This window comes from Tachypleus tridentatus, chromosome 7 (assembly GCF_004210375.1).
Source record: "Tachypleus tridentatus isolate NWPU-2018 chromosome 7, ASM421037v1, whole genome shotgun sequence".
NCBI classification, from domain to species: domain Eukaryota; kingdom Metazoa; phylum Arthropoda; class Merostomata; order Xiphosura; family Limulidae; genus Tachypleus; species Tachypleus tridentatus.
Genome location: NC_134831.1, coordinates 44,104,952 through 44,165,899, shown reverse-complemented (window position 1 = coordinate 44,165,899; position 60,948 = coordinate 44,104,952). Strand labels below are relative to the sequence as shown.

General features: G+C 34.0%; 3 protein-coding genes across 5 annotated transcripts; 1 reads left to right on the top strand and 2 right to left on the bottom strand.

The window, feature by feature from the left end:
• Positions 1-6,495: 6,495 nt before the first annotated feature.
• On the bottom strand, positions 6,496-13,659 carry LOC143255553 (uncharacterized). 3 transcript variants are annotated; one of them, XM_076511388.1, is made up of 5 exons: positions 12,966-13,659; positions 12,702-12,810; positions 10,314-11,004; positions 8,822-9,985; positions 6,496-7,211 (listed from the first exon to the last, which is right to left on the bottom strand). In XM_076511388.1, exons 4-5 carry the CDS (start codon positions 9,078-9,080, stop codon positions 6,802-6,804), a joined length of 669 nt encoding a protein of 222 aa, XP_076367503.1. In that variant the 5' UTR covers positions 9,081-9,985; positions 10,314-11,004; positions 12,702-12,810; positions 12,966-13,659; the 3' UTR covers positions 6,496-6,801. The 3 variants fall into 3 exon arrangements, with proteins under 3 accessions (XP_076367503.1, XP_076367501.1, XP_076367502.1); XM_076511386.1 differs by having other exon boundaries at positions 8,822-11,004; XM_076511387.1 differs by lacking the exon at positions 12,966-13,659 and having other exon boundaries at positions 8,822-11,004; positions 12,702-12,921.
• A 4,800-nt stretch (positions 13,660-18,459) lies between these two features.
• Positions 18,460-23,155, top strand: LOC143255552 (uncharacterized). The gene is made up of 3 exons (XM_076511385.1): positions 18,460-18,623; positions 19,936-21,397; positions 21,685-23,155. The coding sequence occupies exons 2-3, from the start codon at positions 20,044-20,046 to the stop codon at positions 22,137-22,139; spliced, it is 1,809 nt and encodes a 602-aa protein (XP_076367500.1). The 5' UTR covers positions 18,460-18,623; positions 19,936-20,043; the 3' UTR covers positions 22,140-23,155.
• Positions 23,156-33,951: 10,796 nt separating this feature from the next.
• Positions 33,952-34,338, bottom strand: LOC143257667 (U-scoloptoxin(01)-Er1a-like). The gene has a single exon (XM_076516708.1). It carries the CDS (start codon positions 34,336-34,338, stop codon positions 33,952-33,954), a length of 387 nt encoding a protein of 128 aa, XP_076372823.1.
• Positions 34,339-60,948: the final 26,610 nt, after the last annotated feature.

Genomic DNA, 60,948 nt, shown 5'->3' with positions numbered 1-60,948 from the left:
GTATGTCTTTTCCTCTCTTGCAAAATAAATTAAAAATTCCATCTTGCACGAAAAATATGAAAATAATCAACAGGTTGAAAGTCTGTAGTATCCATAAGTGCATCATGTTAACAGATATGTTGTGGTAACCAGTCATTTTCAGATATATATAACTATTACATCCCCGCTAGTTATCAATTGCAGGTTGTTGTTGCACTTCAAGGGGCTGGGGTACAACCGCAGAAGTTTGCTGCAGCTGGTCAGCTCTTCCTCTCCTTTCTCTTCCTTTGTATACAGCACTGGAAGGTGTTTGAATATGATTCTGATTTGTTGAAGGAGCAAATGGTTGTACTTCATCTCTCAAATCTCTTCCATATGTACAGCTTTATGTACTTGGTAGTGGATATGCTGTGAAGGTCCCCAGTTATCTTGTAATCAGTTAGCAGCTGTACATCATCACTGTCATTTGTTATGACATTTTGTGTTTTTTAGCTCTAGATACTTGCATGTGTGATGTGGATGGCCTCTTTGTGATTATTAGTGACAGTTGGTATAACTTCTAAAATATAAACATATAAGATATTTCTCAAAACATTTATTTTCATTTGCTGGGTGCATATTTGGTGCTACAAAACCAAAGGACACAATATATTATAGCCAAACAGATAAAGCATCGTTATTCCAACAGCTGTCACTATCCACACCACAATAAATCTCAATATAATATTATTATAAAGATCGTTTGTTTTGAAACATTTAATATTATTTGTTCGAGATTATTCACCTAAATTTGAAAATTGTCTATTTTTTTATACATCCAAGTTTTTGTGGGTGTAACTTGGTTTGTTTTGAATTTTGCGCAAAGCTACTCGAGGACTATCTGTGCTAGCTGTCCATAATTAAGTTGTGTAAGACTAGAGGAAGGCAGCTAATCATCACCGCCCACCGCCACCTCTTGGGCTACTCTTTTACTAGCGAATAGTGAGATTGACCGTCACATTATAACGCCTCCACAGCTGAAAGAGCGAGCATGTTCGGTGGGATAGCGATATGAACCCTCGACCCCAAGATTGCTAGTTGAGCACCTTAACCACCTGTCCATGTCAGACACTTGAACAAAGAGTATTCATGCAAGTCAAGTTGTAACTTGGAACAGGTTTGGAGAAAGAACAGCAACGTGACGAACGACTTTGTTACAAAGACTAAATCTAATTTTAAATAATAATAAAAGCATATTGGTGACATCAGTGGCTTAAAATCAAAGTGATATTACGTTAAGTTCAGTGAATGTATTGCGGTGAAGACAAGAAGAAGAGGTAAAATCAAAGTCTGAATATGGTGAGGTTTTAAGGAAAGTGGCTGTCAATAGCTAGAGAATAATAAGGAAGACTACAAGTAAACCAAGTTTTTGTATAAAATGCTGGAGAAGAAATGTACGAAAACTGAGTGATGAACCAACTCAGAAGTGGTAAAACAAATTTAGAACGACCCAGCAATTCTGGATGAAAAAAGGGCTTGTTAGTTAGTTAGTTTGCTTGTTTATTTTAAATTTTCCCGCAAAGCTATACAAGGGCTACCTGCGCTAACTATCCCTAATTCAGCAGTGTAATATTAGAGGGAAAACAACTTGTCATTACTACCCACCGCCACCTCTTGGGCTACTCTTTGATCAAAGAATAGTAGAACTGACCGTAACTTTATAACTTCCTCACAGCTGGAAAGGCGAGCATGTTTGGTGTGACGGAGATTCGAATTCGCGACCCTCAGATTGCGAGTCGAGCGCCCTAACCATCTGGCTTTGCCTAGCCAGAAGGGTTACAGGTAGGAAAAGACTGTTTGGATCAGGGACGTTATACAGTAGGTTTGAGAAGATAAATTTGAATTTGGAATGTTGGTGAAGGCAGAGAAGAATAGAGAACAAAGGAGAATCATAATCATCGGCCTTCAAAATTTATTGGTTCTTGCCAGAAGAGATCTACGTCTACTGAGTAGAGACAAAAAAGTAATAATCATTGAAAGGCCAAAGTAGCTTAGAGTTATCGAGAGCAAGATGAAACAATGAATATATTCACAACTGATACGTGAAACAATGAGAAATACGAACTGTACCACGTGACATTTTCTTGCGAGTGAAGCTAGAGTTCACATTCTGCTGGATGTTATCGTCGTTTTACATTAATAGTTTCAGACCAGAGCATGTGATTGATTGAACTGAAATGTATTTTTTGTTCGAAACCTAACAATATCAACATTTGTCTTTTCCTCTTTTCACATTTATTAGCATCTCACGTAAGTTGTAGGATTAACGGTTGATTAACAACTAATAAAACACAGAATCATTGTTTTATATAGATTTCAATGGAAGTCGATTAAATCATAAATCTATAGGAATGCCATTGATTACGGATATCTAAAGATGATAACCTTTTATCAATGATCAACTCTGGTTTCATTGTTAGTTTGGTAAATTTAGAAACACTCTTTTATAATATGCTAAATAAATATGGCCTAGCGCGTTAAGGCGTGCGCTTCGTAATCTGAGGGTCGCGGGTTCGCGCCCGAGTCGCGCCAAACATGCTCACCCTCCCAGCCGTGGGGGCGTTATAATGTACGGTCAATCCCACTATTCGTTGGTAAAAGAGTAGCCCAAGAGTTGGCGGTGGGTGGTGATGACTAGCTGCCTTCCCTCTAGTCTTACACTGCTAAATTAGGGACGGCTAGCACAGATAGCCCTCGAGTAGCTTTGTGCGAAATTCCAAAAAAAAAAAAACAAACAATAAAAGCTAAATAAATTAAAGTTGATAAAAACAAAACCTTGAACAATTAACTCCTACCGTTTCTGTGACCTCATATTCTGCATGAAAATGCTGTCGTAATATTGCCCACAAACATCAACCCAGTTGTAAAAAACTTACACTGTGATACTACAAAGTGAGTGATAACTATGTAGAAATAAATGTTTATTATTCACTTCAACTTTCAACAGATATCTTGTTGTTATTCATTCACTGTTTCGAGTAATATAGGATTAATTTAATTATTTTTGTCACACAATTTTGCGAGGAAAATAATAATAATAACTGAAATTTCAACCGCTAGTTACAATTTGGCTAGTTTATTATACAAACAGAACAAATATTTCATACTTACTAGAACAGTTTCGATGTTTCACGACAACTTATTATAAGTGTCTTGTTACAGTCTTTATACATATCATAGCAAACGTTCCGCCGAAGATGAAAAATTGGTGGGGTCTAAAACACTGAACAAGAAGACGTGTGAATGAACAAATAAAAGCACATAATGATGGTTGTGCTACTACTAACCTGTGATACAGTTGGTTAAATAACTAGATATTTTTTCACTCTGCAATAAATATATATATGATCTCTTACCACGAATATCTGATGCAATAATAACGTTTTCTTTCGGAATTCTGCTACTGCTGAGGTGTCGCTACTATGTCACATAGAAGACATTTTCAAAACTCTATTTTAATTTCCTTTTCATTTCATTTTAATCATGGTACGCTTAAGGAAGACCATATTAATCCGTTCTTCTTATTACAAAAGTGAAGAGGCTATTTAAACTTCAGTTTTGCTGGTGGTGGACTCATGAGTTGTAAACGTAAACTGAAATGTCCCAGAAAAGTGTTTGTTGTTTTCACAGCTCAAAACTATATAATGCACTCTTTTCACTCTCTTCATCGCGAGTAATCGAATCTTAGATTTAGCGTTGTACACCCTTGTGCAAATTAATTGAAACAAGTGGTCATTTTACAAAAATTTTCAGCATGGCAGCCGGTGTAGGCTCGCTGGACCAGCTGATTTCCTCTAATAGTCTTTTTTTTTTCACACAGACGGCGTCATTAGTTGTGTTTTGCAGTACGATCGATTTATTTTTGGGATATATGACGAAATGTTGATGAATATTACGTCATTCGAAACTGCGTTAGAAGGGCAAGGAGACCAGTCAAAAAACAACTTCTTACCAACTCAATGAAAAAACAACGGTATCAATGGGGTCTGAAATACAAGAACTGGATGCAAGAACAATGGAGGAAGGTGTTATTCAGTGACGAGACGCATTGCTTTGTACAGGATCAAAGAAGTCTGCATGTTTGCAGATCTCCAGGTGAGAAACTTCGAGAATCTCACATCAATCAGTTCGTGAAACATCCCTTGAAGAAAATGTTTTGGGGCTACTATGGCGTCGGAGGCTTACATATCGTAGAAAGTATGATGCGAGGACCACAGTACATTGAAGTTTTGCAGAGAAGAGTCGTTCCAGAATTGAAAAAGAGATTTCCAGATGGATCTGGTATTTTTCAGCAAGATCTGGCTCCGTGCCACACATCGAAACTTGTGAAGAATTTTATGACTACAACGCAAATAAAGGTGCTGGACTGGCCTGGAAACTCTTTGGACTTAAATGCTATTGAAAATCTTTGGGCAATTTGTAAAGAAAGACTTCTGGGAAAAGACTGTACTACGAAATATAAGCTAATTGAGGCCATAATTGAGGTGTGGTACCGCGATCCAAAAATTAGTAAAGATTGCAGTCAACTCGTGGACTCGATGCCAAAGCAGATTAATAATCTTCTGAAAAATAAAGGCGGTCATATCATGTATTAATTTGTGAGTAATTTTTGGATTATCAGAAATAAAACTCAAAAAAATTGAAAAAAATCGTAATTTTCCGTCTTGTTTCAATTAATTTACACAAAGGTGTATGTGTGAGCTCAGGACTCCTTGGCACGCAAAACAACATTTTTTCAAATAGAAAGCAGCACTGAACAAGAATAGTTATTTATGTGAGTGGAGGTAACATACAATATCAAAACTTTTAACTTTGATTAACTGATGATGTTTGTACATATTGGCACATCATGGGTAATATATATATGATATGTGAGTGGATATCTCTTCAAATGGCTAAAACAAAAAACATGAAGTGACAATAAAATGTCCTGTCAAGAATGTGGTATTGTCCACTTTGGAAATTGTACTTTGGTGATAAAATGAGATCCACAGTTGAGAATTCTAAAACTTAGACATCCCTTAGTATAAGTACATATTCTTCTTGTAAAATAGTTTATTTCCAAAGTGGATGTCTCTTCAAATGGCTAAAACAAAAAACATGAAGTGACAATAAAATGTCCTGTCAAGAATGTGGTATTGTCCACTATGGAAATTGTACTTTGGTGATAAAATGAGATCCACAGTTGAGAATTCTAAAACTTAGACATCCCTTAGTATAAGTACATATTCTTCTTGTAAAATAGTTTATCACCCGAAACATTATCTGAACTCTAACCGTCTTGTTTCAATTAATTTGCACAAGGATGTAAGTCGATGAAATTACCGCCGACACATAGGAGAACTTTCAAAAAGTTGAAAAGTAGCGGAAAAGGGATGCAATCCTTCATTCTAAAAAAATAAATGTTTTTCGGCTTCTGTAAAAAAATAAGCCTAGAAGATTTGAAAAACACAACCCGCGAAGTTAAATAAAACAGAAAATGCAGATGCGTGAAGACTTAATAACACATCTGGTTCTTGTGCTGATTCTGCATGTGGTTAACAAGTTTTCTGTGATGTAATAGAAGTTGGACAATGTCACATCGACAATAGTTTATTTCAGCCATTCGTGCAATATCTACGCTACCGATTCCTTATTTTGAATTGACAGATTAAGCGGGAATGCTACTAGTCAACACTACCTTCGCTCCCCAACAATTAGGCTACTGTAATCACATAATCGCTAACTAGTATCTGCTTAGGCTGGAAGATGACACAGTGATTAGTACGTCTGAATGGAAATTCGCGATTTCATGGCTCGAGTGTTGTTGGCGCAAGATCGCACTTTTCGCTATAGGATCGTTACTTCGTTATCATACTATAATAGAACTATTGCTTATATGATATTGAAAACACTTTTTACTATGTAATGTGTAATCTCCAACTTCGCGAAATTTTATCTTGTGTGCATCTAAATTTGCAATAAGGGTCACGATTTTCTCGTTTTGGCTTTATTTTATCATTTTCAGGGTGCAGATATGACGTAATGATTACGTCACGCTGGCATCTAATGCACTGGCGCCACGGGTAATCAGCTGATCAATTTAATAGTCTGATCCTATTGTTCGATTATAGTAGTCTAGAAATTGGCGGTGGGCAATGTTGATTAGCTGCTTTTCCTCTAGTCTATCAGTTAAAAAGTATAAGCTGCCAGATCCAATGAATTTTGTACAGCCTTACGAGAAAATTCTGAAATAAATAAGAAAACCTTGTCAGATGCAGAGTGTCCGCAAATTTAGCTGAGGTAACAAGTAGATGTAAATACCAAAATTTAATATTTGTTTTTCACTAAACTACTATTTTGAAATTATATTCAAAATGTTAGGGGCACGGAAAATACTCACACGTAAACATCCTGGTGTTGAATCATTTAAAACTTAACCTTATGCCCAATAATATACAACCATATGATATAAGCAATATTTTTTTTTTTTTTTTTATTTTTTTTTTGCTGGTAGACGTCCAACCCAAACGACACATGAAATTTTGAAAAGTGTAAGAGAGGGGCAACCCGAATATCTGTGAAAGAAATCCTCTCAAGTGGAGGAAACACCGTGTTGCAAACGAAAGTGTAGTAAGTCCGACGTTATATATAGCAGCAGTCTAGAAAATGAGCAGCTTAAACTGTATCAGTAGTCATTAAAATATATTGAAAATAAACTCTGGCAATATGTCATTTTAGTTTTTATGATTTGGTTTATATATAAACAACAACTAAAACCGTTCCAGTATGGTAAAGAAAATCTCAGATTTCGTTCCCAACTCGGAACTTAACAACATTACCATTTCGCTGTGTTTTTTTGATTTTCATGTATGCAACGAATAACAACAAACAAATTATAAATATCGATGAGAAACATAGAACGAATATTATCCAAATCGAAGTAATCTTTTTTTTTTCACGATTCTGAACTTCTATAGACAATGGTAGCAGCAAGTCATTTTTTTTCTCGTAATTTCTGATAGTGAAATTAGTTCTCACACAACTAGTATCCTTGCAGTTGATACGAGTGTCCAAAGTTGACCATAAACAAATCTTAATTTGGTTTTCACAAGAAGACAGACGATGAGATAGGAGATGCTTGTGACCAGAATCGATGAAAAATGAAAAATATTCCTGCTGGTAGTTCGATGTCGCAAATCCTTCGACTGGCCCTAGAAAATGAATAGAATTTTATTTCAATATCATTTTGAAAAAAAATTAAACTTTTCTAAATATTAAGAAAATAATTTGCTATAAACTCGACAATAAAATGATATTGTGCACCGCGTGTAAACGCAAATTAAAAAATCCTATAAAGTTAACGAGTACGCTTTTCATTGTATAATATTGATTACATTACACTGGACAATACATCTGCTACAAAACACCAAGAAATTCACTTTGTCAATTACAGATCAATAAATAACTAGAAAATTAAGAATTCATAATTCTTAACATTAATAGTCAGTAAGAAGTATTCAGGATAAATTACTTAGTATCTACTTGAATTAAAAACGAATATTGACTTCTTGAAGAAAAAAATATTTATATCATAATTGATACAGTAATATTATTAACTCTCAAAATATTGACTTCTTTATATACTCTTTACATGGCCAGCTAGGTTAAGGCGTGCGACTCGTAATCTGAGGGTCGTGGGTTCGCATCCCTGTCGCACCAAACATGCTAGCCTTCCCAGCCGTGGGGGCGTATAACGTAACGGTCACTCCCACTATTCTTTGGTAAAAGAGTATCCCAAGAGTTGGCGGTGGGTGGTGATGACTAGCTGCCTTCCCTCTAGTCTTACACTACTAAATTAGGGACGGCTAGCACAGATAGCCCTCGAGTAGCTTCATGCGAAATTCAAAAGAACAAACATAGAACAACACTTAGTATAATAAACTGGCAAAACTAATTTGAGTAAAATTACTTTTGCTTTATTTAAAGACATAATGTGACCAAATGATAACAAGTGGGATTAGTTTTTGTACTGATGATATCCTTCTTAAATATTTTCTTGTGACTTAAATGTTATTAGGAACCCTGTAATAGATAAATTTAGAAGACCATAGAATTTGGCATTTAAATAGTTTAGTAAAATGTTAAAAGCCGATGTAGCGTATTCTCATCAGTAATTCTAGGGTTAAGCAAGGTTTGGTATTGTCGTAAACTGTACTACTAAAACGTTGATGTAAACATTCAGGGCTTAATTTAGAGAAATGTTGGTTCAGTCATACCAAAATATGTGGAAACAAATAAAAACAGTATTTTTAACAGCTGTAAATATGCCATGTGGAAATATTTCTTCGTGAATGATCTGAGGGTGAGGCCAAGTACAGAGCTGAAATTTTTTGTTTATATCATTATATAAACTTTAGTGAATACTAATAGGTAGTTTTTATATTTATTTTATTTGAATGAGATTTGGTTTGTAGCCGACTCCTTTAGTTATATCAATGTATTTTTAGGACCTTGTTGACATTTACTTTTAAAGATTTAGTTTCAAATTTTTCTGTTTCACTCTCTAAAACACTTTTTGAAATGTGTTAAATGGAAAGGTGTTTGTAATAAAGCAATATGGTGTTTTTTAAAATAATGGCGTCATTTTTAAGACAGAAAAGCAAATACTTAACGTAGTGACGTAATTTCTTGTGTGAAGACTGGCAATTATACTGTTATGACATACTTAAATTACTACAGCAGAAAGGTAGTTTTATTATCCATTAAAACACTACAGCTAGGTCTAAACCTCATTTTGAGCGGCGGAACAATTGAGACTTACCTGGTGGATCGTACAACTCAATGATGAGAAACACATTCTGCTGTCTGTCCATTCGAATACTGGGTGTAAACTGGATGATGCCTCTGTTTCCAAATGAATACCTCCTGTGGGGAGTCTTCATGACATGTGCCTCTCGAAACCTTATCCTAATTTCTCTTGTCCTCGACAAATCTTCCACAACTTTCACCTCCCCATGTTCCATATAGAATATTTTTCCAATATCTTCTTCGTAGAGCTTTTCAACGTTATTGGAAAACATCTTGAGAGACTCCTCGTCGCGAAGTTGAGCGACGTTTATATAAACTACAAATTTATCATTCTTACAATGTAAAGTTTCCACACTGAGACTAGATCTGACAGTATCTATGGGTGGTACTTTCCATATTCCGTTAAAGTACTTGAACCACCCTAATTTGTTAAGGTTGAATTCTTTAGAAGTTTATCCCAATACTTTGGTTTCGATAAATCTCTCCTCGGGGGCTCAAAATATACATTCCTTTCCTTAGATTGGTTGGTTGAATAACCCCAAAGATTTCGAGCTCAAACTTGTCAAATTTCCATTTGCCATTAGTTCCATCGACGGTGACGTATTTCACAGGAGTTTTCTCACTATCTAAAGAGTGATTGTGGGGGCTTACCTTAAACTTAAGTTTGGTAGTAGGCACACCTAACTGAAAAGCGGTATATATTCCCAAGTGTTTTTTCGGATGTATCTGTATGTTACAGCACACTTCAGCATTGCCTAGTTTTTCTAACAGACATCCAGTGGACGCCTGGTCTGGAAGAACTATTCTGTAGCACCAGTGTTCCCCTCTAGTCGTCTGACAGAAATTATCATTTTAAAGCAGCTGTTGTGACCACCTGGACAGTCACAGAAACAGGAATAGGTAATGCTGGCTGGGAGAAAATTGTAATGGTCAAGAACTGGATGTTCATTCCAAGCTTTCACTAGCTCAAGTATGTAAGACATTTTGTTGTACTCTTCCTCTTTGTATCCATGCGTTTCTTGAAAGTAAATTTTCTTTCCTTTAGTAATATCGATGAAGTCACTTGAATACAAAGATACTTGCGAACTGATGACGTTACAACAAACTAGTATTCCACTTATAATGCAAACCATCCTTCTGAGTGTTTTTTCTGGTGTTAACATAATACAGCTTTTACCTCGGCGAAAATAAATAATTTTGAAATTTGAATTAAAATTTGAAAACGTTTTCTTAGGGTAGCAATTTTTTATTATCGTATTTAATACCTTGCGTTTTAAATAATACTATAAAAACAGAATTAAGAGAACTGATTTTGTGGTTTGTTAGGGATGAATGCTGTGATGTAATTCGTTGAATTACTTTAATTCATTGTTATCCACACTCATTGAAGTCATACGATCTTTCCTTATCATCCAACCTAGGTCATCAATGATATTAATATAAATAAATAACATATAATAGAAAATAAGATGAGAAAAATAAGATTTCATATCTGTTATCAGTACTTAGTGCAGACATCATCAGCTTTACGGCGCATTCGAAGAGATAGTCCTGTTATCAATAATGGTGGTTAGTGTTCATTTCGTGATGATGAGAAACACACTTGAAGTAAAAATATATCTCAAGACAGCTGGAATGGATATTTAAATTTTAATTAAAATAAAGTACAGAACAACGTTTCTATCTTCTTAAGTCATTTTCAGGTTAATAGATTTTGTTAAGGAGGGATTTCCCGTTAATACAGCGAGAAGTCTACGGATTTACAACTCTAAAGCCCGGCATGACCAAGCGTGTTAAGGCATTCGACTCGTAATCCGAGAGTCGCGGGTTCGAATCCCGGTCGCACCAAACATGCTCGCCCTCCCAACCGTGGGGGCGTTATAATGTGACGGTCAAGCCCACTATTCGTTGGTAAAAGAGTAGCCCAAGAGTTGGCGATGGGTGGTGATGACTAGCTGCCTTTCCTCTAGTCTTACACTGCTAAATTAGGAACGGCTAGCGCAGATAGTTTTCGAGTAACTTTGCGCGAAATTAAAAAAATACAACTCTAAAATCAGCGGTTCGATAACCCGATGCGGCTTTACTATATGAAAACACACACACACTTAAGGGGGTCGAAACGTTGTTCTGTACTTTATTTTAATAAAATGCTAATAACCATACCAGCCGTCTTGAAAATACATTTGTAGTATTCATCTGTTGAGAAAATAACCATGTTAAGTTTGTATTATTAAAACATATACATAACACAAGAATAACAATAAGTCAAACTCGATAAATAAAAACACTTTTCACTTGTCTTTTGTGATTTACACTTCAGGTTCTGAATCCGCAAGGGCTAAATCAAGGACAGTATGGGATCTTTTTTTTTTTTTTTTTTACAATTACGTGAATTTTATAATACATTTTACGTCCACCGGTTGCTAATGTTTCGTCACCTTTTGGCGTTCAACCAATAATTTTTTCTATTTTTTTAATTTCTAGGGCTTTCGATTCCCCATCTAAATTGAGCTATTAAATATTCAAATATTTTAGTTTTTTCTTACTGAAAATTTCAGTGTTTCAATTTAAAAGGTAAAAGAAATCACATCTAGATGCACAAAGTACACCGCTCTATTTCTCCGAAACCTAATTTTTAACGCCATAAGTCCTCAGGCCAACTGTGAGCTAATGAAGAACGAACTACGCTGAAAAGGTGTCGTCAAGGTGATCTATCGTTAGTAAAGTCCTCCTCGTAGTTTGTTTTAATACCAATTCGTTTTAAAAATGACACGTAAGTCATACCTTTCAATTTTTACATTTTTAGTAATTCATCTTTACATGGAATTCCAGAAATTTGATCTTTTTTACCCTAGCTTGCCAAAAAAGCTGAGAAATAATAAACATTGAGGCAACTAGCGCCTAACGAGAAATAAAATAACATTTTTGAAAAAAATGAAGGTAAGGAGTGACCTACTGACCCGTTGATACTAAACAATATTTTGCTACTAGAGTAACACAAAAGTTTGTTTGTAACTCAGAATAAAACTATTTATTTTGTTAATATTTCGGCTTATACTTTCTTTCGAACAATAAGTTTCAGATTAATGCATCTTGTAATAACAAGTTTCCATAATGGCTTTCCTTAATAGTCTGTTTTATGTAATTTCAGAGTCAAGAATTGTAAAGGTTTCAAGAAATGTAGGGTGGTTGTTTTTCTAGTTATGCCATCGGACACAAAGCTCATTTGTCTCAGTTAGCGTTAAACTCACTTCTAGCTGAAAATCTCATGTTCTCGTGTGTAGATGACGTGTATTTTTATCAGTGCAGAGTAGCTCTATTTCTACCACAAATGCATTCATAGTTTTTATGGATGGGTTTTAGTACTGAAGTCTACATTTGTTATTCAAATTTATTTAACACTAAAGACACTATTCATTGCTATGCGTTCCATTTGCAGTGATAACTAAACACTGAATTGAAACAATGTAATTCTGAACACAGCTATAAGCAATAGCCTTTCTTAATGGAAATATCACGTACAACTTGCATGTGCTAGGACTCGCAACTTGTTATACATGGCGGAAAACGAGCGATTATAAATTCTTTGACATAAGCTTCAAATAGTATAGCCGAAGTAAACTTTTAAGTTTAGAAAATAATAGCAATACGATATTGATATGAACAATTTTAATATTAAGTTTAATATAATCCAAAAGTTTAATGGTAGTTAAGAAATAAAATGATAATACCTTAAGTCTCCTGAAATAAATAAATTAATTATTTCACCAAACTAGGTGAGCACAAATTAAATCTCAACATAGTTCTTTCAGATGTATTTAGAATTTAAATTAAGGACGGCAAAGTTAATTACAAATCTATTTTATTCTACAACTTGTAAGAACCGGGCGTACCTGGACAATGAATCCGATATTTTATGTTTCGCGATCATTTTCTGTCAAAACACACTCTGCTTTTTGAGACTGCAAATTAACTGAGGAAATGTTGATTAAATCCCGTTTCCTGTTAGAAAAGGATAATCCATTAGTTAGTAATAGGTGCTGTCGAGTATCTACTTTCCTTTTAATATATCAGTTCAATATTATGCACGGACAACACTCGTACAGTTTTGTGCGGAATTGTGAAACAAACAAACAAAAGAGCTGATAAAGACTCACATTTTGTTTCTTAAACAGCAAAGAGGCTCTGCATGGCCAGGTGATTAAGGCGTTTGACTCGTAATCCGAGGGTCTCAGATTCGAATCCCGGTCGTACCAAACATGCTCGCCCTCCCAGCCATGGGGGCGTTATAATGTGAGGTCAATCTCACTATTCGTTGGTAAAAGAGTAGCCCAAGAGTTGGCGGTGGGTGGTGATGACTAGCTGCCTTCCCTCTAGCCTTACACTGCTAAATTAGGGAGGGCTAGTGCAGATGGCCCTGGTGTAGCTTGCGCGAAAATTCAAAACAAAACAAACTAAACAGCAGAGGCTAAAACTTAATTCCAGATTATGTTTCACATGTGGTTCGGACTTTACTCCTTTAACACGAGAACAAACTGTGGTTATTGTTTTATCCCATAGTTACACAACAGGTTATCTAAGTTCTGTTCTCTACAGGGAATCTAATACCAGTTTTATTAGCGGTAATTCGATAACTTTGTTGTTGGCCCACTGGATGATCAAGAAGAGAAAAGTTATTACAGCTTTGCTTTTAGCTGTAAGTAAAGGTTAATTATTATTTTCTTTACAAAAGGTCTCTTTCTAAACTGTGTTGCTCGTGATATTTGTGACTCATCTGTTTGTCCTAATGGTTAGATATACTTTAATCTAACAGGACTGTTTTTATCTAAAACACATAATAGGGTGGAAAATGGAACGACCTCACCACCACAGTTCTTTCAGCCACTGTACTAACATTACATAATTATAAAGTTTAGTGTTATCTCTTCGAGATAAAATGTTAGAAAGATAAACGCCATGAGTCACATATAATTTTCACTATCTAGCTTTTCAATATATCCACATTTGACGCTCGTGGAGAAGAATTATATGTAACAGTCGTGTAGCAGACTGACATGTAACAGTCGTATTGCAGACCCACATGTAACATAACATTCGTGTAGCAGAATCAGACATTATAGTCGTGTAGCAGATTCACGTGTTTTAGTTGTGTAGCAGACCCACATGTAACAGTCGAGTAGTAGACTCAAATGTAACAGTCGTTGTTCAGACCAACATGTGATTGTGTGATAGTCACAGGCTACACCAACACGTGACAGTTTTGCAGCAGACACTCATACAAAGAGATTAAGTACGTTATATCTATATGATTTTGAACCTTTAATACTTCATTAAAACCAATATAACAATTGTATGATAGACCCACATACACCGAAGTTGAGTAAACGTTTGAAAACAATATTGGAGCCTCACGAAATTGTTATACTCTATCTTGCTTGCAGAGTTATTTTATTGCTGCAGGCTCTATCTTGAGACTGTTATATCCAAAGCACAACACATGTTCCTGATTGAATCCCATAGTCCATTGAGTGCATGAATACGACTTTTTTTTTTTTTCCAGCGCGCGGTACAATAATGAAATCGAAAAAAATCACAGGCACTTCGCCAAGAATAATGACCAATTGACTAGTAGGTCTTTGTTTAATTCTTTGGCTTTTCCAGATGGAACTCCTTCTACAATAACATTATGTTCTTTTGCCTGAAGCACGGAAATGACTTTTGCGCTTGATCGTCGTGTTTGTGTATTCTCAGCTCTTACAAGACGCTGCTTTTTACTTCTTACAGTTAGGGTACGACTTATTGCTGGTCAACTCGAGACATCGGGACCATACAGAGAGACCAGCAATATTACTTAAGTTTTCTTCTAATGTTAATGAGTAGAATGAATATTTTTATATTAAAAATTCTAAATCGCAAAGCTGATGTCATCTTTATGTTCTCAGTGCATAAATATTTTATGTTGTAAAATACTCTTCCCAAAATTTATTAGTGTTTTGTTACATCAAATAATCTTTAAAGCAATGTTAAAATGTAATTCCTATACGTTTCGCTCCACCAAGAAGGTATTTTAGCTGTGGTTGTCACGTAACCTGGAATTTCTAAAACTCGTTTTAATGTAACATACTTAACCATCCGTGGTTACAGTTGAATATGAATCAATGTACTTCACGGTAAATAGCTCGGAGTTCTGTATCTAGAGTGATTTTATTTTCTAAATAAGGGTCAATAATTTTTAAAAGTTGGTAGAATTTTTAATCAAAAAAGAGCACAAAATAGAGAAAATATTTTAAGTGTAATTCATAAAGAATAAATATTCTCTCTGAAACCGGGTTTTATTCATGAAAAAAAAATCTTAAACACACATATCATGTAGCTGACTACTTAAACACACATATCATGTAGCTGACTACTTAAACACACATATCATGTAGCTGACTACTCCTTTTGTTTGGAAAAAGTTAGAAGTTGTCTACGAAAAGGCCTAATGGTCTAGTTTTACGAACACTTTACAATGTCTTTTTTTCTAAAGAAAACATTCCTATTATCAATCATCAATGAAATATTTCCAGATAAACACCATCTTAGTCTGATAAATATTTAAATACAACTAATTAATAGTTTTCAGAGGACAAAAACAAACAACTTTTCTGCACTTTTTTATTGGTACAACTTTTCTGCTTTGTTCCAAGCAAACGAAAGCTTGAATTCCGTAATATGTTACACTTTGTGTAGTTTAGCACCATCTCTCTTCAATTCTTTCTGAACATTTGAAGCCAATATGATCTTTTCATCCAAAAATACAAGTTGGCCATAGATTCTTTGTTACTGTTGGTGAGCAAGAATATTTTTTTAATGTCAGACATGTTTTCATTCAGGACATCTTCTCTTTTCAAGAGAGTCAACAAGCCAGCGCAAATGCATATGATAACATAGACTCTAAAAGAAAGTGAACTATCTAGTAGGACCAAAAATTAAGGTTTTATTGCATTTGTATTTATAAGTTTACCACACTGTTTAAAAGAAACACGAGTTAAATATGCCATATCTCTGACATGCAGGAGGTTATTAACACCTTCATCAATACCTATGTCATTCACTTCCTTTTACATGTACTGTGCAGAATTAGATACAACAGTAATAACAGCAGACCACTTTTTACCATATAGCTGTAATACTTTTAGAAGCACCAAGTGAGTAATGACACTATTTGAGACAGCAACTTTGGAAATATTTGACAATGAAATTTCCCGATTCCGTTTTACAGTGTTGTAATATAACATCAGTGTATTTACTGTGGGCTTTTCTGGTATATCTGAGGACTCAAAAATAATCAAACGTACTTTTCTATCTTTTATTTCCTGTTCGATTTCTGTCTCAAATATCCACCAGACTCTAAGTAAATATTTTCCTTGAAAAGAAACATAATTTGACATTTTTTTAGTTGCTGGACAAAATTTCTTCGCTAACTCTCTTATAGGTCCTTCAGCCACAAGTAAACTCAAACCAGCTTTGGAAATTGCTTCGACAGATGAATGAACTACACTTTGACTTTTTGTCACCATATCCGTAACCTGTATTTCCATTGTAGAACTCCTAACTTTTTCATTCTCTTGTTTTAGGGAAGTAGGACTCATACAACGAAGGTGTTCATTTATTCTGTCATATTGTTTCTCAACTAATATATTTAATGCATAGTATTTGCATACTTTAGGCCCGCTACTACTGTTTCCACAAAAAACAGCTATTTTTGACTCCGTCAACAGATACTTAACGCTTTCTGCCCATTATTGACGAATTTTACCTACTATTATTAAAGATGTAATTTTTAAAAATCATATAAAATACACCTGTTAACGTCAACCGACATTACCTACTACACTGAACCAATGTCTATATTTTTTCTTTCCCTTTATTTCAAGTGTACGTGTGATTTTTTGCTATTTCCTGCTATTGGTTTCTTTTTCTCCCGTCCAATTTTTATTATATTTGTAGCGAAGTTGCAAATATTAATTGCAAGTCGGAACATAATGTAGACCGGAACTCAACTTTTTTAATTCCATGCTCATTTACAAAGAAGGAAGACTGACCCTGTCAGGTACAATGGGGACGCAAAAGTGGAAAAAGAAACACGAAAAACTTATGTTGCGTTGATAATTATAAAATCAAAATCAAGTTCCACATTTCTCTAACAGGCTATTAAAATTTCGTTCATCGATTTCGGCTCTTTACTGTCGCATTTGAATCACAGAAAAATTACACATGCGTTTATTAATATGTAGGCTGCTGCTTACTCGAGGAATTTTTAGGTTTAACCCTCCCCCTCTTGAAAAATAATTCGAGGGGCTGGATCGGATTCAATCGTATAAATTCCGAAAATCAGAACCTTTATTAGTAGCCTATACATTCATTTATCAATTACCAATTCTTTACTAATATTTTTCACTTATATATATTAATTATTAACTCTATTTTATCTTTATCTGCTGCCGTTTTGATATAAGCTCTGACAAAGACTAATAAATATATAAAATAGACTCTCGCCCAGCGTTACAATGGAAATCTGTGATATTGGCGGATTCACTTATTGACTTACAGATAAAATAGTAACTAGAGAAATTATTTATTAAGGATATACACTGAAATATAAACGAAAAAAATTATACATTATTCCTAACATTCTCAGTATTGGGTTAAATATTCTAAACTAAAGCCGACTAGATGGATAAAACCATTTGTATGCTAATCTTGTTAAACATTTAAATTATTTTTCTACTGTAATCACTAAGCGAGGAATGTTCAAAATCAAGTGTGATTTGAATTTTTGTTTGTTTGCTGTTATGTACACAACTACACAATGTTCTCTGACAACTACGGACAGGGAAATACGAATTCTTATCGCGATAAGCCTTCGTACTTACCGCTGAATCACCTGGGAAGGGTATAGGTATTATTTTCACAAATAGTAAAAAGTTTGAGACGAGAGTATCCAGTCAACATAAAACTGTTCTTCTGGAGAGGATTTTGTGTTTTATTAAATTGATGTGATAAAAACCCGCGACCCTCAGATTACGAGTCAAGCGCCCTAACTACCTGGCTTTGTCGAACCAACATGATAATAAAGTGGTGAAGAATTAATAACAGTTTTCAAACTTTTAAATTCGGTTGTTTCCTACTACAGGTCAGGTCATAAACAAAAAGTAGTGAAAGGGGATAGGTTGTTTCCTTTTCCCCGGGTTTCGGTGAAAAATAGAAAACGCTAGGTATCAAGTGAAGACTTACAGTGGCCAAAACAATGTCTTGGTGGGGTCAGATACAATTTATTTCCTGCTGGCTCCTGATATAACATATTGTTTTACTATTCTTCATTTAATTTTTTTTTTATTTTTGACAAAATACCAAGTGAATGTAAGATTGCTAAAATCGGTTTAGGCATTCATTGAACAGAATTTAATAACATTTTTTCTTAGAAAATGCAAAACAAAATCCATGATTTTGCTTCTTATTTCAGCTTTAAAAACAGGAACAAAAACTCTGAATTTCTTCACAACAAAGTAAGATAAAAATAGGCTCGGCCGACTACTAATCTGCTATATTTCTTGCTATCTCGCCTTCAAATGAAACGTTTCAGTTGGAAACAGTTTCATTTTTGCTAAATAATTATAATGACTCATGTGCAGTTTTCTCTAAGATTAATCGTCATCACGATATATATATATATATATATAGCACTGATTAAATATATTCTTAAAATACGATTCCTGACATAATCTCTTGTCGATATAACAGTTATATTCGTGTTAACAACAGACTAAAAGGTACGTTCTTTCTCTCTCGAGTTTCTCACCTTAAGTTATTTAAATACTCATGTGTAAAAAAAGGAAATATTTTGGATTTTAAATGCTCATGTTCAAAACTGTTTCTAAATCAATTCATAATTTTTCTCGTCACGAGTGTGTAGAAACATAGCTTAACTGATCTGTTCTTAGTAAACGTTGTTACGTTCACATATTTTCCTCTGTATGATATATTATTTTAAACCAGATATCGCTGTGCTGTGAGTTATTAGTTGATTGTGTTTCTCGCATTTTCCGAAACTTGTGCTGCTTTTTTGTACATTTAAAATTGAGAAATAAATAGAATTTCTGCCTATAATATTTTAATCCAATGCTTACGGAACGTTGACTATGAGTGTGGAAGTTTGTTTCTTCCTAATTAAGCACAAAGCTGCACAATAAGCTATTTGTGCTCTGTCCACTACGGGTGTCGAAAGCCAGTTTGTGGCGTTGTAAGCCCGAATACTCGCCGCTGTGCCACTAGGGGGCATCTGTGGAAGTTGGGGTGTTTTTAACGAAAATATCAAAAGTAAAAAAAGTCGACTTGTTATTAGGAAATATATTGAACTCACATGGGCATGAGCAGGTAATTAGGGTACTCGACTTGCTGAGTCACGAGTTCGAGTCTCAGTCCAGTCAAACATATTCGCCATATTTGCGTTGGAGACGTTATAATATGATGATTAATCTATCTATTCGTTAGTAAAAGAGTAGCCTAAAAGTTGGCGATGGGATGACTACCTAAATTTTTTCTACCCTTTAACTTCTAAATTATGTAGATGATAGTCGTGTAGCTTTGCGCGAAATTCAAACAAACCAAATCTTTGTTCAACGTTTTCGGTTTTAGTCTTATTTGTCCGATCAATAGATGTGTATCTGATTTTTCACAATTCGTATTCCCCATATAGTGGCCTCTGAACTCAGGAAAAAGTTGTTTTTAACTGGGCGACATTTTCATTCTTCAATGATACTTTGCATATGTCTATATTTCCAAAAGTATTTCTGTTGTATTTATAGAAATAAAAGTGTTTTACATAGTTTTAGTTTTTTTTTTGTCCAAATACACCACCAAACCCGTTCTTTACCTGACTCCTTGTTCTACTTTCAATTTTAGAATTTTGTTGCTGTTTCGATAATCTACAAGAGATGTGATGTTTAAACGTATTGCAGTTAGTAATTAGACTTTCAAAGACAATTAGGTTTTTAAAACAAAAACTCTTGAACGCTTGTTATATGTTTGTAAAAAGTTTCCAAACTTATTCTTAAATTATGTTGGTTCTTATTACATTTCCAGAGTGCTCGTTCTCTGAAGACGTATTTGATGATTTAAAGATCAAGAAATCGTTTAAGAAACTAAACTTCTGTAAGTGTCGGCTGATTCGTATTATCAGTTGCCATAAAAATGAGTGTTGTGGTTTCTTGGTGGATGGCGCTGATTTTAATCGTTTGTTTTGTGGATAGCAGCAGGAATCAACTTCATATATGTCATCAGACGTCTCCGCTGGACATGGAACTGGTGATTAAGAAATTAGAAGTACCTACTTTTCGTGGCTACTCGCAAACAGTTCCTATAAAATACAATCAGACCCTTTGTTTTAATGGCTCTTTTGTTACAACTGTAAGGTCTCCTGAATATGAAAAAGGTTTAACAAAACAGAATCACTATCTTGGTGTTAATAAATCCTTTGAGACTGAAATTTATCATGATAAAATTTCCATTTCCTTCGATGAAGAACGTGATAATATCATTTCTGAAACTTTTGACAACGGTGTTAGAAATACTCTTGTTAAAATCAATTTGCCTCACGTGAGATATCTAAGCACCGGAGTTCGTCGCTATGTCTTGGAGCTCTTGGAACTCAGAAACGAGTACCCTGTTTTAAGCTCACACGTATTCGCTTCCGCTGTAGTCACTACTTCCTGTTACTGTGATATTCCGACTGAAATTATACAACAAAGTTTTAAATGTGAAGAAAAAAAAGACGATCTGTTTTGTTACAGGAAAGATTTCGTGAACTTAAGTGAATTAGAGGGCAGAGGAGATAAAAATAATAATGTTAGCTGTGAGCTGAAAATTAATCCGCAACATACATATACATCACTTCTTGTTGGCTTCCCAGTTACCATAGTAAAACTAGCTATTCAGGTCGACGATAGTGACGGTTTGGAAGTAATTCCAAGAACAGTATTAGAAAGAAGTATCACAAATGGCATCATCAGTATAGGTTATATTCGCATAGAAATATTAGAAACAAATCTGAATGTTTCTAGTATACAGCCTGGGATCTACTTTTTGAATGAGGAAGGAGAAATTTACCTTCCCGGAAGAGATTTAGTTATTAATCTTTTAAAAGAAGATGACACTTCCAATTTAGGGTGGTTAAAGAATTTGAATGGAAAATGGAATATCCCAGATAGAGAGGATATTACTTCAAACTTCGAACTAGAACTCATTAACTGCAGGGAAAACAGGTTTAATACTAAAATTCATGTTGATAAATGGTACGGTGGTATGAGACCCGAAAAGAAATCGGAACACATGAAAAATCTGCGCTTCTACCCGACAAAATTCGGTAATGGCAAACTACTGGAGCTGTTTGATAAAAACGTTAAACTGGATGTTAGGGTTTACGATGAAGTAAGTTGGCCTAAAAGTGTAAATGCCACAAGTCTTCAGAATTTTATTATTCTGAATAGTTCTATGAGAGTTACAACTTCTGGAAACGTTTTCGGCATTGTTCTCATAGGCGCAGTGGGTATGTGAAATATTTTATTTAGTGTATAAGCTTATAACTGATTTCCTTTTTGCAAGTTAAAAATTTATTTATTCTTATTTTCCAAACGTTAACTGAACACATCGTAATTGTGACGAACGCTTGGTGTTTCAATTATTTGTTAATATATCCAATTCAGTTATACATTTTAAAGTTAATCAAACGATTTATTTTTCATCGTTGCTTGATTCAAAAATTTAGCTTAAAGTTATTATCAAACATATCATTTAAAGCAAAATTAGTAAGCTATAATTTTGGCTCTATTTTAGGTTTAATCCTTGCAGAGGTCAACCACAGAGACTATGGTTCTGAATTTTTAACATTTAACACTGGAGTTTCAAGTCAAATCAACCAGTCTTTCGAAAAAATAATTACCTTTTGTTCTAACGATACAAATATATGCCTTTGGCCAGTGTCTTCTGAGACCGTTATTTGCAAGAAGTTCAACTGTACAGAACTCCCTATTTCATTTCCCAAACTGCAAATGACTAGAATCAAACATTCGATTTCGACCGGTCAAATTTTTTTTCAGTTATTTTTCCTTGTTATTTTGCTATTAATAGAAGTTGTGATTTTTGTCTTGATGTTTAAGGATTATAAATTTATGTTCGGAAGCCGCTCCTTTTCTTTTGGTGAATATGCTCTTGTAAATAACATCGATGAACAATGGACTTCTTATAAAAATCGACTCCAAACCGTGCTTCAGAATCACCTATCATTTTAAATACAGCATGCCACCTCTATGTAACTCATTGTAATCTAGAGCCATAAGGTTTTGTTTATATAGTAGTCTTCTACAGATGCCTACTATATGAGCTGATGAAAATCATATTCTTTCAGACTTTAAAATGTTACTGATAAAACTGGATCTGAAAAAAATTAGAGGTGGAGAAAGTAGTTAAAAGATATTGTACACAACAGTAATTTGTACGCCTCTGTGTCATACCATGCTGAATTTGTACAATCTTCAAACATTACCTAACGAAAGTTTCAACTTTAAGTCTGTATTTTAACTAATTCTTCAAAATATTTCTGAAGAGTTGTAAAAGTGCTGTATCGCATTAACACGTACTAGGCTTAGCTCACTTTAAGATTACCTTGTAATTTGAAGCAGATTACTTGTTGCAAGTAATTGTAAATTTGCTTTATTTTCATGATAGTTTTGTTCTTTTGTATATATTTTACTACATCGGTAAACTTATTTTTCAGAGTTTTTCGTGCAACTAAGTACAAGTTACTATGACTTTAACTAAACATAGTCTGGCTGATAAATGGCTAAAGGTAACTGTTTATCAGCACAAAGATATTTATATTTAGTTTGTGCTGATATGATAAGGAATACAATAAACTTCATACTTAGTATCATTTTTTAAATTCTGTTGTTTGTCAGTACATTGCGTTTTGTTGATAAGATATTTCGATGACGTCTTTGGTTTATCGAGGCAATGTTCATCTTTTTTTCTTCTATCTAACTAAAATCTTTATTTCTCACTTTCGATTCAGGTGAGATGTGATCAAAACACAACTAGTTGAAATAAAACATCCAACAAAATATGGTCATGATTTAGAAAAATAGTAGAAAATAAAATTATAGCTTTACTACATTCATGCCAGGTGTACATATTTGGTAATACAATAAAATGTTTTAGATTTACAAAAATAAATATAGTATTACAAAAAAAAATAATAAACATAAACAAGCTCAGTTTTTATTTTAAGTGAATAAAAAATTTTGATATAGTTTGTATTTCGTTTTATTTTTAACAAACAAGTTGTCCTTGCAGTGATTAATCATTTTACACAACAGATAAAACGTTATTAAACTTGTTTCAATAGTTGGTTTGCATTTTTCGGTTATATAAGCACGTCTTTGTCTTACATCAGTATTTCTACATTAAACATAATAAATTTCATTAAGTTTGAGCTGTTTTAATCGTTCTGTTTATACACGAGCTTCACGTGAGAATATTAGTAAAAAGCAAAAGTGTCAAATGTTCTTTGACGGAAACATCAATGCCATCTTGCAGCTCGATGTTTGCATGTTGATCTTATTTTGCTGTTCGCTAGAAACACTGTATGAAGGCACAGCGCAAGTGGTGGGAAAATTGTATTCAAACTGACAATAAAAACAAATAATATTTTGTGTAATTAAATATAAGAAACAATAGCTGTTATTAAGAAATAGTTTGGTTAATAACAAACGACCAAAAAACCAGTCAAACAGAATAGCATTATTACAAAGTCTAAAGGAGTTCACTCAGTCATACTATACCCAAATATAATAGAGCGATTCTGTCATAACTCCCAATATAAGCATGTAGAAATCAAATTTGTGGCTAGTCAGTAATACTGAATAGGAAAATTTGCGGAAAGACTCGAAGCTTCGGTAGAAGCTATATGCAAATCTCCATGTTTCAGTACGACCTGTATACAAATCTCCATGTTTCAGTACGAGCTGTATACAAATCTCCATGTTTCAGTACAAGCTGTATACAAATCTCCATGTTTCAGTACGAGCTGTATGCAAGTTTTCATGTTTGAGTACGACCTGTATGCAAGTTTTCATGTTTTAGTACGACCTGTATGCAAGTTTTCATGTTTCAGTACGACCTGTATACAAATCTCCATGTTTCAGTACGAGCTGTATACAAATCTCCATGTTTCAGTACAACCTGTATACAAATCTCCATGTTTCAGTACGAGCTGTATACAAATCTCCATGTTTCAGTACGAGCTGTATACAAATCTCCATGTTTCAGTACGAGCTGTATGCAAGACTTCATGTTTAGTACGAGCTGTATGCAAGTTTTCATGTTTGAGTACGACCTGTATGCAAGTTTTCATGTTTTAGTACGACCTGTATGCAAGTTTTCATGTTTCAGTACGACCTGTATGCAAGTCTCCATGTTTCCTGTAGTTTTCATGTTTCAGTACGACCTGTATACAAGTTTCCATGTTTCAGTACGACCTGTATGCAAATCTCCATGTTTCAGTACGACCTGTATGCAAATCTCCATGTTTGAGTACGACCTGTATGCAAGACTTCATGTTTCAGTACGACCTGTATGCAAGTTTTCATGTTTGAGTACGACCTGTATGCAAGTTTTCATGTTTCAGTACGACCTGTATGCAAGTTTTCATGTTTCAGTACGACCTGTATGCAAGACTTCATGTTTCAGTAGGATTGGAAGGAAGTTTTCATGTTTCAGTAGGAGTTCTATGCTGTAAAGGTATATGAAAATTCATGGACGACAGTATCAGTATGTATACAACGAAACACACTTTCAAAACTTAGAAAAAGAAACAGGCGGCTCTTAAAGTAGTAACAAAAAGAAAACGAAAATCACATAACACAGAGAAACAAAACACAAATACAACGTTACCGGGTGAAACATAACCACCGAAACAATCAACCATTATTGAAGTCATATCAGAAACACACACAGAATCACAATTAGTAACAGAAATTCGTAGGTGTGATGTAAACATATGAAGACCACACCGTCTCAATGTCAAAACAGTAAATGAAAATCCCGTTTCCTATAACTGTAAACAAAAACACACAGCAAATTACAAAGTTGCCCTAAGTACAAAAATATCAAACAACGAATATATAACATACATCGCAATATATAATCCACACAAGTAAACACACAAAGAAATAATCCAAATACAAAAAATAGTAACGAACACTCCAGTATCAAAAACAATAACTTCAAACACTCAGATTCTACGAACACAAACATACTTAGGCAGAAAACATATCAAACAAATACGGAAAAAAGCAAATACAGAACAATACTAAAATACAAATAAATATCTAGTAAATAACTAGCAATCAGCCTTTTCGATTAACTCTATCTTTGAAGCAATAAAAAACACCTTTACACAATTCGTCCTAGAATCCACGAAAACAAATACGTTTAATCGAATTCGACATCCTTTCGCAGAATCTGTGCTAACCATCTGTAAACAAAGACTAGAGAAAAGGCGTTAGTCATCACCACCCACCGCCAACTACTCTTTTACCAACGAATAGTGGGATTGACCGACGAGCATGTTTAGCACGCGGGCGCGAACACGCGACCCTCGGACACGCACGCCTTACGCGCTAGGCCATGCCGGGCCATTACAAAGGAACACTTAATAATATTACACTTAATTTGAACAGTAAACGGCTGTTTCCTTGTTTAAAACCCAATAATCACCCATTATCAGAACTTACTGCATTACCTGAACAATCCAGTTAAATGTGTATTTATATGGTATTTAGTTTGAAATGGACACTTAATGTATTAGTCTTGTGAAAAGATAAATTATCAGTAAACTATTTGAGACGTATTATACACAATCGAATGAAACAAAGTGGTAACAAAGCTGTAAATGTTAATTTATTACATTATTGGACAGAGTCCTGATAAGGGAAGTGGAAACAGTGTTTAAGTTCATGTGTTTTAACCCTCTTTTTTGAAGTTTTCTCTGGCACTTGTTAATTTAAAATACAGTAAAGGATTTTTATATGCAAAAACGGCTCGTTTGGGTTGAGAAAATATTTTACATAGAAGAGCGAACAACGTTTCGACCTTCTTCGGTCATCGTCAGGTTCACAAAGCCGTGTGTGTTTGTTTTTGAATTTCGCGCAAGGCTACACGAAGGGTATTTGAGCTAGCCGTCCATAATTTAACAGTATAAGACTAGAGGGAAGGCTGCTAGTCATGACCACCCAGCGCCAACTCTTGGGCTACTCTTTTTATCAACGAACAGTAGGATTGATCGTAACATTATAACGGTTCCAAGGCTGAAAGAACGAGTGTGTTTAGTGTGACGGGGACTCGAACCCGCGACCCTCAGATTACGAGTCGAGTAACTTAACCACCTGACCATGCTGGGCCTGCCACGAGGGAGCTGAAGAGTAAAAGATGTAAAATGTTACAAGCTTTAAACTATTTAGGATAACAAATGCAGATTTGAGTTATAATTTGCAATCATTTTACAAAAAAAAACAAAAAAAAACATGGGTAATTTAGAGCTATCTCTTATTTTTATGATGGTTACAAACAAGTACGTATATGGGAGGTGGGGAGGGGTGCAAACGAACTCTTCCATTTCCTCTAAATTTTACTCGCCTATTAACATTTAGTTAGTTTTCCTTTCTTATTCGCTAAACATGCTCGCCCTTCCAGCCGTGGGGGTGTATAATGTGACGGTCAATCCCACTATTCGTTGGTAAAAGAGTAGCCCAAGAGTTGGCGGTGGGTGGTGATGACTAGCTGTCTTCCCTCTAGTCTTACACTGCTAAATTAGGGATGGCTAGCACAGATAGCCCTCGAGTAGCTTTGTGCGAAATTCCCAAACAAACAAACAAAACCTTTCTTATTCTTTTTTGCCAAACCACAACTCGTTTTCATTCAAAACCGAATTGGACATTATTTATTTATGTATTACAAAGATCTCTTTTCACGTCACTATGGGCCTGGCATGACCAAGCGTGTTAAGGCGTGCGACTCGTAATCTGTTCGGTCCCCGTCGCGCCGAACAGGCTCGCCCTCCCAGCCGTGGGGGTGTTATAATGTGACGGTCAATCTCACTATTCGTTGGTAAAAGAGTAGCCCAAGAGTTGGCGGTGGGTGGTGATGACTAGCTGCCTTCCCTCTAGTCTTACAATGCTAAATTAGGGACGGCTAGTACAGATAGCCCTCGAGTAGCTTTGTGCAAAATTCAAAAACAAAACAAAAAAAACAAACGTCACTATGTTGCCAGATATCGAAGGTAAATTGACAGTTATGAATATCTGCAGACGTTATTGGCGTAGCAAAACGTAAATACAAGCTCTGTGTATTTTGGCTTGTGACTAATCCTATATAGCTTCTGGTTTTTTTTCAGCTAAGATTTGCTTTTGGAATTGGTGTGGAAACTGTGAAAAATTAAACACATGGGGTAATCTTGGACATTTTCTCTACGTGATCATGTTATTTGACACAAATAATGAATAGCTTCTCAAAAGCTCCTTTTCACCTCAGAACGAACGTTTTAGTGTTCCAGGCCAAGAAATGGTTCACAAGGACGCCATTAAAAAGGTTATGCATTCAAGAATTTTCATAATACTTGCAGATGAAATATAATCACAGAACCAAGAGCAGATGGCCTTATACATGCTGTTTGTTGATATTTCCATCAAAGATGAGTTTTGAAACTTATCCTGCTTCAGAGTTTTTATTGCTTCAACTCTCGTTGAAACCTTGCCGCAGCTTGGACTGGTCATTACGAACATACGGGAACAGGGATATGATGGTTCCAGTAGAATTTCTTCAAATGGCCTCATTAATGAATCTCTCGTAACCAATGGTCATTTCAGTGGTCATGCATTGAACCTAATAATCACGCGTTTCTGCAAGCAGCCAGAAATGTTATCACTAGACTGAAATTTTGGCGTGTTTTTTTTTTTTAATAAAAGCCCAAACATGGCAATTTACAAAATAAAGCCACTACTTTATTACCTATCTAAAACACAATGAACAGAAAATCAAAATGCTAATCATTATATTTACCAAACATATACGTTTGTGATGGAAGTTATAACTGCCATAAAAACACTTTGAGACATATGGTGACTTATATAAAGATGGAATAGAACTTCTAGAATTGATGTAAATCAGCTTCTGAAGACAATCGTAAGTTTCAACTTCATTATCGTGTTCCTTGTGATATACCATTCCCCCTCTGGTATCACCAATATTCTCTAAAGTTCAACACTTGACATTGTCGAAGATCATGGAATGGTAAGCTCTATTATTGATATAACTTTAACAGTTTGTTCATTACTAGTTTTATGAAAATATACAAGTATTATGGTTGTTCTCTTGGAGATAGCCCGGCATAGCCTGGTGGTTAGGGAGCTTGATTCGTAATCTGAGGGTTGCGGGTTCCAATCCCTGTCACACTAAATACGTTCGCCTTTCAGCCGTGGAGGCGTTATAATGTTACGGTCAATCCCACTATTCATTGATAAAAGAGTACCCCAAGAGTCGGTGACGAGTGGTTGATGACTAGCTGCCTTACCTCTAGTTTTACACTGCTAAATTAAGAACGGCTAGCACAGATAGTCCTCATGCAGCTTTGCACGAAATTCAAAACAAACAAACACTTGGGGATTATATATCTATCAGAAGTCATATTTTGTACCACAGTTATAGTTATAACCTAGTTTGCCTTCTTTTTTTAAAGATTGCAAAATTTTTATTATTTACCCTACTTTGCATTAAAATATATCATAATAATATTTTATTATATTCACATTTGTAATTATGTTTCGTTATTTTATAGATATCTAAAAATGGTTTACAGGAACCTGAAGAAAGATGGTGATCAGAATTTTCAGCCAACCTATGACCATTTTAAAACAGTAGGCATATCATTAACATCCTCTTGTCAAAAGTCTACTTAGGTCTTTAAATTGCTTTTGAATTTCAGTTGACAAGCCGAACCACTTTTCTCTATCTTTTTCGCACTAGTTCATTTTCAATTCATTTACGATTACAGATTGAGTTACCACAGTCATATACTGCTTTTGCAGTAATCGTTTGGTCCTCGTACTTCAGATATCGTCTGTTTCTTTTGTTAAAGAACACTCAGACTTGTTTATTTACTTTATTACTCACTTTGAGAGAATAAACTTTTCTTCTTATGTCAGTCTACTTTAATATATTAATCATAAGGTTTTTTATTCCAACGACAGTTAACTTTACGTTTCATTTGGTTAAACTTTATTTTCTGTGACTTTACTTTTTTGTCTGCTCTATCTATCTGCTGTTTACGCTCATTCTGCACTATTTATATATTTATCACTTAATTGTCTGTTTGCCTTCTAGAAATCTCTATATCCACGACATCAAAAATTTACAAACAAAACTTCTAATAATCGTCTGCTTTTAACTCTGTTATTATAAAACCGAAGAAATCGATTTTAGATAACAGGTTACATTAGTATTTTAGTCACTCTAATTCTCAATGTTTCATCCTAGGTAATTTGCATTGAATCTCCATCCTTTTTTATATTCATGATACATTTATAAGAAATTCATTTTTGGTAGTTTAATTATGTCAATTATTGTTGGTATGGCCTGAATACTATATGAGTATGTAGGAAGTAAGCAAAAGGAATACATAATATCTGTTGCATTTAAAGTATCAAAACACCTCTGTCGAAAAGAGGTCTGCCAGGTAGCAACTACCATTAAAGAATGCAATCAACTAAACTCCAAATATTCACACACTACTTAAATTCCCATGTACCCTAACAGTAACTTCTACAGAGTGTGAAGGATTTGTCAGTTCATTAAGAAGATTTTTTGTTTTGTTTGGAATTAAGCACACAGCTACACAAAGAGCTATCTGTGCTCTGCCCACCACAGGTATTGAAACGCAGTTTTTAGTGGTGTAAGGCCGCAGACATACTGCTGTGCTACTGGGGGGCTCCTTAAATAGTAATAAGGGTTACTTCTGGCTGCGAGGGACTTTTATCACTGGATCCTTTACATATCTATTACGATTTGAAACTAGATCTAGATCATCCTGCAGCAATTTTTGCTCGCCTTCATCCGAGAAAATTAGAGCTGATCAATTAATTTCAATCATGTAACCTTCTCAGGTTTTAGACGATGGCCTCCCATTATATACTTTTTTTTGTAACAGTGTGCATACATGCGGAAATAGACTTTTCATGCTTACCAAGTATGTTTTATATATTTTCAATATGGTGTCTGGTAAAGCTCTTGGTTGTTACCTGTCATACACCTTAGATATCTTGCTTTGAATTAGATCCAATATTTGATTCTTTCAATATGTTTAAACCACGTTAGTTTTGTTCTCCCCTCAAGTGACATAGTTATATGTCTGCGGATTTATACCACTAGAAACTGGGTTTATATACCCGTGAATGGCAACAGCATCGTGGTTAATGGCAAAACAACAAATCTTAGTTTTGAATCATATGTTAATCCTAAGAATTTTACAGATATAGCGATTTCGGAAAGTCTTTCACCAAGATGTATTTGGAATTTCTGTTCTGCTTTGTTTGGTTGATTCTGTTAGTAATATTATCCTTGTTTATGTTAACTCTCCATTTGTTACACAATAGTTCTATTTAGTTTAATAATGGTTGTGTGTTGTTGCTATATGGTTTTGGATATACTTCCAAATGGCTATATCGTTTGCGAACTGTGAGTATTATGTGAAATATGAGTACTTTAGTGGCATTTCGTTTGTATACATGATGAACGAAGTAGGATTAGGTACCTTGTGTGACGCCTGCCTCAGGGTGAAGATATCCAAGAAGGTGCCTTCCACGTTTGCTGTGATGCTCCAGAAAGTTTGATAACTAGCGAATAATTTCAATTGGAAGTCCAATTTTGGACAATGTATACCTAAGACTGTTGCAAGAAATCTTATCTCTAAATCAAGGAACCTTCCTACGGTGCAGCTGTTTTTATTAAAGCTGTTTATTATTTTATCTGTTAATCTAATTAAGTAATCAACAATTTGTCCGTATTTTATGAAACCATTTTGAACTTCTGGTAGTTTTGAAGTAATTTTTAGGTAAGTGAATAATCTATTATTTGATTTTTTTTCTAGTATTTTCCTATACGTCTGGTTAGACTGATAGGCCTACAATTTTGTGAGTTATTCTCTGAGTTATTCTATATCGGGAACATAACTTGTAAAACTGATAAGTCGGTCTTTTCCGAGTTATTTGCTGGTTTATCTTTTTATGGAGGTTATTTGCTGGTTTATCTTATTTGCTGGTTTATCTTTTTTATGGAACATAACTGGTTAGACTGAGAGGTCTGTAGTTTTCTGGATCATTTGCTGATTTATTTTCCTTCGGAAACAGAAGAACGTCAGCTTGTTTCCTAGCGATCAGAAAATATATTTGATAGATGAAACTTTACATAACACAACTATCATATTTAGTTTATAGCATAAGAATTTGCCCTAATATTACACGTTAATTTCGATCAAAAGTAAGTTTGTATAACTAAGAAGTGACAATGACTAGGGCTGGACTACTTGGAGTTTGAATGGCCAGTATTTATTGTGTCCACCACAGTAACGGACTATGCAAACTGTAAACTCGGTTAACACTTTATAGGATTACACAAAATAATTTATCAAAACATTTTTGAAAAATATTACAATTCAGGGATATAACATCAAAATTCTTCATGGTCATCATTTAATAATTACACATGTAATGGACAAGTGCTTCTAGGAATTTATTTTCTCATACACTGCTCTTTTGTCTGATATCGGTTGTGGTAGTGTATATTTAAAATATCGACAACAAATGGTGATCTTTATAAGATTTATATTTTTATTTATATCGTGTCTGTTATTTTATTGATTACTTTTATTCTTTTTGTTTTATCTCCTCTTTCTTTTGGTCCTCTTAAAGGACCGAGCATTTGGAATTTTCCCGGTATTCCACACTCTGTCGGTGGGCCTGCGCATAGACTATCTTCCCACTGGAAAGATCGAACTCAAATTTTAGAGTTCCAAGATCCCATGCAATGTTACCATAGAGAACTAAGTTGGAACAAATAATTTATAGAAGATGTGAGACAGTTTTATCTAAATTATGAGGTTGAAAATATAGTTCGTCTGACATTGCTCAAGTGCTAAGTGTATGATACATACATCAAAGTTTACTGTCTAAATGGACGTCAATCTCAACGGGTGGTCTCAAGACTGAGGGTTGATAACGCTAAAAATCGAGCTTGGGCACCTGTGTTATTGATAGCACAAATAGCTCAATGTTTAGATTTACGCTTAATAACAACTAAAACAATTTTTACTGGCACTTTTAAACTAATTTCGGGGAGACATTAAAGTTACAAAATACTGTAAGTAAAGTATTATTTTATATTACACTCACACCTGTCCTAAATGAGCTTCGTAAAGTCCAAGATGTTATGGATAACAAAGTCTGATTGTCTTGGGCATACCTCATAGTATTTTTTAAATATTGTTTCCTTTGTATTAATTCTAACATTGTTACACTTTTCAACGAACGTTAAACCTACGACAGTACTTGAAGTTAAGAGCTAGTGTTCATGTGTTCCGTAACTAAATTATATTCCATTATTCTTGGCCCGGCACGGCCAAGTGGTTAAGGCATCCGACTCGTAATGCAACGATCGCGGGTTCGAATCCCCATCACACTAAACACGCTCGCCATTTCAGCCGTAAGGGCGTTATAATGTGACAGTCAATCACACGATCCGTTGGTAAAAGAGTAGCCTAAGAGTTGGCGGTGGGTAGTGATGACTATCTGCCTCCCCTCTAGTCTTACACTGCCTTTGTGTAGCTTTGCGCGAAATTCAAAACAAACCAAACAGTTATTCCTTATAGTTACTGGCCCGGCACGCCAGATGGTTTGAATCCCTGTCATATAAAACAAGCGTACCCTTTCAGTCGTGGGATGATTATAATATGACGGTCAATTCCACTATTCTTGATAAATGAGTAGCTCAAAGGTTGGCGGTGAATGGTGATAACTAGCTGCCTTTCCTCTAGTCTTACACTACTAAATTAGGGACGGCTAGCGCAGATAGCCCTCGTGTAGCTTTGTGCGAGATTTAAAAAAAAATAACAACCTTAAAGTTACTTACATTGACAGAACTAGCCAGGACGTCTAAAATGTATAGTTTTATTCATTTAAAATTTTATTATTATTCTTTTATCGTACAGGTTGTTTGCATTCATAGCTTAGTATGGGATTTAGAGTAAACTTGAATCTCTAAAGTTAGCTGGACGTCATGAGGTAGTAATAGGTTTACAGCGAAAAATATCCTTAACCGAGCGAGTGTATAAATGATAAAACAATGTCTTCTAATGTTTCTTATTAATAATGTAAGAAAATTATATTTAAATAGCTATACTCATTTTGGAGGCTGTTTTCAGATTTGAACTAAGTAGGTAGCTTGTTCTGAAAGAAAGTTAATATGAACTATAAAAAGGTTTAAGATGGAGTATTAGGAAGGAAATTAACACACACACACACATATATATATATAAGTACACTATGGTTAAATGATTTATACAAATTCATTTACCTCAAGTAAACGCTAAACAGATTTACTTACCCATTTGGAATCCACGTTAGTAAAAAGGTTACGAAACACTTAAGCAAATGATTTAACATAACATTTATTTGACAGATTGTTTGGACAGAGTATTCATGATGAAATCTAGTTGAAAGTATAGTAACTATTTGTTTTAGAAACACAAGTACACAAAGCGACGCTTAGGCCTAAAGAAGAAGGTAGAAAACTTTCAAAACTGTACTTTTATTTCTTCATGAAACCTTAAACTTATTTCTGAACCCTGAAGACATATAAAAAGAAAGAAAAAACATGAACACACATTGCAATGGATATCAAACAATAAAATCCACAGAATTTTATTTAAAAAGTAACATCACCGTGAACTACAACGTAAAAAATATGGAGTTAGAAAAATATTTTCTTGTATGACTACATTTATGGGTTTGCTGACTCCGTCGTTGGTGGTAATGTAGTGAATCTTGCATTAGAACTGTCGTAGATACTTTCTGCTTGATCACAAGGAAATGCTTCCATTTCATAGTTACAAACAAGTTCTTGCTGATCGAAAATAGTTTCGTTGTTACATATGTAGCTTGTGAAGGACATTACGTTGGGAACACAGCGATGGAAAATTTTACAGCCATTGTCGGTGTCGGCATAATAACCTTCCATCCTACCAGTGCAGCTGAAAGTCTTGTTGATCTGGGCACCATCAAGGATACTGTCTGCTTCATCTGGCAGATCGTAAAGATCTCGTGCAACACGAGGAGCCATCATGGCCACAGCAAAGATACTGGTTAGGACAACGATATGGTGGTACATTTCGGCAGTTAAGAGGTTAAGTGAGCTTCTGAGACAAACATAGAAATATGAATAAATTTACGCTCAGTTCTTTGAAACCTGGTTCTTCTAATGTGATGAATAAATAAGCTATGTAATACAAAATAGTCATAGTATAAAAATTTAATTATTTTAAAATAAGGTTTTATGTTGTTGTACAGATAAAGAATTGATCTCTCGTACAATTCCATCCATCAGCGTTTGCAAAATGTATATATTCATAGAATATAGCGAGCCTCTGTTTCAAAGCAACATCTCTTCAATTAAAGAGACTTAATTAAACTGAGTTACTATTCATAAAAAGTTGCCTTATAGATTTATCTCTTTACATTACATTAGGTTCAAGTCAGTAGTTTAAAAGACCAAAAATATTTTGCTTGAGCATTGAAAATCTATAGAAACTAAACTATCTTTTATTTACTGAGTTAAACCGTGATATTATCTTAATTCTCAATAACTACATTGAATCATTGTCGCAAAAGAATATTATCTCTTGCTTTTATTAACACCATGGTGTAAAATTGGACTTACCTTCACGAAACTTTTGAGACGAGTATCTCTGGCCACTGTGGTAGCTGTTTTTATAGTGATGGTGTATCACATGATCAGCTTGTTTCTGGTGGTGTAACGCTGGCATGTTTACTGACTTTTGTCGGTAGGACGTTCCACCCATTACAACGAGTTGTGCCTTACTAGAATGTGTTTGTAGTTTCTGTCTGATTAAGGCTATCACGTAAGATCTACACGTGGACACAGCAGTTCTATTGACCTTTATAAACTTTGGCCTGCAAAGCAAAAATAATTTCTAACGTGTTTGAAGATTACATGATCACTGAGAGTTTGGTCAGTTTGTACACAGACACGTTACAACAAACAATTGGCAACATTATACATTGGTAACAGTACTGACCAAACAACAGAAGTAGCGTCTGTTTTATAGAATAAAGAGAATGAATTACATCTAACACACACATATATATACATATAAGTAAATTTACTTTCTGTTTTATACATGCATACTTATTCTTTTTCATTAAGATAACAAACAAGCATAACATCTGAAATTAATCTAGATTAGTCGATCTGGTTGTACCGAGCATACAATATCAAATCCACTCCGATTAGTCCATGCTGTTACACTAAGAATAACGTATCAAATCCACTCAGATTTGTTGATAGTGTTGTATTGAGCATAATATATTAAATTTATATAGATCAATGAATATTGCTATTTTGAGCAAAATATGTCAAATCCATCTAGATAAGTTGATCCTCCTGAATTGAGAATAATATATCACATCCACTAGATTAGTTTATACTGCTACCAAATATAAGTTATAGTAGGAAAATTCATTTACAAGCAGTGTTTACTTCGTTAATGCCAGACATCAGTTTGTGTATGCATAAGCTCTCTCTTATACGTGTCCACTACAAGAAAGCAATTAACATATGAAAGAACATGCAAATCTGAAATCGTCAACTAGATTGAGCGTACTTGAACATGTTCTAGGCTAGTGTTACATAATCGTCCATTCAAATCATAACAGAAAGAAAAAGAGCTGAAATCAACCAAGCAAGCTCCGCATATAAATTTATTTTAGTACTATAAGGTATATTAGTCACTTTTATTAAATATAATCTAGTTCATTAAACGAGTACGACTTCTCATATGAGGATAGTCTGAGTGCATTCTGAATGCTTGTTTTAAAATGACCATTATGTGCATGGAAGAGGGTAATTTAGTTTTATGTTAAGTTTGGTTTACTTAGTTCAATTTATTACTTTTATTGAATGAAAGTATAGTTTGATCTGTAGTTAGACTTAAATTATTATTATTTTTATAGTGTATATGCTTGTTAGTCTTGGTTTGTTTTATTATATGTTTATTTTGATGTATTTAGTTTTTTCTATAGAAATGAGAGGCGCAGTTTCTTATTTGTTTTTAACACATTAATTGGGTGCTCTAATTATATTAGACCTGGGTCAGACCATTCGGCAAATATGATCTGCTCTGAATGTTAGGCCTAAATCTAAACTTTGAATTAGAATGATTAGATTTATATAGTGGTGAGTTTTTATTTAAGTATAATTAATTATGTGCTTTTAAGCAAACATTGTTCATCTGGTTTTAAGATTTATGTTACACTTGAGGCTTCCTATGTTTTGGAATTTCAGCATTTTTTAAATTTAGTTCGGACAGCTTTACTATAACGTTTATTGATGGTGTCGGCGATTTACCTATTTTAAAAAATATATCAAAATACTGTAACATTGCACTTGAAATATTGTAAATCCAAAACACATACAGATTTTTTTTTTAAAAATAAATGTAAAAGTTTAAGAATGTTTTCTTGGTTTTGAATTTTAAAGTTATTTCTCATTAATTGTGTTTCTCTGAAATCTAGACAGTATCACAAAACACCAGAATAAAAAAATAGATTTTAAAATTAGATAAAGGAATCAAACATTAGCTCTACAGAAGTTGTTGAAGGACCAAATATATTCAGATTTTTCTTTGCCCTCCAGTAAACTTACAACGCTATAATACGTGTTTCGATAGCTGTCGTAGACAGAGCACAGATAGCCTATTGTGTAGCTTTGTGCTTAATTACAAACAAACAAACAGATTTTATTTTTACATTTTATTGGAACACGCGATAAAATTCTTATACAATGTCTCAAGAAATAGTTAAGTTGTTTAAAGTTAGGTAAAAATTTGTTTATAGAATAACCTGATTATTTTTAATTATTCTAAGTTTGTTCTGAATGATACTGAAAAGGAAGTTTTAGCTCATGGGTAGCATTTCAAATAATTTAAGGTCTGAAAACTGTTGTGTAGCTACTGTTATTTCTACCGATTTGGCCTAACTCTGGTCAGTCTTTCAGTATCGTTAGATCTAGGATTAGTGGTATAGCTTTTAATAATTACACTTGTGAATATAAAATATTTATAAATTTAAGTACAGAGGAATTAATAGCTTGGAATAATTTAAGTAAAATTAAAAGTGTTATTATTTTTAAATCTTAAAAAGAAAATAGTATTGCAATTTTGGATAATTATTAAAGTTTAAGAAAGGCTGAAGAAATTTAAATAATTCAAACAAGTTTGTGAAAAAGTTACACAGTAACTCTACTTACACAAGAGGTAACTCTCCAAGTTACCTATTAAAGCTCTAAAAATAAAACAAAAAGCATTTCAAATGAAAAGTAACATTTGAATAAATATAAAACCATAAAATAGACATACAGGAGTTTTTTTTTCCCCCTTTATAAACTATAAAGAATGATGTTCATTGCGACTTTTAGTTTCTATCATTTGAACTTATAACTATGCTTTATTTGTTTTTTGGTTCAGTTTTTGAAAACTTTTTTCTCCGAAGCATAAATGTTGAAAAATATATTTTAATTCTATAGCGAAATTTAACAAATTGAGTTTTAAAGCTATCATTACTACATTAGCTTTGACGTTGAGTCACAGTAACAAACGCACCATTAGAAGAAAGCATACAGTTGAGTACTGACTTGGTTGTTCACCATTCAAAGATCAATATTTGTGGAACTGATAACGTTTTCCACAAAGGAATTTTATTTTTTGCTTAACGATAATCTTTATGCTCAAATCAGTAATGTTGGTATGGGTTATACTTATAGATTTACATCAATCATTTTCTATGTTTTATCATGTGTTTTCAATCCTTCAAACCTCATTATTATCATATTAGGCTGTTGTTTTTTTAATTTCACGCAAAGCTTCAAGGGTTATCTGCGCTAGCCGTCCCTAATTTAGCAGTGTAAGAGTAGAGGGAAGACAGCTAATCATCACCACCCCCGTCAACTCTTGAGCTATTCTTTTGCCAACGAATAGTGGGATTGACCGTCACATTATAGCGCCCTCACAGCCGAAAGAGCGGGCACGTTTATTGCGACGGGGATTCAAACCTGCGACCTTCCGATTACGAGACGAGCGCCTTAACCACCTGACCATACCAGACTCCGTAGTTATTTGATTGATACGTTTACCATTTTTATGACCTCTTGTCAAGTTTCTAAACTTATTCAAAGCAAAAATGAAAATACAAAATTTCCAGTTGAACAAGGTGATAAACTCATTTCTTGTCACGTTGGTTTATTACAATGATGCTACTTGTAGCAAACATCTTCCCAGATAGCCCGATGTGGCTAGACTATAAGAAAAAAACAGAAATTCTAGCAAACATGGCTTTAAAATTCATTGCTTAGCAAGATCATAAACTCATTTTTTGACGCGTTGGATTATAACAAATTATAATGTCCAGCGTGAAGTATACCACAGGAAACAAACACCCGATTCAATTATAGCTTCGCAAATTTCGTACCAAATCTTTCTGCACAAACCTTGCGATAAATTTTGTTACTTCTAACATATAAAATATCTAGAACTTACGAGGCTTTGCATTAAAAAAAACAATAATGTATGAGAATTATTGGGCAAAATGGTTTTATACTTTTCCTTTTTATGTTACTAGCAGAACTCATAGTAACTATCTGAATAAATGAAATTCTAGTAAATCATCCATATTGCCGTTATTGACTTGCCATTCAAAAGATTAGAAGGTTTTCATTACAGGTAACAATAATGCAGGTTTCTGGAATGATTACAATTATCAAATTCCCATGTACCTATGTCCCTAATATAGCATTATACACATAATACTGTGATATAACAATTTAATGATCATTAGGCCTACGTGTGTAGTTGTTTTTCCGTTAAATTTTCTGAATATTGTTATTTCGGAAGTATGAGCTTTTGAAGCACTGAACTGTTCCATCGAACAAGTACACGTGCATTGAAATCAAGTGAAGAAGAAACAGGACGTTCTGAAACACTTTGCATATTTTATTTTAAGTATGTAAACACTAATCAATAATCTAAAAACATTAATGATAAATGTTTTAATTTTATGGTTCGTTTGTTTGTGAATTTCGCACAAAGCTACTCGAGGGCTATCTGTGCTAGTCGTCCCTAATTTTGCACTGTAAGACTAGAAGGAAGGCAGCTAGTCATCACCACCCACAACCAACACTTGGGCTACTCTTTTACCAACAAATAGTAGGATTGACCGTCACATTATAACGCTCCCACGGCTGAAAGGGCGAGCATGTTTGGCGCGACGGGGATGCGAACCCGCGACCCTCAGATTACGAGTCGCACGCCTTAACACGCTTGGCCATGCCGGGCCATTTTATGGTTCAATTGTATAAACACAATAAGTGTATTTAACTATGTGGGTTTAGATTTCTTTTGTGGAAAACAGGCGAGAGTGAAAAGGTGATTCCTTAACTGACATAGTACTTTAATTAAAATTATGGAACATTACGTGGCGCACATGGAATATTATTTCGTCAGTGGTAAAACCACCGCAAAATTTGTGAAAGAATAACAAAGGAATTAATTTTTCGAAAACTGGTGCAATGAAAAACGGCAGCTGGTTAGAAAGATTCTTCGTAGCCGAATTTGAACAAAATTTTGGCAAAGAAAAGTAAAAGAAATTATTGAATCGTAAATGTTTTCATTATTTAACCAGTAGATTATTGACTGATACAGTATTTGGTCAAAGGTGATTTTAATATTTCATTAAATTGAGTTATTGATATTGTCTTGCTACATTTTACAGTTCTCACCTTTAGGGAAAGGAGGTCAGTTTTGCTTAAGTATTTTCTGTCCATAAACAGATAATGGGTTTTATTTTTGAATTAAAATTTGACTACGTTCAGTTTTGGATTTCTTAACACCAGTGATTGCTTCTGAAAGTCATTGACACCTCAATAACTCTTTACTTGGGTCCACAGTTCTTGGAGTAAATGGTCAAGGTTATCACCCGGTGGCTATGAGATCCTCATACAATTCTAAAGTCACTGACGTCAGTATCTTTATACAATAACTACCCATTCTTTAATTATTTTTAAATAAACCACATGTCCAATGTTGTATTCATCAGTTTTAGTAGGATATTTTTCTAAGGAGAAGTTGAAACACATATTATATCCAAGGGAAGGGAATTACCTAATATCCTATGTTGCTGGTACTCTAAATAACACTGTTTCTGTAACTCGTAGGAAGCACCTTCTGAGTGTTTATCGTAATTTTTGATATTTAAGCAACCAATTTCGTTAAAGCAGGTTGCTAAGTAATAGAATATGAATATTTTAAACAATTCAAAAAGCTATATTCATGTTGCTCGTTAACTAGTTTCTTGTGAAAAGACGAGTATGAAAACTTTGATGTGAGGGCTTTTCATTTAAATTAGTTTTGGAAACAGAAAACTATGTATGTGTCTAGCAGTGACAATAAAATTAATTTTATATTTTAAAGCTGTCCTCTTGTTTGTTTGTTTTTACATTTCGCGCAAAACTACAACCGTCTCTAATATAGCAGTTTAAGACCAGAGGACAGGCAGCTAGTCATCATCACCCACCGCGAACACTAGGACTACCTTTTTACCAACGAATAGTGGGATTGACCGTCACATATAACGCCCCCATGACTGAAAGGAAGATCATGTTTGGTCTTACGGAGATTCGAATCCGTGACCCTCATTATTAAGAGTCGAGTGTCCTAACCACCTGATCATGCCGAGCAAGTCGCCCTCTTCCTAGAAAGATAATTTATATGAATAAATTTTCAGCATGTGAACAGTTTTACTAATATTATATACTTTATAAATGTTTGTTAAATTAACAAAATATTTAGTCTATACATTCTTCTTTATTTAAGTTTTTATTGTAATTGTTTTAAATATTTTTGTTTAAAATTTTAAAACGTAGATTATAGTGCAAATTGCACTGAAATATTTTACTCAAATTATTAAATTGAAGCTGTTTTTGATATGTTTAAGATGAGTTTTAAGCGAAAATAAATGTAAGCATGTTTTAGAATGGTAAAAGGCCTGACATGGTCAAGCGCGTAAGGCGTGCGACTCGTAATCCGAGGGTCGCGGGTTCGCGTCCGCGTCGCGCTAAACATACTCGCCCTCCCAGCCGTCGGGGTGTATAATGTGACGGTCAATCCCACTATTCGTTGGTAAAAGAGTAGCCCAAGAGTTGGCGGTGGGTGGTGATGACTAGCTGCCTTCCCTCTAGTCTTACACTACTAAATTAGGGACGGCTAGCACAGATAGCCCTCGAGTAGCTTTGTGCGAAATTCCAAAAAAAACAAAACAAAAGAATGGCAAAATAATTACTTTCTGCCCCCTGGTGACGCAACGGGATGTCTAGGGCTTATAAGGCTAAAAATCGAGTTTCTATACTCAAGGTGAGCAAAATACATATAACGCACTTTGTACCTTTGAGTTTTTTAACAAACAAACCATTACTTTCTATGTAAGGCACTATTGATAGGTTTTTAATTCAGCTGCGTTGAAAAAACGTAATGTCAGGAAGGTGGCGCTTGAATACGTCATTAATTAGTGGTGATGCGTCTCCAGAAACAATGTAAAAATTAATTTATCTGTTTTACTGTTTTTTTAAAACTTTTATCCTGACTCCTAAACACGCAAGAGTGTACATATATATAGCGAACGAATGAATAAGAGTCGTAACTGTGTGTGGCCCATTTATGCTGTTGAACACATTCGGTCTTTCGCTTATGAATGCTTTATAAAAGTAAGAGTTAAGCCTTACACGCCCTTCAAACCCCATGCAGTGTCGCTTCTATCGAATTGCGTCTTTCCTATAATTATAATAATACGCTCAAAAGTATGTGTCTCTGGCTTGTTAGATTACCTAATGTGTTTTTAAGAAGGTATTTGGGCTGAAATTTCCCCTCCCAGTCTCTGTAAATCTATACTACGTAGGATTTCTAAACGTTCTACACTTTTCATCTGAATATTTGGGGATCATTAGTCGGTAAAAGTTATCGTGGAGAGAAACTTTGAATGAACATGCATGTTGGTATTCTCCAACCTGGCGGAGTATGGTAAATGACGTTCTTGTTTCTTTTCACTTAGAACGTCACGATGAGTTACGCGGGAAACACGAAAAATATAAATAAAAAATGAAACTGCAACAAACAATGAAACTCTGCTTAGATCCCTTTTAAAAATGATGTAAGTTTGGTTTAGTCGTTTATTCCGTTTACAAGAAACTGTGCTTTGTATAGTTCTATATTCTATTTACACTAAAAGTTTGCATGGTATATCTGGTTAGTTCGTTTAAAATGAAACTGTGTTGAGTATAGCTGTTTAATACATTTACAGTCGAACGGTGTTTGGTAAAAATATTTATTCTATTAAGAATGAAAGTCTCTTTAAATTAAACTGTTCATTTTATTTTCAATTAAAGTGTGCACATTATAGGTATTTATTGTAGTTAAAAACAGATATAATAGATACAGCTGTTTATTACATCACAAGTTTTTTTTTTTTGGTATAGCTGTTTAATATATGTACAAATAAAGTGGTTTGGTATAGCTGTTAAATATATTTATAAATAAAGTGTGTTTGATAGAGCATTTTAATATATGTACAAATAATGTGTGTTTGGTATAGCTATATAATATATTTGCAAATAAAGTGTTTGTTTGGTTTAGCTGTTTAATGACTCGATAATTGAAGTGTGAATGGTTCCCTTTAGAATGAAACTATGCTTTGTAGAATTGCTTACTCACAATAAAACTGCTATAGCTATTTATTCTGTGTAGGAACAAATTATGCTGAGTTTCGATGTTTGTTTGATCTTAAACTAACAATTGCTTGATATAACTAATTATTCCAGTTACTTTCACCCGTACTTAATATGTTTTTATTATATAAAGTGTATTTGGTATAGCTGCTTATTCCATTCAAAATTAAAGGCTATAAAAAAGTTTGGAAACAGCTAGAATGGGTAATGAAGAAAACTTTTATTACAAATCTACAACGTTCCGATGAAATATTATAGAAAAGTTGCACATTTGTAATAAACCTTTATTCATAACCCATTCAAACCGTCTTCAAACTTTTATTTTCTAAAAAGTAAGTTCCTGTTTATTAAGATTGAAGTGTGCTTATGGTATAGCTGTTTATTTCATTTTAATTGTAATGTTATTGGTATAGTTTATTTTTTGCATTTAGAATGAAACTAGTTGGCATAGCTGTTTAGTCTATTTACAATACACTGGTCTTGGTATAGCTGTAAATGTAAATAATAGAGCTGTTTATTCCATTGTCAATTCAATTTATTTAGTATAGAGGTTTGTTTCATTTAAAATTAGCAAGAACTTGGTATAAATGTTCATTCGCTTTAAAATCAAAGTGTGGTTTGTACTTGTATAGTCGTTTATGCCATTTAAAATTAAAGAGTGCTAAGTACATTTGTTATTCGCTTTACAACAAATCTGTGTTAGATTTAAGTATTTATTCCATCTAAAATAAAAGTGTTCTTATTATATTCGATTTAAAATGAAAGTGTTCTTTGCATATTATTATACTCCATTTAAAATTAAAGTGTTATTAGTACATTATTATTTTCCAACCAAATATGAAAGTGTTGTTGGTATGTTGTTTATTTTATTTATGACGAAAATACTTGATGTAGCTGCTCAATGTATTTTCAGTTAATATGTGAATAACATAAACATTATTTCAATTTACATTAAATTGCGCTTCTCATAAGAAATTATTCCATTTATTATAAGCAACTCATATTATAGCTGTTTATATCATAAAGCATTTATGTGTGTTTGGTATAGTTGTATATTTTTAAATCATTTAACTGTGTTTGGCATGGCAACTTAATCCATTTAAAATTAAATTAATCATGATATACTTGTTTATTTCATTTGAACATAAATTGTTTCGTCTCATTTAAAATGTAAGTGTGTTGCCAATAACACTATGTTCCATTTGTTATTAATCTATGCTTGGAATAGCTCTTTATTCCTTCTTGAATGAAATTCCTTGGTATAGTTAGGTAATTTATTTATCTTGAAACTCTGCTCAGAACAGCTGTACATGCCATGTGCCTTGTTCAGCTATTTATTTCATTTGAAATCAGAGAGTGCTTGACATAATTATTTATTCATTTTCAATTAACCCGTGTTTGCTATAGCTGTTTATGCGATTTAAAATTAAACTGTGCTTCGTAAAGCTATTTGTTTCGTTTGAAGTAAAAAAAAAATGCTTGTTATAATTTTTTCATTTTCAATTAGCCTGTGCTTCCTATAACTGTTTATTTTTAAACCATTTAAATGTGCTTGCTATAATTGTCTAAATGATTTAAAACTAAAGTGTGCTTAGTGTAGCTGAAATTTTCATTGACAATTAAAGTGCTCTTTTTCTTTCTCTCTCTCTTTTTCTTTTACAGTTTTATGTAATTTTTAGTACAGTTGTTTGATCAGGTTAGAGTGTAACTGTAAGGTAGATATTTAATTCATTTTCATTAAACGTTGTTTGGTATAATTGGCTAATTGATTGATAATAAACTAATTGTCGTGTGATTATTATATTTATTTATAAAATTGTGTGTTTGGAATGGATCATTATTCCATTTAAAATAAAATTGTGTTTTATGTATCTGTTTATTCTATTTAAAATTAACTTTTAGAACTATTTATTCTGATTAAAATGAAACTGCCTGGTGTATATTTCGTCCTGGTTCATTTACGATTTTTAAACTCTGCTTACTGTGTGACTGTTTATTTAATCAAAAGTTAGAATTAAAGTACGCTTGGTATAGCTATTTTATTTTAGATTAACGTATTTGTTTGTTTGCTTTTGTGCAAAGCTACATGAGGGCTATCTGCGCTAGCCGTCCCTAATTTAGCAGTTTAAGACTAGATGGAAAGCAGCTAGTTATCACCACCCACCGCCAACGCTTGGGTTACCTTTTACCAACGAATAGTGGGATTGACCTTCACATTATAATGCCCCCACGGCTGAAAGGACGAGCCTGTTTGGTGCGACGGGGTTCGAACCCGCGACCCTGAGATTACGAGTCGGGCATTTTAACCACCTGGCCATGCCGGGTTAGATTAAGGCGTTTTTATATATTTGTGTATTCTCTTTGCTATTTAAGTATACTTGGTAGAACTGTTTACTACACTTTGAATGAAACTTTGTTTGGTGTACGTCATTATCTAAAATTAAAATAAAGTGTGATTGGTTTATTTATATGTTTACTATACAAAGAAATTGTCATTACTATAGCCGTTCCTTCCATTTACAATGAAACTGTTCATCGCACAAGTGTATCCCATTTAGAACGATACTGTGCTTCGTAAAGCTGTTTAATCAACATAAAATTAGTGTTCTTGGTATAACTTTATAGTATAATTACAATAAAGCTGTACACGGTACATGTTATTATTAAACTTATAATTAAGTTGAGCTGGCATACTTTTTACTTCCTTTATAATTAAAGCGTGATTGGTGTGGCTGTTTGTTCCTCTTAATATTTACAAAATGTTGTGTTGAAAAACAAAAGTCGTTTTTCTAAGTTACCACTCACTTGATATATAGTGTTATAAATAGATCTATGTCCTTTGTTGGATGTTATTAACAATGTTTTTATCTTAGACCACTTTGAACTCTAGGAAAACAAACACCAAAGTTTTAATCTTGTTATGAGTGACACACTGACACAAAGGGCAATGTATCATCATACATGTAATAAGCCAGTGAGCATATCTGATGACGAAATGATTGTCCACAACGTGCTCCAGCAGGTTGAAAATGTGGAGATAAACGTTTTTTTTTCTAAAGGTGTGTTTTATTAACATTATATTGGTTATCAATGTGCAATATATCATCAATAAAGTTTATTGTCTCTACTTAGCTAACTTACTGCATGTAAAAACACACACACACACATATATATATATACATAACATCAGTCATTCTTTTGGTTATTATTAACCCAAAGCTGCAGAATGTGCTGTGTTCTGCCTAGCACGGTATAGAAACCAGAAATTTAACGTCTTAAGACGTACCCATAAGCTGCTGGGAGCTTAGTTATTCTTATCAGGAAGTTAAATTGAGAAATACGACATCAGGTACTTGGTATATTGTATTGGATATGTGACTTTAAGGTGTCACTAATTTACTACATGACAAGTGTACCTTTCTGGTAAATTAATGTTTTGTGAACATATTATATATTTTCTACTGTTTCATTCTTTAGGTAAGATATCAAGACTAAAAGAATTAATTCCTGCAACTCTAAGCGACGAGAAAGATCAACCATATCGTTGTTATAACGTGTATTTAACCAAAGCTATGGTGCCATTTCAAGTTGCCCAAAATGTCGAAGAATTGCCAAGTTAAAACAGCTGCGAAAGTGAAGTGAAAGGTTCTCATGCCGAGAATGACATCGGTTATAAACGTTTCTGTCGCTGCTTTCTTCAGGGAAGTCAAGAGTCTTATCTAAACTACCCGTGCAACATCGTAACAATCTTCAGTTAGCAGGAACTCGTGTATAATCTTTGTCTCGTAACCAAGAAAATCACAATTAAGAAAAGCAAGATTCATTATATCGTCACCAATGAAAAAACATAAATTTATATTATTAAGTAAGCATTAGTAAATAAAGACTGACTTCGAATAAAAAGGTATATTTAGTATTACATATAAACAAATAATAATTTATTTATGCTAATCTTTTAAAATTGATATCATTACACGATATATACCAAGACAAAATCAGATTCATGCATTTTTGTCTGACTTATCTAACAATAACAATAATCAAATATTATATTCCATTCAAAATGACTAAATAGATTTACAAATATAACATTAGGTAAAGAATTTACTGTTTTGGTCATCTCAATGACTTTACTTGTCTGAACGAATAATGTGGTTTAATCGACACTATTATTAGTTCACCCAAGATCCCAAAGTGATACAATAATTCTCATATTTACACTCTAAGCATGCCTGACTTGCCAGATACTTAAATAACCAGAAATCATAATTTAGTAATATTATAACAAAATCTTCAATGGTTTCGTTTTGAAAAGTTTGAATCTTTTATACTATGATTGGACAGAATATTAATTACTGGTATTTTAGGTCTTAGACGCTAAAATTCATGTTTTCATCTCTGCAGAGTCTCAGATTAGATAACCCATAGTACAGCTTCACGATTAACACCAAATATAGTTGAACTGGTAGTAATTAGGGAAAGAAGTAAACATCTGCTCTTATTAATGACAGTTTAGAATTTGTTTGAGAAAGTATAGATAGCTTCACGATGTTACAGACTAAAAAAAATGTTTGAAATACACTATCGCTTTAACTCATTTTGTCGCCGTCAGAACCACAACTAATGAAATAATCAAAGACAAGAACAAAAAGATTGAACCTTTTGTATGAGGATATAGCGTATTAAAAAATAATAAAATGTTCTTATTAAATATATTATTAATAATAATGAAAGTACCCGGATTCGCTCGGGTTATTAAAGTTCTAGATGATTATTTCAGTGTGTGTATTGTAAATCTATTTTAGCATAAAAGAAGAGTAAGAAAAATATTTGACACATTTTTATTTCCAACAAACAAAAAAGTTGTAAAGGAAATACACTAAATTAATAATTATTTATTATCAGTGAACTTCGTTAAATATTTCACATATACATATTTGATATTACAACTCTCTACCGCATTTTATCAGATTCTATTACGATTTTTTACCGTCCAGTTAATGTCTACCCATTAAGATTTTATTTACGGCCATAAAGGTGGTTTCAGTGAAACCTTGTAAATGTAGTGAATGTTGGTATGAACTAAAGAAGTTAATAAATAAGCCTCAAGTAAAGATAAAGTGTGAGGTAACCTAGCTCAGGGCCATTTATCATGAAAGTAAAAATATCGATCTAGTTATAAATTTAAAAATAACTACAAATAATCAAAAACAAATCTATTTAATCAACGGAGATTCTAAATTAAGAAATCAACACTTTTTTTCCATTTTTTGTAGTTCATACATTTCATTTTATACTTCACTATATAGAATAACAACAATATTAAAAGACAAATATTTTTAATGGGAGGTGACGGAAGTAACAAAATTAAATAATAGATTGCATAATCAGTAAGTTTATATACATATTATTTAAAAAAGAATGACTATTACGAACTAATTAAGAGAGCTAGCTCGCAATGCCATCCCTCTCGAAATAAAAATATAAAATAACTTAGCGATTGTTCAACCTATTATTTAATTTTTAACTACGTTAGATTATAATTTTGTTATTAGGTAACATGACACAAAAGCCATTGTTATAAAAATGTACTGGATTTTCTATATATGTGTGAGATTGTTATATAAGGAACCACGCTTTTATCATATTTGTTTAAATTGTAATTTTCATGCATAAAAATTCTCACTTGTAGTTATTACACAAATGACCTTCTTATTACGATTTTCTAAATACCAGAGCTCAAGCTTAATCTGGATAAAGGTTCTTCACAAATAACGAATCCCCGTATCTTTATGTACTAGTATCGTTAATAAAACATTCAAGTTCGAAGTTTTGAGTAAAATGAATTTGTAAAAATTCCGGAAAGTTTCTTTTTTTTTCAATTTCGCACAAAGCTACTCGAGGGCTATCTGTGCTAGCCGTCCCTAATTTTGCAGTGTAAGACTAGAGGGAAGGCAGCTAGTCATCACTACCCACCGCCAACTCTTGGGCTACTCTTTTACCAACAAATAGTGGGATTGACCGTCACTTATAACGCCCCCACGGCTGAAAGGGCGAGCATGATTGGCGCGACAAGGATGTAAACCCGCGACCCTCAGAGCACGAGTCGCACACCTTAACACGCTTGGCCATGCCAAGCCATCCGGAAAGTTACTCGTCTTTGTAAGAACAATTAATTATTGGAATTTTTGTCTGATTTGTTGCTAAATTATTTTAAAAATTGGTACATTTTACGTTTATAAACCATCTTGACGAAAAGTGCTAATATTTCTAGTAATCACAAAAGGTTTTTTTAAATGATATAAAGATATATTTTATGGTTTAGTTAAATAACTGAGCCGTAATATTAATAATGGTTTAATATGAATTTCAATTCATTTATGAAAATAATTTGACGCGTTTTTTTTTTTTTACTTTTGGCTTTAGTTTTCTTTTACTTAAAAGTTTATTTATCCGATTATAATTACACTGTTACCATGTGTGACTTGCTGTCAAGAAGTCCCTCGGGTGGTCAGCGATAACATTACTAAATTTCAACGCGAAAATCCGGGGCTCAGTTTTCTAAGGTAGTCAAATTACAGTTACTTCACTGTGTAGCTTTATGCTAACACCACGAATAAAGCGACTATCGTAGAACGTATCTTGATGCTTATCAAGGTTCTGTATTGCGATCGACTTTATTGTTTCTGTATATGTAAGAGGAAGATGTCATACGAACACGATGATATTACACTATTGTTTTAATGTTTGTTTAGAACTTCCCTTAACACCACTTTCATAATCTATCTTATATTGAACTTAGAGACTAGACAGACAACAATACCCAACACAAGCTCTTGAACTACTCTTATTTGATTGAATAATGAGGTCACCCGGTGGGAGAGTGGTAAGTCTGTGTATTTATAACGCTAAAATCCGGGTTTCCATTCCTCATTCTGGACACAATAGTTAACCAAATGTGGCTTTGTCCAATAGTAAAAAAAAAAATACTAATGGGATTTAACCGACACTTTTATAAAGCACCCACAGCTACAAAATGCATAGCTTGATTTTATAGAAATTAATCTCGAACTGTGAATCATCGGATTTACAGTCAGGGCACACTACCCATTCTAAACTGCGCCCAGCTCACAATTATTTCCGAGGTTTATATCTTAAAAGACTTATGAATAACATCAACTTTTGATCTAGTTTCTGAATCTAAATAATTTCGAGTAAATAAATGAACTCTTATCAACGTTGACCTGTTTCATTACTAAACGTTTTTTCAGTATTAAAAACGATTTATGTGAAAAAGACATTGGGCTGCAAAAACTATTCGGAGATCACATATAGCGTTTTGTGAATTAATGTACACTTCTCGACTGACAACTAAAATTTTTTTGTTCCAATTTCACTTTTACACTTTTGTCAACCTTGTTCAATCTGAACAGCACATGGACAAACCTGCAAAGTCTAATATCCTAAGAACTGGATACACTCATCCAAATTACCAACCTGTGACCATACGGAATGGAACTAGTCACTTGCACCATCTGCCCAATCGGTTACCATTTACTGAAGAGCAAAATGATCATCACAGGTATAACGACTTAAGGCTCTAAATTCGGAGCGTGATCAGCGGCATATCGCGGTTCGAACGTTGGATCTTCAGATCACCAACGCCATTCAACCACATTCGAAGTATTGAAGCTTTGTGTTTATAGTAAAGTTGCAGTTTCTTATTTTTGTTTCTCATAAATAAATTACTCATATTTTACAGAAGATACTCAATTGAAAAAACAAAAACGGACGTCGATACTTATAAAACATTTACCCTTCACTCTCCGGTATTGGTTTATAATATCTAATTTATGTGAAATAAAAAATCTAAGGTAAATATCTTGTTTCTATGAATACTAGTAACATGGTACAGGGTCTACTACATCCAGTCGGAGGGCTTACAACGCTAAAATTCGGATTTCGATAGCGCAAATAGCTTATTGTGTATCCTAATGTTTAAACAGAAACAAACAAACCAGTACATTCAGTACACTATTCAAACTTTAATACTGCTTCAGATTCTTTACTTAACATAACCAACAAGTAACTACTGCAGAACGTATTTTTATGTATAAATTGTCTATTTCTTTCTATATCTATGTAAGCGAATTAAGTAGATGGCATACGACGACGTATATAAATGTTATTATACTAAATTTGAAATGTTTGTTTGGTATTTCCCTCAGGTAAATTGTGTTGCATTTATTAAATAATTCTAAAACATGAAGTAATCCAACATTTATTTTACACTAACCTAAGTAAATATTTAGTGAGGTAGCTAGCATTGTGTTATAAATACATCATTTAGATCTCGCTTATTAAGTTCGATTATTTACTCAGTTGATTTGTTAGTTGAAATTTTGATGTTGTGCGATTCATTTTTCCTTTTATGGTATATTTTACGTTCTAAGTTTAACTTAATAAAAATGAAACATATCAGTTAACTTACTTAAACATGTTACCTTCTCTGCGCTGTACCTTTTGTAACTTTGACATCATATGTAATTTAAACTTATTACATAATTATATATGAAATTACAATAAGAAATATACTCTTCAAAACAAGAAACGCAAAAGGGATATTTTGTTATTTTAAAGAGAAATATATGTAATAACGTTGCAAGCTCAGAGTATGTGATGTTACACGTGTTAAGGCACTGATTATCAGACCAAAATGACAATAACAGTTGTGCACTTTGAAAACGGAGGAAAACATCGGATTTTTCGTCAAAACGCATGCGTGTCCAATAAATTTGTTTGAGAGATCTGCATGTTCTGCAAGTGCAACATGTGCAAAATTCCTATAAAAGTGACGGGTTCTCGGTTTCCATAGCTCAGTGTTAAGCCATCGACACGCAATACAGTTACGCCAAGACTGACTGAAGCATAACGCAACAACGCTATTGGTCGATTGGAAGCAGGCGAATCTCGATCATATGTTGCCAGAGCTGTGAATGTCCACCCAAGCACCAGCACATAGCTATGGAATCGTCACCAACAACATGGATCAACTCGTGACCGTCCACGATCTGGCAGACCTCGTGTGACCACGCCCGCAAAAGATCGCAACATCCGGTTACGTCACCTTCGGGATAGGACCACCACTGCGACATCTACTGCCTCAACCATACCAGGGCTGCGTAGGATTTCCGATCAGACCGTACGCAACCGTCTACGAGATTCTTGGGTTCCATGTGCAATCCATCATCGTGAACGTCAACGACGTTTTTTAACATGAAAACGCCCGTCCTCACACAGCCCGACTCACCACTGTCTTCTTGAGACACCACAACATCAACGTTCTTTCATGGCCTTCCAGATCACCAGATTTAAACCCCATCGAACATCTTTGAGACGAGTTGGACCGACGTCTGCGACGGCGACAACTTAAACTGCAGACTCTACCTCAGCTTGCAGCAGCTTTGCAGGCTGAGTGGACAGCCATTCCACAGGATGTGATTCGTCATCTCATCGCTTCCATGGGCAGGAGATGCCAAGCAGTTATTGATGCTCACGGGGGGCATACTCGTTATTGACGTTGAGTGACGTTAAACTTCACCTAGTGAGCGTGGACTTCGCCTTTGCAGACTTTGGATGTTGAGCAGTGAATGTGCAAAGTTTCACACATGTCATGCAGAACTACCCGGAATAAACTTGTTAACAATTTGTCTCATATTTGCCTTTTGCGTTTCTTTTTTTGAAGAGTATATATGCTAGAAGAAATCAATTTAAAAGCACTCCACAAATAAACCTTGACAGAAACAATGTTTAACGTTATGTATTAAGTTTTGTTGTCATTCCATAGCTCTAGTAAAGCTTAGAGAATTGTCAGTAGAGCAGAGAGTTCTCATAAAACCTTTACATGATGCTGATTGGTCTCTTCGACAAAATGTTTCATACTTAAAATGCCCTCCAAACGCTGTCAAGTACACCCCAGTTTGTAAGCTCAAAACAAGTAAATTTGAAAATATAAAAGGAAAAGACAAAGCACTTAAGGGCCATAATACTTATGCTAAATATCTTCTTTTATGCAGCCTTAGGGACAGAAAGAAGACTAACTCTGATCTCAAGCATGAGATACTTTATAGGAGTGGATTAAAGACATTTGGATTAAAATCCCAAAGAATACTTTCATTAACTATATTACGAGAATATCTGAGAGACTGTCTGCAGTTATTAAAGCAAAAGGCCAACACATAAAATATTAACTGTTTATCGAACTCAAGCACTTCCACTGAGTTTCTTTTGTACTAAATATAAAGATTAATAAAAGTTTGAGTTTCCTTCGACTGTCTTTTGAAAGTTGTCTGAAATATAAGTTTAACTTTTAACTGTTGTAACTGGTTGCTATACCAAGACCATTAAGTCACTTTTATCACTCAAATTGAGCTTTAGAATTGATCTACTCTTGTTGCTTGGTTCACAGAAAAGCAAACGTTATTCTGATGAAAATTTGCTAATTTTGCTCTTTGCTTCAGGGTAGAACATATACACTTACTCTTCGTAAAACAAGTATACGTAATTAAGTGTTTGGCCAAGTTCTTTCGAAGAAAGACATCAATAACATTTGGAAGAACTGTTGTTACTCTGACAGGGATGATAATATTCAAGAGAAAAGCTATACTGGTGCTCAGAATGCAAATTATAATATTTTCTCAATTATTGTTTTCTAAACCAACAATTGCTCTAACATGCTGCATTAGTGGTAGTTGCACCATTTAATATATTCGGGATCTATCACATCACTACTTGGGAGCTTGGAAAAGAGGGGTTATTAAACCCTTTTAACCAGCAATATTTAGGCAGATGCACAGTTAAAGGTATATGTCAGAGCTTTTCTCTGATCTTTCAATCGAATAAGCACCCTAACTAAGTATAATCCAAAAGTAATGACACTTTCACTGTATACATTACTCAGTCACGCCCACTTCATAGGTCAGTGATTAGTTTAAGTTACAATGCTAAAATCTCGGGCTAAGTTTCCCACAGACAACAGAGTGAAGATAATTTATTGTGTGGCTTTACATTAAAATACATAGACATTAAATAATTAACTAAATTTACGGAAAAAAAATAACAATTTTGTTTGGCAAAGCAAATATTTCTTTATTTATTTACTGACACTAAACTATCTAGCCACTAAATTTGTTTTATGGATTTCTTTTATATGGCTAATAGTGCAAAATGCCCTTTATCAACATATCATCCTTGTAACTGGGAAGAGTTCTCTTCAGGAAGACAAATGAAGGAATCCAGTGATAACTTCATCTCTGCAGATACTCTGGAAGTGTTCTTCCAATCTATGTAACTGAATCCAACAAATTGGCTATTCTCCCATGTATGTTGCACCTGAAATTGGTCGTTTTTATTGTATTGAACTACTGTTCTTAATGCTACTGCAGCTTCAACATCTGGTAGTGCACAAGGAGTACTTGTATATAAATTATGAAACTAGTTAAAGCAAAATTAATCTCCAATCTATGATTCTTCACATAATTAGTTCCCATTATTCACTCTCCCTCAATGCCAATTGCTCACACATTATGTTAGGTATAATTTCCACACTCATAGTTTTACAGCACACTCGTGTCTGTTCATTGTTTCAAATTCAGTAGCTCATTCAATACTGTAGCACACACGGACCACTCCTTTGTAACAAGAACGATTAGGTTCGTAAGGCGTTTTTCAGTGTATATTCCAAGTGCACATCTCCCAATCTTAAATTATTGAAGTCTGTATCATTCTTATTGTGTACTCAAATTTAAATTAAATTCTATCTCATACCAACCGATATAAAACTGGAAACAACATATTTATTCTAGGGTGTAGCCTGTTCCCCAAGAGAGTAGAGATACTAAAAATTATTCAAACTAGTACCAAACTTTCCACAATGTTTATTCAGGTGATGATTCAAGTAAGTTTCTATGTCATGTTTACAAGAATATTTACTAAGTGTAGAACATTTGAGTGAATAATTTAGAAAACATTCGTAAAAAAACTTGATTAAAGATGCATTATACTTTAGTTTATGAAAGATTAAAATATTGTTTCATGAATAATTTGGAATAATAGATTGGTAGCATCAATGTTGTATATTATTTCAATTTTATATAAATATAGGCTCACTGTGGAGAGTAAAATACAACTAAAAATGCTATATATATAGCAGACATTCCACCACTTTGTGAATAAACGTGTTTTGCTAGACACGTTTACTATCATTTCCACTAAGTTCACTTATTTTCCTGAGATATATTTTGCTAGTTCTTCAAGTTATTTATTTGAATGCGTGTATCTTGAGCTATTTCAGTTGACCAGTTTCAACTACAAGAATGCGTCGTCATCTACCTCCTGTTGTGGATAAGCTTACAATGTTTCCAAGCTGTCAAAGACCTGTCATCTAGGTCACCACCCAAACACCCATTGTGAACAATGTCTTATCTACATTTCCCACTTTACTGCTAAATGTCCCATTAAACCTGATTATCCACACTTTAAAGACCCTCATCTGTTTCGGTCGTGTGATAAGCTGCATTCTACACCAGTTTGTAACACCTGTCAGTAGAATTGACGTCGAGGGAGACCTTTGCCCAAACATTTATGATCCTATTACGGTTAACTTTTCTAGTACCATAGACAAGCATTAATCATGCAACTAAATCTGTTTTTAAAATTAATATGCAAGTCAAATATTTTGGAATACTTATTTTGAGGAATACTAATTTGAGGTATTCATGAAAACCAAGACAGCCGGGTTGATTAGGAAAAATTTCTGTTTCTCTTCATTTACATTTCTTTCATCTGCCCTCGGAACTGCTTCTGCCTGCTAGTTTCATTCATTGCTTTCTTCTTAAGATATTCCTTAAACCATCTCATAATGCAAGATCGCTTTATTACATCTTACATTGCAGTGACTATCCAGTAGGCCAAAATAGGGGGTGGAGTTGCTGTAGGTAGTAGAATTATACTTTAACAACATAGATATAAATTGGACCACAACCATGAACGATTCATATATATATATACACATATGCTATTCACTTTGAATCTCGGACCATCACCATTGTTACTGTCTACGCTCAATATGGAGATCATTTGCCTTGTAACTTTTTCTCTACATAGACCATATTTTCTTAATCTGTATTTTTGTGGCTGATAATAATAATTATGGTAGAAATCCTTTTTAATTACGTCATTTTCATTCTACACTGGACAGTATCACTGAGTTTGTTTTATCCCTTCCATCCATCTTCTAATAACAACAGAAACTGATTACAAATGGAAGATTTCTCTCTATTGAATCCCTGTGTTGTGATATATTTTACTATATTATTTTGTAAAACATCTTTTATCATACTGAGCAGGGCTCACGCTATCTCTCGCCATATTCGCCAATGGCTATTATTTTTGTTTTTTGGTGAAGAAATATTGTAATTGGCGAATATACCGGCAAAACACTGTTTGTTTACAAAATGCTAGACTGGTTCACTACATCAACGTTTTTTTAACGCAAGCGTGCGGTAAGCAGATAAAAATCAATAACCCATCTGCATTCATGCAAGGTCATGGTCAGGATCGACAAACGTGTAAAAAATTGTTCAATCAACAGCTTGTTAACTTGTTAACTATGTGTCTCATATTTTGCCTTTTGCGTTTCTTTTTTTTTTTTTTTTGAAGAGTATGTGTGGAATAAACTACTAGGGCAGAAACAAATTATTTTGAAATTGTGACCAGAGGGAAGACACCAATCAGTCGAAAACGGTATAACGTCTTGAACCTTAGACCAGAGGGAAGACACCAATCAGTAGAAAACGGTATAACGTCTTGAACCTCAGACTCTTAGTCCTACACGCTTGGATCTATGTGTAATTCGTTAGGTATATGTATATTTGGGTATCTGGGAGGGCAAGTCCAAGAAGGGTAAAACAAGTAAACAAAAATTGGAATTTTAGTGTTTGAAAACGTGTAACAACTAACTAATGTCAAGATGTTTAACAATTACATAACGAACTTCCAAAGAAAAACGCGAAAAATAGATCCTCAATAACTTTCTATTCTTATTGTGCTACTGCGGCATAGCTGAACCTTCATTACTATATTAAAATCTTATCTATCGCCTTACACAAAAAAAATTTGTTTTTGAATTTTGCGCAAAGCTACACGAGAGCTATCTGCACCAGCCGTCCCTGATTTAGAAGTGTAAGACTAGAGGGAAGGCAACTAGTCATCATCACCCACCTCCAACGCTTGGGTTACCCTTTTACCAACGAATAGTAGGATTTGCCGTCACATTACAACGACCCCACGGCTGAAAGAGTGAGCATGTTTGGTGTGACGGGGATTCGAAACAGCGACCCTCAGATTACGAGTCGAGCGCCTTAACCACCTGGCCATGCCGGGCTACTCGGAAAGTATTAATGTACTTAATTGTTACTAAGCGCTAAGCCACGCAACGTACGGTCTGTTATCAAGCCAATGGCGGTTATCAAAACCAGATTGTTAGCGTTACATGTTCCCCTACTTTCCAAGTGGCTACAACTCCTTATAAATTTATTTTTGCTTGAAATTCGCTTTAGGAGTACTGAGAAAAGAATCTCTAAAATAACTTAAGTAAAATATTTCACGCCAGCTCGTGCTGTGATCTATACTAAGTTTATTAATTCTTCTAAATTCTTACGTAAAAAATCTAGAAAAGTGTATTTGTTTAAATACTAAGTATTTTGTTCAATTTAAGGAGAATTTCGAAAGTGTACAATATTAATATAGTTACAATCAAAATGTAAACATTTATTCACGTAAATTATATTTTCTAAAGGGCGGCTTCAACAACAGCTTTAAAATACAAAATTAATTTAATTATCACTGGTAGACAGCGATAATTTTATGTTTCAGAAACTAATTTAAGTGAAAAACCCTCAAAGTTTTCATACTCATCTTTCCACAAGTAACTAGTTAACGCGCAGCATGAATGTATTTTTTTAAAATGTTTAAATTATTTGTATTCTATGATATAGCAACATGCTCTAAAGAACTTGGTACTTAAATGTAAAAGTTAAAACAAACACTCAAACATTGCTGGTTAATACACGAAGTTGTTTAGAGTACAAACAACATAGAATATCAGATAATTCTCTTCTCGTGAATATAATGCATGTTTCAACTCTTTCATAGAAGAATATCCTACTAAAACTGATGATTGCAACTTTGGACATGTGGTTCATTTAAGAATAACTAACGAATGGGTAATTATTGTAAAGATACTGACGTCAGTGACTGTAAGAATTGTATGAAGATCTCATAGTCACTGGGTGATAACCTTAACCATTCACTCCAAGAACTGTAGACCCAAGTAAAGATTTGTTGAGGTGTCAGTGACTTTCAGAAGCGTTCTCTGGTGCTCTTGTTTAGAAATACAAAATCATTTTATTATTATTATTAACAAAACTAACTTTTCCGTTCAAACTTAAGCCGGTGTGATTCACTTACCATGAAGTTATATTATACTAAATAAGAAGATATTATTTAAGATACTTGTAGTTACTCGGAGGGCTGTTATGGTTTCTACTTCATGTGTTATCGTTTTATTCCTTTACAAATTCCATTTACATTCAAGTAAGTTTGTTTGTTTGTTTGTTTGTTTGGAAATTTCGCACAAAGCTACTCGAGGGCTATCTGTGCTAGTCGTCCCTAATTTAGCAGTGTAAGACTAGAGGGAAGGCAGCTAGTCATCACCACCCACCGCCAACTCTTGGGATACTCTTTACCAATGAATAGTGGGATTGACCGTCACATTATACACCCCCACGGCTGGGAGGGCGAGCATGTTTAGCGCGACGCGGGCGCGAACCCGCGACCCTCGGATTACGAGTCGCACGCCTTACGCGATAGGCCATGCCGGGCCACATTCAAGTAAGATAAACACTTCACACATACACAGTTCATTACAATTACATAATTTTAATTTTTTAGTATTTGGCAGGGTGTCATCCAGTTGTTTGCGTGTTAGGACGGTGAAATCAGAGCATTTATTGCTCGCCCTCTGTTGCTACAAAATCGTGCACCGACCTTTGGGGTATTGGATGTGCTTCAAGAGTGATAGTAAAAATTCCACTATTCTGTCAGGAAATAGTAGCCCAAACTTTAACGGTTAGTGCTTTTGATAAGCAGCCTTCTCTCTAGCCTATCAGTTCATAATTTGTGTAGGTTATGAGCAAGTAGCCCTTTGGTTGGCTTTTCATGAAAATTCCGAAATAAACAACCACACAATATTAATATCAGTCGTATAAGATATCCTGTGACCCGGGTTACGTGCGTCATACTAAGAAGTAATAGAAATATTAAAAAGTAATAGAAACTAATACTTCAGTTTACTTTGGGAATAATTTGTTATGAAGATCGACCAGGGTTTCAGGTGAGTTTGCTCACTGACTGAAACTTATTTGTTTTTGAATTTCGCACAAAGCTACATGTGGTCTATCTGCGCAAATTGCCTTCCCTCTAGTCTTATTAATGCTGCAAAATTAGGACGGCTACTCTTTTTACCAATTAATAGCAGGGTTGACTGTCATTATAACGTTCCCACGGCTGAAAGGGTGAGCATGTTTTGTATGACGGGGATTCGAACCCGCAACCCTCGAATTACGAGTCGAGCTCCCTAGCCATCTGGCCATACTGGGACTGATGAGTGACTAGTAAACAAGTTTACTATTTTAGCCCTTCTTATCAGGAGAGTTATATTAAAATATCATCCCTTCTTATCAGGAGAGTTATATTAAAATATCAGCCCTTCTTATCAGGAGAGTTATATTAAAATATCAGCCCTTCTTATCAGGAGAGTTATATTAAAATATCATCCCTTCTTATCAGGAGAGTTATATTAAAATATCATCCCTTCTTATCAGGAGAGTTATATTAAAATATCAGCCCTTCTTATCAGGAGAGTTATATTAAAATATCAGCCCTTCTTATCAGGAGAGTTATATTAAAATATCAGCCCTTCTTATCAGGAGAGTTATATTAAAATATCAGCCCTTCTTATCAGGAGAGTTATATTAAAATATCAGCCCTTCTTATCAGGAGAGTTATATTAAAATATCATCCCTTCTTATCAGGAGAGTTATATTAAAATATCATCCCTTCTTATCAGGAGAGTTATATTAAAATATCATCCCTTCTTATCAGGAGAGTTATATTAAAATATCATCCCTTCTTATCAGGAGAGTTATATTAAAATATCATCCCTTCTTATCAGGAGAGTTATATTAAAATATCAGCCCTTCTTATCAGGAGAGTTATATTAAAATATCATCCCTTCTTATCAGGAGAGTTATATTAAAATATCATCCCTTCTTATCAGGAGAGTTATATTAAAATATCATCCCTTCTTATCAAGAGAGTTATATTAAAATATTATCCCTTCTTATCAGGAGAGTTATATTAAAATATCATCTAAACTAAAAATGCATTTTTCACTTTTTTTACTCAAATGCTAAAAACAAACTATTGTATAATCGTTTTAAAAACATCATTTTACACGCAGACATACAACTATATATACAAATTGTAGCTGAATACACCTTGTCAATGTATTTTAAATAATATGCTCAATACAGTGGTATAAATTTATTTTGATGGTTTTGATGTGTTCAGGCAACAGTATCAAATAATATAGTTGGATTTGATATATTATGAACTGTTCTGAATGGATTTGATGTTACACTCAATATAGCAGAAGCCACTATTCTAAACGAATTTTATATTTTACACCTAACACAGTTGGACTTGACATTCTCAATACAGAATCAACTAATCTTAAGAGTATTTGATATGTTATATTCACTAGAACAATATCAATTTATTCAGATTCATTTTATATGTTGTGTCTAATACAAC

What these genes read in the sequence shown, in the direction of transcription:
- LOC143255553 (XM_076511386.1), bottom strand. Translation starts at nt 9,080, where the DNA reads ATGTTTTCCAATAACGTTGAAAAGCTCTACGAAGAAGATATTGGAAAA. An exon ending in TGAGTTGTACGATCCACCAG is followed by an intron (nt 7,212 to 8,821) that starts GTAAGTCTCAAT and finishes TTCATTTTCTAG; the next exon opens with GGCCAGTCGAAGGATTTGCG.
- LOC143255552 (XM_076511385.1), top strand. Translation starts at nt 20,044, where the DNA reads ATGAGTGTTGTGGTTTCTTGGTGGATGGCGCTGATTTTAATCGTTTGT. An exon ending in TGTTCTCATAGGCGCAGTGG is followed by an intron (nt 21,398 to 21,684) that starts GTATGTGAAATA and finishes GCTCTATTTTAG; the next exon opens with GTTTAATCCTTGCAGAGGTC.
- LOC143257667 (XM_076516708.1), bottom strand. Translation starts at nt 34,338, where the DNA reads ATGTACCACCATATCGTTGTCCTAACCAGTATCTTTGCTGTGGCCATG.